Genomic DNA, 72,089 nt, shown 5'->3' with positions numbered 1-72,089 from the left:
CTAGTTGGGGCTTCGTCGTATACTTACGTCTATTCTTTCATAGCTGTTCTTCCAACTCAGTAATTTGCATCTGGAGCTTTCGCGTTCCACTATTGGAGACGCACCCTGCTCTTAGTCCTTTCCAGGCACGAGGAAGTTAGGGCTCGCTATTTTATTTCGTGTTCCTATATGCTTAGTCTTGTTTCGTGAGTTGAATGTTGAATTACCATTACAAACTGTGTGGGAGTTGTTAAAACATGTTTTGGTCTGTTTGGATATATCTGCCTGCGTGAACAGTGACAGGTTCTGGTTGTCTCGCCCAAGCGAGTACATCTCGTCTAGGCGAGATTAGCAGTAACTCGCCCAGGCTGCTTGAGCGAACGGTCGCCCAGGCGATGAGCGCCAGTTATGATCGAGAACCCATCTCGCTCAGGCGGGGTGGTCTCGCCTAAGCGAGCGGGCGCGACAGTGCCATTGTTCCTGACTCGAGCCCTCGCCTAGGCGGAGGGTGCTCGCCTAAGCAAGAGAGACCTCTCGCCTGAGCAAGGCTCTTCTGCCTGAGCGAAGGGCTGAGCGAGGAGTATGTATGTTGACGGATTTCTTTGTTCTTGGATGTTGAATACATGTATGAATTGTTTATGCCTTTCTAAGTATTAATTGAGTGGCTTTGCATGAATAAGATGAATGAGGAATTGTGATTCATGAGTTTTAACATGATATGAGTATGCTTTTGGTATGGGATGATTCATGGAATTAAAATGATGTGTTGGTATGGATTTGGCATGAGACATGAGTGAGGATTGATTAATGAATATGACATGATGTCGGTATGAAACACACTCCTACTTTCGTGGTTTGAGATTGGTGAATGAAAGAGATTGACATGGGATATAACGAAGGATGGAATTGCCAAGGTTGGCATGGGATATTTACATAAGTGTGTTTAATAATTACTTGTTTCGATGATGATTTGGTCTGTGGTCAATGCGTAATTCCTTGAAAGTCCTTAGGTGGGGTTTTCAGGGTCGTGCTTCAATGGTCGGGACGTAATTCCATGGCCTTTGTTAGTGGGTGTCTATGGTGGTGCCCCATCTGTATAACTAGGTAAGGATTCAAGGTAAGGTTGCATCCTGACACTCTAAGGGGTCGGTTAGTCTCACCTAGAGTAGACTGAGTCCTATGGTGAGAGTAGCAGGAGGCCTGAAATTCATTAAGGGCTAACCTTGTGGTGAGGAAAAATTGATTCATCGTAACACTTGTAACACATAGCTCGGGGGTGAGCAGCTCGGGGGTGAGCAGAGGTATCCACCACAAGTGCAAGCATCCGCTGAATCCGACCAGGTTATACGTATCCGGATGAGTCGAGTTGTGTCTTAGTGTAGTATCTGTGAAGTCATAACATGCTTGGCTGATATGTGAATATGGGAATGTGAAAAATATATTTGTTTGCATGGATAAAATCTTTTGTGCTCTAGCTTACCCTACTTGTTTGTTGTGTGTCCTGCTGTGTGGTACTCTCCTTTGCGATGATCATCAACTTATTGGTGTGAGCAGATGCGAGGAACATCTGTGGGCAGCAAGGAGGTGATGGTTCTGCTGCATAGTCCGCGTGGACTGGGCTTAAATTTTATTTATGGCCTTTTCTTTAGGGCTATGGCCCATGTACTCGTTTGTCCTTGAAATTATATACATTTTATAGACTTTTATCCAGTTTTTCTTTTGGGCATCATGGTGTGTCTTGGGTTGTAAGGAGTTGAATTTTAAACTCCAGGACTGCGCTAGTATGTTATCTTTTTAATTTCACATATTAAATTAAATGGGGTGTTACATTTAAAACTGAAATTATTATTGCATCACTTAAATTTACTATTTCATTACTTTAATAACAACATTTACAACAATATAACTTAATTTTCATAATATTTCATTACATAATACTTTCACTATTTTATTATTTTAATATACAAAATAAAATAAATACGTCTCATGCATATGTACGTATCAGTATATTAGTCTATTATAAAAAAAGAAATCCTAAAAGAACAAAATTAATGACAACAAAAGTCTATCAAAAATTATTTTTCACATTTTTATAAAAAAAAAAATTCTATTTTTCTAAGCTGCCAACAAAAATTATCTAATTAAAAACAAATAAATATTTATTTAAACTAAAACTAAAATTTTAGAAATGAAAAATATTGAAAATTGGAATGTTAACAATGCTTATTGATAATGAAATGCTTTGATCTTCTTTTTACCTTAGATTAATACGTTTCCAGAATGAGTAGGAATGATATCTACATATTATGGATTTTTCTTTTTCCTGTTATACATTTCTGATTCCATCCAGGTATGTTTTCTCTTGTTCCTCACTAATGATTTTAATCCTTTTTTAAAACCAAAAGACTTGACAATAGTAATATTTAGTTTTTGTATATAATGATTTGATAAATTGTTTATTTTATATTCTAGGACAAAGTAATAGTTTTTTTTTTTTCCTTTTGGTTTGAGTATTGTGGGTGTTGTATGGGACGCATTTGTAAATATCTTTGCCTTATGTTTTTAATTTTACTTCTTTCTCATGTAATAGAGGATTATTAACTCAAATATGGATGGTTACACAAAATTTATACATTCAGCTGTTTATAATGCATTTATAAATGTTAAACTTAACAACAATAACCACATTAAACTATTCATAAGAACTTTAAAAAAGTTGTGCATATAATTAAAAATTATTTAAAAAACATGAATGGATAATAATTTATATTCAATGAAATTAAAATTCAAAATTTAATTCGAATAGTTGGGTACAAAAAGTGTTTTTCTTAGAAGAGGTGCTTTTTTAAAATTCTGATTTTGGTCATTTGTGATTGTGTCTATGGTGAGAATTGATAAGAAGTAAAAGTTGAATAGTAGAAAGCATTTTAGAAAAACTTAATAACAATAATAAAATAAGTACTAAAGAAATTGAAACAGAAGTTCAAATGTTATGGTGAAACATAAGTGGGTAGTGACTACAAAGAGAGAGAGAGGCTCGAGTGGGAACCCTAATTCCATTCTTGAAGAAGGTGTTGTCATTTCCTTACTTTAAAGGATTCGACTTTGGTACCTCATTTTCACAAATAGAACTTGATTTTTCTCGGTGACGACTTTCGAAATTTACACTTGATATGAGCCCAATTCTTTCTTGTTTCTTTAATTATGTTATAAACTTCAACAATTATTTTGAGTTTTTTGTACTATTTTTGCACTATATATGTTTCTTGATGATGAAATACTTTGATCTTGTTTTCTCATTAGATCATTGTGTAAATAAAGTTAAACTAGAATCAAAGCTTTCCTACCGAGGCTTTCCTAGGATTTCTCTTTTGTTTGACAGCAATAGGAACTATTTTGCAGAATGAGTCAATCCTCTACGGAGTGACCAGACAACCATAGGTATGGTATTTATAAACTATGGATATATTTTTTTCTCTCATACATTATTGATTCTATCTAGTTTGTTTTCTTTTAACCTTGATAATATTATCTTATCGTGGATTTTGTTCCTTTTTTAAAACCAAAAGGCTCATAAATATAGTTATATTACATATTTTTATATAGATAGTTATTTGATAAATTGTTTATTTTATTTTTTAGACAAAGTAATAGAGGGTTTCTTTTTGTGCTGTGGTTGTTGTATGGGACGCATTTGAAAAAAAATATTTGCATATTTATATGAATGATAACATATAAAATTAGTTTTTTTACCCGTACAATGCACAAAATTATCTTTAACATTGATTATAAATTAGAATTATATAAGAAACATTGTAGATTAATGTTTCATTATTAATTAAATAATTTAGTAAATATAATTAAGTTTAAATTAATGACTAAAATGTTGAGTTTAAATAAATGTAATTACAGTCAGCAACGTAGAAGAATGAGAATGCTATCTAAATGATCCCATGGAACATAACATTTTTTCCTAAAGTTATTAGTAGAAGTTTTTATCTACAACATAATGCAAAAATCATACTGTTTAGAAGTTAATGTACTTTATCACGAGAGATCAACATGATAAATTACCTCTTTACCATTTTCACATTTTCAAGAACCTATATTTTTTCAAAAGAAGACATTATGTAAATAATAAAGACCGTTATCATAAAAAAATAATTAACTGAATAGATAAACTAAATGTGTGAGTCATGATGTTATAGATCAATGTAGTGGTGTTCTCGCGTAACTTAGTTATTGAAAATTAACAATATTATATTAAATATTTTTAAATATATACATTAAAAGTTTTCTACATTAATTTGTATAATATTAAATTTAAAGGGGAGTATTAATAATATGTATAAATTAAAATAGACTAATAAATTATGTAACTAATAATAGATAACTATTTTGTTCTAATAAAAATTTAGAAGTTTGGGAAAAAATAGTAGATAACTCTTTCGTAAATAATAATGAGTAATAGCAATTACTATTTTAAAAGTTTAAAAAGTTGCAACTAACATTTAATACTTCGTCCAATAAAATCATTTATTCTTTTAAATTAAATATTTTATTTCATCAATATATTTTTTTCTCAAAAACACATAAAAACATTTTCCACATTTGAAACCATATTCATCAAGCATCAAAGAAAATATGCCATCAAACATCAAGCTTCAATAACCATATATGATTGTTCAAGTACACCATGTTCAACAATAACATTACAAAATTTAGCTTAATCTAATCACAACAACAACCATTAATAAACACTTCAATATTTGGTTCGATGAAACTATTGTCTACTTGAAAGACAATAATATTTCCTTCCTTTAAGGCATTTTCAAAACAAAATAGTCTCCAACCTTGACCTATCTTTGTTGAACTTCTAGGTTTCTTTGATATTAGGATTTTGTAATTCATTATAGTTTTAGGCCTTAGAAGAAACACATCTTGTACATTCTCCTCCCGAATGAAGTTGGCAAACTTTGATGGCAAGTCCTACATGATTCATAAGGTGATTGTTAGTACATTCAGTTTTTTCATTTAATGTTATGTAAAATGATATTAAATTATACTTGTAAGGATAAAAGAAATGAGAAGGCATATACCAAGTGACTTCCGGAAGGTGATGCACAATCAAATATTGAGGAGGATGCCCCACTTGGTGATGATCTTCCTATGATTTCACCTTATGGTATTAGGTAAGAATTATATATAAATAAAATCATTTACATTGTTCATTGTATGCATTTATTGTCTAATAGTTTTCATCCGTGTAGGGTTGCATCACAGGCAATCACAATGACTATTAAGCAACAATATTGTAAGCCATGGCTAACATGGGGTTCAATGAAGGATGAAGAAAGGGACGTTTTCTTTAAACGTTTTAAAGTAATTGGCCTTATTTAGCTTCACCACTACTTCTTGCATTCTTTGATTAGGAAAAACACATTGTATTGGAATATGCAACATCTCTTTTGGTATAAGTGTGATTGTTATATGAAATGTAAAGTTATTGTTTCTTTAATGTCCTATTTCGATAAAGTACAAGTTTGCTTTTGTGTAGAGGAAAGTCAGTTGGAGACCTGAACATGAGGAGAGGATAAAAAAGAACTTTCACTCAAAAGCCTCACATAGGCTATCAGAGATGTTCATGGAAGCACGCAAAAAAGGAAAGAAGCCCTATTGGATATTTGATGATGTGTGGAACTCTTTATTGTCCCAATGGAATTTACCTGAGTTTTGTGACAAGTCTATACGAGCCAAAAAAAACCGAAGTTCAGATATGGGTGGTTGTTTACACACAGGTGGCTCCATAAGTACTCATGAGCATGCTATTCGCATGGTAAGGACATAAAACTTAAATGTTGTTTTTTATTATGTTTGAAACTGATTTTGGATTATATTTGAATTTGATTTTGGATTATAATTGAAATTAATTTGGATTATATATCATTGGATGATGCTTTAATGAGATATTTAAGTTATTGGATAATATTGTATTAGATGCTTCAATGAAGTATTAAGTAGTTGGAAATATTGCATTGTATTTGGTTAACCATGTTTACTTTTTAGGAAAAGGAGTTAGGTCGTCCTGCACACATTGATGAGGTATTTAAGAAAACCCATGTACGAAAGACTACTGGCGAATTTGTTGATGAAAGATCGAGAATAACATATGTGAGTTTAATTTTCTTTTATGTTTTGTTTATTTTAATGATATAAACTATGTATATGAAATTACATTTATTTATGAATAACAGGAACAATTTGAGATTAGATTTTCTGAAGCTCGATCACAGGATACCTCTAATGGACAATCAGAATCATCTCCCGTTGATCCTACAGAGGAAGAGAGAATAAGAACTGAAAGTTGGCTTGTTGCTACAGGAGGCAAGAAGAAAGGTCGAATCTATGGGATTGGAGAGCTTGCCCATAACTTTAAATTAGGTGATAACCTCATATATAATGTAGGTTCAACTTCCTCTCTTGATTCACAACAAATTGACCAGCTTAAAGAAGAAGTCAAAAATTACAGGGAAGGCAACCAACAACTTAAAGAACAAGTCCAAAATTATAGGGAAGACAATGAGAAACTTAAACAGACAATGCAATCATTGCTTAGTGTTGTCCTCCCTATGCTTCCCATTGATGCTCGAAGTGCATTTGAAAAACAACTAGAACAACATCCTAGACAAAGCCAAGAGCAACAACCACCACCCAACCAAGAACACAATGAGCATGCACAACATGGAGATGAAGATCATGATTATGCCAATTATTAGGATGGATATTTGACTTCATTTTGATTATGTTTAAACTTTGTTTACAATATATTTGGATGGATATTTTATGTTAACTTTTGAATCTTAGATTGTGTTTCAATTTCATTTGCAATTTGGATGATGTTTTAGATTAATTGCATTTTGACATGCTATCTTTCACTTTATTTTTTATTATGTTTGATTTGGATAGTGTTTGAAATTAATTTTTAATTGTCAAATGATTGAACAATATTGTGTTCAATGATATTTCAATATTAAAATGATTGCAATTGTTAATGCATTATTTAGGTTTTTGAATATATCCATATTAATCATCCACAGGTGTAAAATGGTCAATAATTTTACCTAATAAAATTTAGTAGTGGGAGATTACCCACGAACTATCTACAATGGGAAATTACCCATGGATAATGATCTGTGAGCATTACCTACAAAAGCTAAGCTGTGGGAAATTACCCACGGAAGGTGGTCGTATGTATTACCCACAGAATTTGGGTGGTGGGTAATTACCCATGGACTGTGCTCTGTATGTATTACCCACGGACTGACATTTCCCACGGACCAAAAATCCATCAAAATTTACCTATGCCACTATTACATACGGATTTAGAGTCGTCGGTAATCCGTGGATAATTTTTGATTACCCACGGACTTTTGTCATTACCCACGGATTTTTGCCATCTGTAATTCCTGTTTTTTTGGTAGTGTCCTTTGCTTTGATACTTTGTCAATTTTACTGAAAATATAGATCTTGTATTTTGATAACTGATACGGTAAATAAATGTTGTCAAACTTCTTGGTGTATAACCACCTTTAAACATTGTTAGCTGAAATAAAGAATTTCCTAAATACTGAAACTGCACTACAAGAAAAGGTCTTATTAGTAACCAATTTTAGTGACTAAAAGTTGTTAGTCACTATAGTGACCAATTTAAATACTAATTTACAAAATTAAAATTTATTGGTTACTAAAATAGTCACTAATATAAATAAAAAATTATAATTGGTCACTAAATTTGTCACTAATTAATTAGAGAGCAATTTAGTAACTAAGTTATTTTGGTAGCCAAACCTTAGGTGGCTAATTTTTAGTGACCAGTTTTCTTTGGTAGCCAAAACTATGGTAGCTAATTTTAAAAACTAATTTAGTGACCAATTATAATTTTTTATTCATAATAGTAACTATTTTAGTAACCAATAATTTTTTTACTTTGTAAACTTGTATCTAAATTAGTAATTATAGTAACTAACAATTTTTGGTTACTAAAATTGGTTACTAATGAAGCATTTTCTTGTAGTGCTGGATGTGAGAGTCACTTTGGATGTCATACAAATTTTTCATATTACTTCAACCTTCAATGATTATTGGGTTACCTGAATCCATGTTATAGGTAAATTTCGTGCTCTTACCATTTACGTCTACCAAGTCCCACTGTAGACCTAATTCGTGTCCACAACCAACAACAAAATGTCGATCGACAAATCCAAATGGCTACAAATTAATGAACACACTAAATTATTTTCCAACAATAAATAAAATATAAACACCTTTTACTCTATAATTTCAATGCATCACTTCATCAAACCCCAACAACACAAACATATTCATGTACCCTTCTATTCGGTGTTACTCAAGTTTGAACTAAAAAAGCAGCAACAACCTCATAATTGTAAAACCCAATTCGACCATTCTTTCAATCACCCTCTTGCTTGTCGATTTCACACTGCCTATTTTGGAGGTACCCACTTCGTTTCTGACTTAGTTAATGCTTATTTGCTTCCCTAAGTTTAGGTTTTACTTATGAAATTTATGGTTTGAAAAGAAAAGGGAATATTGTATAGAAATGCCCCCAAATTATTGTTGACAAATGTGTTCCCAAATTTTATATATTTATTCTCTGTGGTCTTAATCAAAATTATAAAGAAGATGATGAAACTCATAGCATGAAGATAATTCTATTTTGTATGAGCACTTGACTATAATTTATCCATCCACTCAGAAGTTCATTTTTGTCATGAAACACGATTTTTGTTAATCTTAATGTGCAGATATTTGGAATACCGCAAAACAATATGCAGTGTATTTATGAAAATGAAGAAAAGTGCATAGGAGCGACTTCTATCATGTGTTCTGGTTATTTTTCATTCATAAACATCTCTGTGAAATAAGACCTCAAAAGTTCATTTTTGTCATGAAACACAACTTTTGTTAATCTTAATATACTAAAAAAATTAGGCATTGTATTTATGAAAATGAAAAAAAGTGCAGAGGAACGACTTTTATCATGTGTTTTGGTTATTTTACATTCATAAATATCTTTGTGAAATAAGACTTAATTTGATATACAACTTTTCTTTTCCGTCTAGAACATGATATAGTATAAACAAACACTATTAACACTACCACCCAACTGAAATAAAATTCTTTGACAGCACAATACACATACAACAACCTTATGTTCACAATCCAATTGACGAATGCTAAACATACCTGCGAACATATGTAGATGGTATTGAACTTTCAAAGTATTTTCGTGTAGTTTTCACTTTGCTCCATGTCCATTGTCATAGTTGTAGAAGAAACTCGCTCCTCACATATATGTGAAAGTGAAATTTAGGGATGGAACAAATAATGAGGATGGTCACGTGAAAATAGTGAGAAGCACTTTAAAAATGTATGTGGGAGGCACTTCAAATTATAACACCGCCACAAGTAAATTTTATCAACCTATTTTTAGTAATCACTTAAAACTAAAAATAAAAGTATATATAATTAGAAGTAAATTAAAATATTAAAATATTGAAAATATTTATCTGTTTAATTTTTGTTTAAAAATAAAGGTTAATAAAATTTATATATTTATGATTTATTATTTATGATATAATAATGTTGGTTAAATTACTCTTTTGATCATTGTATTTGTCAAGTAGTGTTAAATTGGTGCTTTAGTTTTTCATTGTCTCAATTTGGTCAATTTTTTAAAAATGATTCAATTTGGTTATTGTCGTAAATTTTGACCAAACAGTGTTAAAGTCAACACTACGTGTAAATTTCTAATCTTTTTTAATTTTTTTAATTTTTTTAATTTTTTAATTTTTTTAATTTTTTTATTTTTTTAAATTATCACTTCATAGTTGTGTCATAGTCAAAATGATTCAATTTGGTCTCTATATTTGATTTTAGTTTCAATTTAGTCCCAATTTTTGTAAAAAGGAAGCAATATTGTCCCTCCTTAAATTAAGACTCAATTTACATTTTGTGTAAATCTTATGATGATATTCTTACCAAAAATGACATTTTTATTAAATATTTGTAGAAATATTTTTAATCAAACTTTTTGTTTTTAGTTTTGTTATTAAACAAAGTTAAATCCTAAACCTAATTTCAATAATTAACCATTTTGTCATCATATATAAAGACATCAAATATACCATATTATACAAACTGAGTGAAGATTAAAAATCAAATAACTTGTTACACATATAAGTTTAGGAACTAAATTTTAAGTTCAAAACAAAACCAAAGTTTAAAGTTTTGTATAGAATTTAAAGTTAATTTAAAAATATTTCTAGAAATGTTTAATAAAAAAGTTAATTTTAGTAAGAATATGACCATAAGATTTATACAAAAAGGAAATTGAGTCTCAATTTAAGGAGGGATAAAATTGCTTCATTTTTACAAAAATTGAACTAAATTGAAACTAAAAACAAATATAGGGACCAAATTGAATCATTTTAACATGTAGCACAACTGTGAAGTGACACGTGTAAAAATTCAAAAAAATTCAAAAAATTCAAAAAAACTAGAAATTGACACATGGTTTTAACACCGTTTGAATGGGAACCCTAATTCCATTCTTAAATAAGGTGTTTCCATCTCCTTGCTTCAAAGGATTCAGCTTTGGTATCTCATCTTCACAAATTGAATTGGGTTTTCCTAAGTGACGACTTTCAAAATTTAAACTCCATATCAACATGTTTCTTTCTTGTTTTCTTTGATTATGTTATAAACTTCAACAGTTATTTTGAATTTTTTGTACTTTTTTTGCACGGTATATGCTTCTTGATGATAAAATGCTTTGATCTTCTTTTCTCCTTAGATCAGTGCGTGCAAAGAAAGTTCAATTAGAATCGAGGCTTTCCAAGGGTTTCTCTTTTTGTTTGATAGTAATAGGAACCACTTTAGGGAATGAGTCAATGTGTTTCTTTTGGGCAGTGACAAGACAAATATAGGAATGGTATCTAAAGATTATGGAGTTTTCTTTTTTCTCTCATATCATATTGTTTTCAACCACGTTTGTTTTCGTTTAACCCTAATTAATATTTTTCTCATTGAGGATTTTATTACTTTTTTAAAACCAAAAGGCTCGTCAATATAAGTACTTTTGGCTTTATGTAGAAAATGATTTTATAAATTATTATTTTGTTTTTTAGGACAAAGTAGTAGTAGTGATTTTCTTTTTCTCTTGTTTGAGTGTTGTGGGTGTTGAATGGGACGCATTTGTTAAAATATTTAAATATTTATATTTTTAATTTTACTTCTTTCTAGCGTCATAAGAGAAGATTATTAACTCAAATATGGATGGTTTCATATAAAATTTATACATTTAACTGTTTATAATGCATTTATAAATTAAACTTGACAACAATAACCACATTAATGTTAGAAATATTTTATTATAATTTAAAAAATAAATAATTAAAATAAAAATTTTACTGTTACTGAAGTTTTTATAGACCTTTAATTTATGGGTTAATGGTTTTTAATGACTAACGACTATATTCTTATTACACTTTACTCCTTTGTCATCTTTTGTTACCTATAAATACCACCTAGGTGCATGGGAAAGGGGACAACAACAAAAGAACAAACAGAGACAACAAACACAGAGTTTTTCTTAAAAGTGTTATTCTTTATCCTCTATATTATCTTTAAGACAGTGGTTGTTGCATCTTGGGAGAGATCCTTCGCTGCACTCGATTGATCTGACGGGTTGTTGTATCTTGGGAGAGAAACGCAAATGATTTGAAACACATATGATTGTGTATTGACATATTTGTTTAGCCCTGTGCAGTAGGGGCGTTTTCTCTCTATGGATAGCGCTATTGATCTAATAATTATTATTATATCATTTTATATTTTTATTATTATTAATATTATCTGAGTAATCATTTTTTAACATTCTTAGAGAGAAAAACTTATTATCTTGCTATTTCTATTTTTGATTACTCATCTGTATTCATTTCTAAAATTAAAAATAATATAGAGCTGAAGACTGAAAACACATTTTATGAACTAATGTGTTTCTTATGGTTATATTTAAATCAGTTTCAACTAAGCCTAAAAATTGATGTGTATAATTGTTTCTATTTCTATTGGTAACAATAAATAAAATTATGGATAAATGATATTCCTACTCATTGAATAATTTTTTGTGATGTCTATAGCTCATGCTTATGTTGTTATATTAATTTATGCTTTAATATTGTCTATTCTTACCATTGATAAAGATGTTCTATATCATGTATATATTTTAAGTGTTTGTATGAAAATAATTATAAAATAATTTGTGTTACTAAAACTACTATTGTGTTATGGAAAACACTTGAACTAAACTTTGCATTTGCAAAGAGAAAAAAAAATTAGCTTGATATTTATATAAAAAAAAAGTGACTGATAATAAAGATAATCTTTATCAAATTTATGAATTCAAAATTATTGTTTATGACATGAAATTAAAATGAATTATTTTAATTGATATAATGTTTAAGATCATGTAAATGCTGATAAAAGAAGAAATCTTCATATAAAAAATTGAAGGGATAGTCAAGTAAAAATTAAACTTGTCTTCTAGATTTCTTTAAAGAGTTTTTCATGTTTCTGAATTTAGAATCTTTCTTGTGCTCAACAAGGTTATGAAGTGGTTCCCAGGTGCAATAAGATTATTATTTCTAGACATGTGATTTGGTTGGTAAATGATATATTTGTGATGATTTGTTTGAGTTAAGTACATTTATCTTGTAATAAAATATTTAGCAGTTATTCTTTGGTTATCACATATGTTGAAAGTATTGATATATCACATGCTATTATTATAATTGTTAAGAAGTTTGGTTAGAGACCATTCAAATTATAAAATTTTGAGGTTCAAAATTAATTAAATAGAGAAGTGATGATACATGTCTTTACAAATGAGTGTTTTTATGTAAAATTCATGGTATAATTCATTAAGCAACATTTTCATATGGTGTTAATGTAATGGTGCAGCGAAAGAAAAAAATGTTTTTGTTTGATATGGTAAATGTTATTCTACAAGTTCTAACTTGCCTAACATTATATTAGTCAAATTTTATATCTTGCTTACCATTTGTTGAACACAAAAGATTGTGATAAAACTTTTTATGAGTTATGAAAGAAAGGAGAACCACATTTAAAATATTTCAAAGTGTGGGGGTGTCTTGTAAAGGTTAATATACCTTTTAATGAGAAAAAAAAATCTTGGTTATATATATTATAAAGTGAATGAATATATACTTCATTGATTTGCCATCTAGTGTAATATTATTTGTGTTTCTTATATTATGGCAATATGTCCAATTTCTTGAGATGATTAAAGGATAATGTAAATTGGATATTAATTTTGGTGGCACAATATCAACTATTGGTTATGGTTATGTTATAACATTGGATGAAGGTGTTCTATAATGAAAATATGTTAAAAAGTTGTTGTTCTATCATGATCTATTATGCAAGCATAAATTATTTCTTTTTTCAATGCATCATGACAATCATATTGTTATATTTAAAGTTTTTAGTAAAAATGTCAATGAAATTGGAAAATTGACATATGAGAATGAGAGATAAATATATTAGAAACTTAATTACTCATGATATTATGTCTCTTGACTTTGTCAGGTTAGAAAGAAATGTTGCAGATCTGCTTATCAAAGGGTTGATGCATCAACAACAAGAATTTAAGTCATCGAGGGGAATGAGACTATAGCCCATAAATTAGTTGCAACAATGGACACCCATCTCCACATGAATGGCGATCCCATGGAATGGAGTTCAATGGGTAACAACGAAGTTGTTGTTGACTAAAGTACACCAAATAATTTGATTAAATTTTATGTCTCATTCCTATGACGAGGTGTACTATAAATTGTGGCAATAATAAGGTTGAGGTATGTGCATTATTATGCTTATTTTATAAAATACCTCTTAATAAACTCAATGGTTGAGGTATGTTATTTTATAAAATACCTCTTAATAAACTCAATGACAATTATTGTAGGGGTGTGAGTCACAAACCACCCTTTGAGAGTTTACCTAGTGAGTGTGATGGTGGGGCCGCCATTGTGAGACATGGGCAAGTCTCTAAGTGACACTCATGAAACAAGATACATGCACAAGGCCGTAACGTGCACCCACTGATTAAAACCTATAATGAAACCGATATTGTATGTGTTATTTACTAAAACCCGACCACAAGGGATGTAGTTTAAGACAATCAAGTCTCTGCATTTTCTCAGGTGGAAGTTTATAAGCACTAGGTGTAAAGGTCAGACCCAGAAGGTTCCTTACACTGAACTAAAATATTTTGTTTAAAAAGATAATATATTTTTATTTTATTTTATTTTTTAAATTATGTGGGAGATTGTTAGAAATATTTTATTATAATTTAAAAAATAAATAATTAAAATAAAAATTTTACTGTTACTGAAGTTTTTATAGACCTTTAATTTATGGGTTAATGGTTTTTAATGACTAACGGCTATATTCTTATTACACTTGACTCCTTTGTCTTCTTTTGTTACCTATAAATACCACCTAGGTGCATGGGGAAGGGGACAACAACAAAACAACAAACACTAGAGTTTTTCTTAAAAGTGTTACTCTTTATTCTCTATATTATCTTTAAGACAATGGTGTTCATAAGGTTCGGAGATCCTTCGCTGCACTCGATTGATCTGACGGGTTGTTGTATCTTGGGAGAGAAACGCAAATGATTTGAAACACATATGATTGTGTATTGACATATTTGTTTAGCCCTGTGCAGTATGGGCGTTTTCTCTCTATGGATAGCGCTATGCGTGTCTCAACCCAGGATATTTCTATTCCTTTCCTTGTCTATTTTTTATTTATTATTGTTATTATATTTGTTGATATCTAATTAATATTCATTGTTTTATATATATTGTCTCAATATTATTATTGATCTAATAATTATTATTATATCATTTTATATTTTTATTATTATTAATATTAGCTGAGTAATCATTGACAATTAAACTATTTATAAGAACTTTATAAAAAAGAATGCATATAATCAAAAAATTATTTATAAAAACATAAATGGATAAATAATATATATTCAATGAAACTAGAATTCAAAATTTATTTCAATTAGAAAAAGTGTTTTTGTTATAAGGCTCCTTTTAAACATGACTTTTGCTTGAATATGTTTTTTAAACTGTGATTTTGGCCATTTAAGAGACGTAATAAAAAGGATTGTTTCAATGATGAGAATTGATAAGAAATAAACTTTGAATAGTTAAAAGCATTTTAGAAAAACCTAATAACAATAATATAAAAGGAACTAATGAGAAATTGAGGCATCTATTTAAGTTTAGTTGTTACGGTGAAACATAATTGGGTAGTAATTACAATCTTGAGTTGGAACTCTAATTCTATTCTTGAAGAAGGTGTCCCCCATCTCCCTTCTTCAAAGGATTTGGCTTTGGTATCTCATCTTTACAAATTGAACTGGGTGTTCCTGAGTGACAGCTTTCAAAATTTAAACTTCATATGAGCGCGTTTCTTTCTTGTTTTCTTTGATTATGTTATAGACTTCAATAATTATTTTTACTTTTTGTACTACTTTTCCATGGTATATGTTTCTTGATGATGAAATACTTTGATCTGTGCGTGTAAGAAAGTTCAATTAGAACCGAGGCTTTCCAAGGATTTCTCTTTTTGGTTGATAGCAATAGGAATCGTTTTAGGGAATGAGTTAATGTATTTCCTCTAGACAACGACGAGACAACCATAGGATGGTATCTAAAGATTATGGATTTCTTTTCTCTCTCATACTTTATTGATTCCATTCACATTTGTTTTCGTTTAACCCTGATTAATATTTTTTCATCGTGGATTTTATTACTTTTTTAAAACCAAAAAGCTCGTTAATACGAGGATTTTTTATTTTTTGAATATAATGATTTGATAAATTATTTATTTTGTTTTTTAGGACAACGTAATAGTGGTTTTTTTTTGCTCTTGTTTGAATGTTGTGGGTGTTAAATAGGATGTATTTGTAAAAGTATTTGGATAATATTACCTCTTTCTGGTGGTGCAATGGAAGATTATTAACCCAAATATGGATGGTTATATATAAAAATTATACATTTAACTCTTTGTATTGTGTTTACAAATATTAAACTTGACAACAATAACCACATTAAACTTTTTATAATAACTTTATAAAAATAATGCATATAAATAAAAAAATTATTTAGGAAAAACATAAATGGATAATAAGTATATTCAGTGAAACTAAAATTCAAAATTTATTTCAATCAGTTGGATACAAAACATGTTTTTCTTAGAAGGGGTCCTTTTAAACATGACTTCTCCTTGAATATTTTTTTAAACTGTGATTTTGGTCATTAAGACACATTAAAAAAGATTGTGCCTATGATGAAAATCGATAAGAAACAAAATTTGAATAGTCCAAAGCATTTTAAACAAACCTAATAACAATAAAAAAAGGTAATATTGAAATTGAAGCCTCTATTTAAGTTCAACTATTATGGTACAACACAATTCGACAATGTTTACAAAGAGAGGGGTCTGAGTGGGAATCCTAATTCCATTCTTGGAGAAGGTGTCGTCATCTCCTTTCTTCAAAGGATTCCACTTTGGTGTCTTATCTTTATAAATTGAATTGAGATTTCCTTTGTAGCAGCTTTCAACATTTCCACTTGATATGAGCCCATTTCTTTCTTGTTTTTTTATTATGGTACAGACTTCGGCGATTATTTTGAGTCTTTTGTACTCTTTTAGCACGATATATGTTTCTTGATGATCAAATACTTTGATTTCGTTTTCTCGTTAAATCAGTTGTGTGAATGGAGTAGGAACCGTTTTGGGGAATGAGTTGTGTGTTTGCTCTGGGCAATGATCAAACAATCGGTAAGAATTATATCTAGAAGTTATAGATTTTTCCTTTTCCGTCATACTCTATTGATTCCATCCACGTCTGTTTTCTTATAACTCTAATTAATATTTTCTCATAGTGGATTTTATTCCTTTTTTAAAACCAAAAGCCTCGTCAATGAGTTTTTTTGCAGATAATAATTTGATAAATTGTTTATTTTATTTTTTAGGATAAAGTGATAGTGATTTTTTCCCCCTCTTATTTGAGTGTTGTAGGTGTTGTGTCGGACGCATTTGGAAAAAAATATTTGCATATTTATATTTTTAATTCTACTTCCTTCTCGCATAAGAGAATGTTATTAACTAAAACATGGATTGGTATATATAAAATTTATACATTTAACTATTTATAATGCATTTATAATTTTTAAACATGACAACAAATACCACAATAAACTATTTATAATCACTTTATTAAATTAATGCATATGATAGAAAATTTATTTATAAAAACATAGATGGATAATAATGTATATTCAGTGAAACAAATTCAAAATTTATTTCAATCAGTTGGATACGAACAATGTTTTTCTTAGAATGGATCCTTTTAAACATGACTTCTGCTTAAATATTTTTTAAAATGTGATTTTGGTCATTTGAGGGACACATTAAACAAGACTGTGTTTTTTATGAGAATTGATAAGAAATAAAAGTTTAATAGTTCAGAGCATTCCAGAAAAACCTAATAACAATAATAAAAAAGGTACTAATGAAATTGAAGCCTCCATTTAAGTTCAATTGTTATGGTGAAACATAATTGCGCAATTATTACAAAGAGTGAGGCTTGAATGGGTACCTTAATTCCATTCTTCAACAAGGTGTCGCCATCTCCTTACTTTAAAGGATTTGACTTTGGTATCTCATATTCACAAATTGAATTGGGTTTATTTGAGTGACGACTTACAAAATTTAAACTTCATATGAGCTCGTTTCTTTCTTGTTTGCTAGGATTATGTTAAAAACTTCAATAGTCATTTTGACTGTTTTGTATTCTTTTTTCACGGTATATGCTTCTTAATGATGAAATACTTTGATATTGTTTTATCGGTAAATCAGTATGTGTAAAGAAAGTTCAATTAGAACTGGGGCTTTCAAATGGTTTCTCTCTTTTATTTTTCTTGATGGTATTATTACTGATTTGGTACCCAACTTTTTAGTTAAGTTCAATTTGGTCTTCATACTTTTGGTTTATTCAATTTAGTATCCCAATTATCCAAAAAGATTCAATTTAGTAATCTCCGTTAAGTTGGAGTTAATATCGTGTCCGTACAGGACACATGTCAAGTCGTGAAATTTTTAATTATTTTTAGTTTAAAAAAAATTAATTTTTAAAAAAATAATTTTTTTTAAATTTAATTTTTTTTTCAAAAAATTTAAAAAAAATTGTCACATGTTAGTTTACCATCGTGCCACGTGGCAGCTTACAATAATGACACGTGATAGTGATAATAGTTGTTTTCAATTTAGTCCTCTATTTAAATTTTTTGTTCAATTTAGTATCCAAATTTTTTAAAATTATCCAATTTGGTCCTCTCCAATTTGAGACCAAATTAGTAAATAAGCTTAATTACAACTTATATATACATGTTACAATAACTTTTTCTAAGATATACATCAAATCATTTCACTTACATACTTAAATTATTTTATATTTTACATTTTTTACCTTTGTAATTTTTTACACATGAAATTTTTTACACTTGTAAAAAATAAAATAATTTGAATATTTAGGTATAGTGATTTGATGTATAAATTCAAAATAATTATTTTAACATTATAGATAAATTGTAATTAAGCTTATTTACTAATTTGGTCTCAAATTAGAGAGAACCAAATTAGATCATTTTAAAAAATTGGGTACTAAATTGAACCAAAAATTTAAATAGAGGATTAAATTGAAAACAACTATTACCACTATCACATGTCATGATTGTAAGCTGCCACGTGGCACGATGGTAAATTGACATGTGGCAGTTTATTAAATTTTTTGAAAAAAAACTAAAATTTAAAAACATAAATTTTTTTTTTAATTTTTTTTTTAAAAATTAAAAAAAAATTAAAAATTTCACGGCTTGACACGTGTCATGTACGGACACGGTATTAACTCCAACTTAACGGGAAGGACCAAATTGAATCTTTTTAGATAATTAGGGTACTAAATTGAACAAACCAAAAAAATGGGGACCAAATTGAACTTAACCAAAAAGTTAGAGTACCAGATCAGTATTTATACCTTTTTTTTATAGTAGTGGGAATGAGTCAATTTGTTTCCTCTAGGCGGCGACAAGACAATCGTAGGAATGGTATCTAAAGATTACATATTTTTCTTTCTTCTCTCATACTTCATTGATTACATCCACGTTTGTTTTCGTTTAACCTTGATTAATATTTTCTCATGGTAGATTTTATCACTTTTTGAAAACCAAAAGGCTCGAGAATATAGTTATATTTAGATTTTTGTAGATAATCATTTGATTAATTGTTTATTTTATTTTTTTAGGACGGAGTAATAATTGTTTTATTTTCCTCTTGTTTGAGTGTTGTAAAAATATTTGCATATTTATATTTTTAATTTTACTTTTTCTAGCATTAGAGAATATTTTTAACTCGAATACCACTACAAAAATAATTATTTTTAGTGAGGGTTATATTTGGCTTTTCTAGGGATTTTAACCCCCACTAATAGGTTTACTCGAGGTTTGCAATTTTTCTAGAAGAACCAACGTAGCTAACAAATTACCGGGAGTTTTTAACAACCTCTGGAAAAGTACAATTTGTCTGGAGTTTTCGAAACCCCTACTGCCTAGGGTTTTCAAAACCTCTGCTATTACCTGGGGTTCTCAAAACCCCTGCTATTACTTGCGGTTCTCAAAACCCCTATTACTGCCTGAGGTTCTCAAAACCCCCACTACTACTTGGGGTTCTCAAAATCCCTACTACTACCTACAGTTTAAAAATTCTCAAGTGTGTTGTTGTTTGTTTGTTTCATATTTTTTAATAATATATGAATCCTGAAATAAAAGAAAAATTATAAAAGTGTTTGGATGATGACGGCTGAGAAGGACATTTTGAGTGGAGACAATCGTTACCCTAATGATTAATACCTCTTAACAGTCAAAGTGGCTTAATATAAATGATCAAGGTTCATATATATATAAATAATTAAGGTTCGTGTATATATACAAAAACTGTACATCGAAATTAAGCAAATAACCCTTAAATTAGTGCCCTTAGCAAATTAAGCAAATTACTATACAAATTGATACTAATCCATCAAGTGTAAAACCAACATGTTATGTACTCCCGCCAAGAATTATAGTCTGTGAATACAGTTTATTCATTTCAAACCTGTGCCAGAAACTCACTATTAGTATTACCCTATAACTACATGTTCATAACTCAAAGATCGACCAATGAAGAGAGTCGAATCACGAAAGATATAAAGATCCTTGATCCTTTGTTATGGCATATAACAACTTCTCTTTCATTATTTCCTTAAATTCAACAGAGTGTCGAAGAATAATTAATTAGGCTCAAAAGAAACCAGTTTCTAAAATTGAAATAGTATAAACAACCAATGAGTTACTTTTTATGAATAAGGAGGTAGCTTCAGATAATTAACACAAGTCATGACACTTTCTAGGTCTATGTCTGCATGGTCGCTTCAATGCTATTAAAAACAAGAACATTATTAGGAGATAGATAACACACAAAATGTTATTACCAAGTATCAAAAGCTACTTTGAAGATATAAAGTGAGCAATCTATGAACCTTTCGGGCAGTAGTTAACATCAGAGTGAGAGATGCCAACCCTCCGGTGGAAGTCGAGGTGCCCTGGTCACAAACCGCATAAATGCTCATTTCTGTTCATGATCAAACTCTCGGACAATCTCCAAAAACTCAGTCCATGAATAATAAATTTATGAGACTCAGGTTAAAGAAAACTAAACATGTTTAGTGAAAGTGTGATAAAAAATATGTAAATGTACGTGAATGCTTACATTAACAATGGGAGGACTGCTAGTAGTGTACCCATGATGAAATACATTGTTTTGTTCAAGGTCGTTGATCTGTTTTAACAGGCTAATGGTATTATCAGTTGTTATTCTTCTCTTTCGTTGAGAAAAGAAGAAAATATTTACAAGAATAGTTAAATGAATGAAACTATACTTACAACCCAAGAGTCAAACTCTCAACAAAACATGCGCCCAAGTTCTTTTTCATTGAAGATCTGAATATGTTCAATAGAAAACAAGTAAAAAAAAGTCAGAATCACAATGAAAATACAGAAAAAATTCATTAGCCATATTCTGAAGACTTTTGTGGAAAATTGCAAAATAATTTTTAAATAAATAATTCTGAAGATGGTAGGAAGAAGAACCTTGATTCCTACAATCTCACCAGGCATTTCATCCATTAAACTTACTTTATATCCACGCCGATGTGCCATGACTTATTAATAAATCAAATAAACATTGTATTAAAGAATGGATATCAACTTACAATGCAATTACTCTAGGTTTGACATCAGTTCTGCATTGTATCCAATCCCAATTATATGGATAACGTAGACAAGGTTCAACACTCCACTCCACCACAAGCACTTCAAATGCCAATTGCAGTTGTTGTAACAAACCTTCCACGAAATTGACAAAAGAAAGAACAAACAAAAATACCAAGTTAAAATAGCTTATGGTAACTTATATTATAAAACTTGTATATCTATCTATATTTGGCATATCAAGTGACATTTTTTTATTATGTGGAGACTAAGAATGAGACAATAAATTTGGATCAAACAACCATGTATGTGTATGATAAAATAAAAGGTCGTGATCACAATCATTTAAAAAAGTCATGTGCATTTGTTTAATCTTAACCACTTGGTTTGTATCAATAATTATCATTTCTCATGATAGAGTTATCAAATTATATGCTCCCTACAGAGATACATACATATATAGATATTTTGATAACAACAGAACACACTTACCAAAATATGTCAACCTATGGCAAGAAAAGTCTAAATAGTTTTGATATATAGGAAAGAAAATATTTTATGTTGACACATAAATGGTGTAAGAGATTTTAATATGTTGATTTAGAGCAAAGTTTAATCCTTTCAATTTTTCATTTGATTTTTGTCCCCAACAATAAATTTTGGGATTTTTTCCCTATAGTTTTGTCTATTTAGCTATGATCCCTCTATCAGTAAATATTAATTTGTATATTTTCATAATGTGAGTTTTAATCCTGTAATTGTTTTTCTATATATTAAAAGTAAATTGTCCAGATATTTTATTAAGAATCAGTTTGAATATTTTAACTTAGTAAGATATTGGTTACTAATACAAAACTACAAGGATTTAACCCATGAAGAAAATAAATATAACTAATAAAATCATAATTAGAAATTAAAATTTATAACACTATAATCAACCCTAAGATTGAAACAAGTCTTAGACCACTTGCTTCAAAAGTGAAAAGTCTCTTGTGCAACATTAGTTACTTCAATAACTAAGCACTTTTTTGTTTAAAATTTATACAGTAACAGATAATCAATTTCAAATGAAAGGCTTACCTATTTTATCTCATTAGTTTTCACCCAATCAATGAAGACATTAGAACCATCTTTCTCAATTGATGTAAGAAATCTATCAATGCAATCTTTTTGCCTGAATGTTGCATTGAGGTCATTTTCCAACCATAGGAAATCTATAAATTCAAAGGAAACCAAACCAAAAAAACTAAAAAGCACATATCTTCGCAACAAGCCAATATTTACAATGAACTCAAGCCACATTATAAGGAAAAGTGAATAAGGTAGCGTCTAGCACATTAAAAAGAGAAGTTCTCCTTGTTCCTTTCTTTTTGTTTCAACCGATAAACTATGTCAGCCTTTAAACATGCCATTCCAACACATCTATACCAAAAACTAGATACAAGTACAACAACAATCTAATATAAAGAGTCATACATCACTATTAAAAAAAGATATATAGCATGGATCATTTTATAGAGGTTAAAAAAACCTCCACAAATAAAGATCATATGGGCTGATTATAATAGATTTTATAAAAGCTGATAATATAGAAGGGTTTTTTTATTTTTCTTAGGAGGTTTATGACCTCCGCAGATTGCAACACATTCTCATTCTTCTAAGTGAATTCACGTGTTCCCTCCCAAATCAGAAAACTTAATGAATTTTTCCCTTTTACTCGAAAATCTAAGTTCAAAGTATCAATCGATTCCGCTCCGCGATTAAGCCATGTCGTAGCCTCTGTTGCAGCGATATTCGTCGCGCCGTCTTCGTCGCACCATCTCCGTCGCGCCGTCTTCGTCGCACCATCTCCGTCGCGCCGTCTTCATCGGCGTTCTCTTCGTCGCTTCATCTCGGTCGCGTTGTCTTCGTTTCCCTGTCTCCATTGCGCCATCTCCATCGTAGCCTCTGTGGTAGCCTTTTTCGTAGCGAATCAGTGACTCCGTGATTCAGCTTCGTTACGCCCTCTCCGTCACTCTAGCCCTCCATCACATGGGGTTGTGATCCAGTGGCTTCTGTAGAGTTAAGGTACACCTGGAATTTTTTGTTACCTAGAGGTTCCTTATCGATATATCTATTATGTTCCTGGTTAAAATTTTATGTTCTAGTGGCTTATGTTTTGTTTTTTCTTTAACAGGCGATTTATATACTATTTAGGAATCTTAGGCTTAACACTAAACTCATTCATGTTATTCATCCTGGTATTAGCACAAATTTGTATTGTATGTCTATGATTCCATCTTATTGCTATTGATTGTGTAATATTAACATTAACATGATGCATATGGGTGATGAGAGAGTAAGAATGTTGTTTCTTTTGTTGCTGATGCCACTGCCAACTATTTTGGGTTGGGGAAAGGAGGGTCACTATGCCATTTGCAAGATTGCACAGGTAAAGTAACAATACCACCCTACTCTTTGCATTTACATCTCTTTCTAGATTCATTATGAATGTCTCAATTATTCTTAAATTAGTTTCAATATATAACAAATGATAACAGATCCAGTGTAGTGTAGAACAAGCTGTGAAAGCAATGAATTATAAATGAAGGGTTTGTTAGAAGCTTAGTTGGTTTCGGAGTATAAGTGGTTTTGGGGTTTTACCATGTCTATGTGTTTATCCTGAGACCGCAATGTTGGTAAAAAATTCTTAGAGGGTTTGAATTGCAGGGGCATCTTAGTGAAGATACTCTATTTTCTGTCAAACAATTGCTTCTAGATTCTGCTGAAGGTGATCTTATTGCAGTGTGCTCTTGGGCGGACGAGGTTAGGTTTAATTAGCACTATCGTTGGTAGTATTTTACATTATGTTGACACGTCGAATTTCAAGTGTAACTACGAATACTGCAATGAGTATGTTTGGCCCTTTGGTACATTGGCTTTGATGGAATTTTTGTATATGTAGGTTCTCTTTGGATAAACTTATCAACAGATACTTAAATGAATAGAAAATAAGAAGCTAAAATGAATTATACTTCTTCTATAAGTTAAATTGTGAACTTATGGAAAAGTCCAACAAGACTTTGGATAACACACTTTAAGTTCATTTTAATTTCTTATTTTATTTCTTCTATTAGTATTTCCCGTGATGTTTATCCAATAAGACTTTAGACTGTTCAATGACCACGCATTTTCCAAGTTACTATGATGCGACTCTCATGATTCTTGAAGGAGACTGCCATGATTCTTCCAAGCATAAACATAGATGTGTAACGGGAGGAATATACAACTATACAATGCAACTTAAAGCAGTTGATGCAGGCCCTTCATTTGAATTAAATTGTATGTGCATGCATTCACAAAATGCATTCTTAATTTTCTAGTTACATACGAAGATATGTCCTTTAATTCTCTGTTTTGATTTTATCAAATATAGATAATTTGACTGAGGTATTTTGTCTATCAGTTGTATTTCTAGAGCTTTACTTGTGAAACTACAACATATAGAAAACCATTAAAAAATTCATTGCCTTCGATGTGATTTCTCACTAACACTGGACAAAAGTGCTTTATTATGAAGATCGGACGTTTAACACCTAAAGGTGGTTTCAAAGTAAGTTAATGGTGAAGTTATGAAAGAAGCACAAACTGGCCAATCACCCTAGACAACCCTATTACTGTAGGATCAAGATTTAGGCACTGTGTCTGGTAGCAGAATATAGAACCCGAAAGCATTGTCACTGATAAATTTACTTCATTATAATATTAAATTCTGATTTATAGTGTATAAGCAAGTTGATCATTTACTTCATTATACAAAGAAAAAGAATAACCTAGGATGCAATAACAGAACAAAACAGCATGTTATTTCTAAAGAACTGTATGAATTTTGTCTAGATCAAGGATATGCTGACCGCAATCTAATTGTTAAGTGGAAGAAGGTACCTAATATATGTTTTTATTCTATTTTTGAAAAAGCTTTTGTTTTTTCTATTTCTTTTATCATAGATTCATTATATCCCTGACGTTTATTGTTATTGAAGGCTTAATCATCTCTTTAACTTTAGGCTTCTTTAGCGTTTGTGTATAGTAGAAAATGGTTTATCTGGTATACATAACATTCATTGTTCTAGCAGCCATCTTGCTACACTACTTTAGGTTGCATGCTTGCATTTCTCTCAAACTTTTAACCATGATTTTGTTATTTGTAAACTTGTTCTGAAAAGCATCTTATGTATGTTTCAAACAGAAATTTGTGATTACACATGATTCTAATGTAAATAAGCATACTGGTTTTGTTTAGATGGGTTAAATTTATACATAAATCACATTGCTTCAAACTCGCTTTTAATCAAAAACAACATTATAAAGTCAAGATTGTCCAAAATTAAGTTAACTCATTTTCATTCTGACATTGAGTACTTGTGAAATGAGAAAATATATTGTGTTTGCAGAGTTCCGAAGCAACTTAGGGAGGAGAAGGTGATTGAGTGTGTTCATTGTGGATGCAAGGGTTGTGCAAGTGGAGACTGATTGGACAACAATTCTTGTATTGGTGTAAGTGGAAGGTTTCTTAGTACTAATTTCGTCGAGCCTTTATTTTTTGTTGTCCAAAACTCATATGGGACACAATTTCTCCATTTGTATTATTGTCTACTACATGAGTGTTATGTATTAGGTATATTAGTTATATGTCTAAGTCAGAATCTGACTTAGTTTTGTGCCTCTTCATCTTTGTTAGCCTAACATGGTGCAACTTAATCAATGGGCTTAGAAGAATCTTATTATTATTATTACTATGTTTGCTTCCATTTTTCTTATGGGATACAGATCACGATGTTGAAAGCAACTATACCAGGAAAATAGCGATATCCTGAATATGTAGGTCAACACTTTAATCTTGTTTAAAAAGATCAAACTGCCCCCAAAGACCTTTACTGTATTAATGAGAAAGCTACCTTCTATTTGTTATCATGACTACTCTTTTTAAGTTGTTATTGGTGGTTTTTATAGTGATATAGTTTATTTTATTAGAAATAAGGAGCTTTTAGGAGAAACACTATACATTGCTCCTACCCTCTAATTAACTTGTGTAGTAAATGTTTTAAGTACAAAGGCGAATAAAGAACTGACTACGCAGCTAATTATTTTTTGTAATTATAACTGCTAATTTTATAGCATGTGCTGTATAAGATAACAAATCTATATTAATATGCTAACTAATCTTGATGAGTATTATGACATTCTCTTAACAGGAACCACAAGTTAGTGAGTTCTCATTAATCTAAAATTGAAGGAGCAACATTCGGCAATCACTTTTGAGAAGGTAATTAAGTTTGTAAAGTTATACATTGATACTCATAAAAGAAAAGATGGATCATTTGTAAATGATGCGGCAAAGGCTATATCGGTTAGTTGTACCATAATATAATATTTTCGTGCATTTTCCTTCAATGTTTAGAGTTTTCACTACATATTGTTGTATGCCTAAAGGAACAAATTGAAGTGGGTTTGACTGAAAGCACTAATGATGAATCACAAGTTTCCCCTAATGATGTTGTTGGTAGAGTGTTAGGCCCAGAGCATTCTGGGAGGGTGCGATACATGGGTTTAGGAACAGCTCCTACTAACTCATTTAGAAATACAAGATTTCGACTTTCGGATTTAAGCATTGCTTCATCTAGTGCTGCCACTACTAACTCATTAGCGTCCTTCTTGTAGCTAATATTTATCTTTTATAATTTCAGCAAATTGGTGATGCGAATGAGCCTGAGTCTTCTATGGGTACAAGAGGATCATCTGGTGGTAGCAACATTTAGGGTGTTGATGATGTTTTTTAGGATGAAACTATTTTAGTGTATTATGAACTTTGAGTAAGTATGGATTAAGTTGTAATTGTTTATATTTAAATTGCTTTTATGTTAATATGTTGATTTTGAGAATCAAAAGTTCTAATGATATGTATTTGAGCACTTTGGTTGAAGTATTTGATTGAAGTTTGCAAAAAAAATATTGTTGATTAAGTACCTCAAATGGTGACATACATTGTCAAGTATAGTAGGAAATTCTAATTACAAACAAAATATTTTTTTTTATGAGATTTGAATAACGCAAGAAAAATTTAGTAATAAATCCACAAATTAAATAATACAAACGAAACAGGTTAAACTTTTACAGTATAATCCTCGAATTGAGGAAGGTATTAACCCCTACAAAAAAATGAAAAACAGGAATTTTGGAATCAAATAGGTTTATGGAAATAAATGAGGTTTTAAACCTCTACAAAATAATAGTCATGAATAGGAGATGTTATAACCCTCAATTAAAAAAACTTCCACAATATAAATCTGATACCAAGGGTTGTAGAAAACCTCCACAAATAACTTGTGGGGAACCTATCTATGGAGGTTTGGAAAACCCCTGCAAATTAATTTGTGGAGTGTAAAAACCCCTGCTAAACGAAATTAAAACCTTCGCAATTTAGCTTTTTTTTTTGTAGTGCATGATTTTTAAAGCAATTACTATACAAGTAAACTTTACCATTACAATTGGACGATAGTACAAAAGACGTACTCGAAGTACATTTTCAATAATATCTAAAACAAATTACCACCAAGAATGAGTTTTTTTTTCTCGTTTGATCCTATAATATATTGTGGTGGAAAGTCTCACAGAGAATGGCTTGCTGAATCAGAATAATAGTATAATTGTAATTAAGTGCATATTCTGCTTTGAATATCTTTTAATCAAGCAAATAATCTAATCTAGGAATGGGATGCCTATATTTGATGGTTATGTTGTTTATGGCCTTACAATCTATGCACATTCTCCATGTTCCATGCTTTTTAGAAACTAGGATCATGGGCATAGCACAAGGGCTCATACTATGTTGCACCCACCCTTTCTCTAACAAATCATTCTCTTGTTTTTGAATTTCTTTGTTCTTCTCGGGATTAGTCCTATAGGCTGGCCTATTAGGAAAAAGATGAACCTTGGATGAAGTCAATTTGGCGCTCTATACCTCTTAGGGGTGGAAGTCTCTTTGGAGGATCTTGAAAAACATCCCTGAATTCATTTAACACTATAGACAAGTCTTTACAACACTTAGAGTGAGGCTTTTGAAAGGAAGGAGAAGACTCACTTGGATAAGCAAAAAAAAACTTGTTTTTGCGCAAGTATTATCTTTTTAACCCTTTTGAGGGAGATCAAACTCTTTTTGGCATTTTTTCTCACCCTTTGCGCCTTAAGATGTGTCTTCTCTCCCTTTCTTTTCTCAACCATTTGTTTTTTTTCCTCGTTAACTTCTTTGGGTGAAAGAGGTAGAAGTGTGACCTTTTTTTCCTTGGAAGCTAAAGGAAAATTTGTTGGTATGACCATCACGAAAATCCTTTTTGTCAAATTGCCATGGCCTACGCAGAAGAATGTGGGTTGCTTCCATATGCACTACATCACATAATACCTCATCCTTTTAAGTCCTAATGGAGAAGTTGATTAGGACTTGTTAGTTCACTTTTATTTCTCCTTCCTCACTAAGCCATGATAGCTTATAAGGCTTAACATGAGGGATAGTTTCTAAGCCAAGCTTGTCTATTACCCTTGTGTTGGCCACATTTACCCAACTTCCTCCATCAATGATGAGGGAGAAAAGTTTATTGTTGATTAGGAACCTTGAGTGAAAAATATTTTCCCTTTGAGAATACAATTCCTTGGGAACTTGTCCCAATATGCGCCTAAGCACCAATAGGCCTCTTTCTTAATGTTTGATTTCATCCTCACTTGAAGAAGAATAAGTGTGTAAGGAAGAACTTTTGGGGGAAGAGGGAAGGGAAGAATGCTCACTTTCAACTTCTACTTTAGAAAGAACATGTTCCTTTTGGAGGGGCCATTGGAAGCAATGTGTCCAAAGCCCAAACATTTGAAACATTTAATGGAACTATTCTTGAGAAGATTTGGTTTTATCATGCACATTTCTATATGTATTGGCTTTAGGAGTGGAGTCTTGGGGATTCTCGAAAGGTGTTCTTTCATCTTTTCCTTCTTTACCCTTCCAAGACTTAGAGTAGTAGTCATTGTAAGAAGTATTCCTCTTGGCCTCTTGATTCTTTTTCAATTGACTTTCAAGTTTTAAGGTCAAGTGTAAAACTTTGCTAAGATTAGAATACTCATACAATTCAACTACATATTGGATCTCTCTTTTAAGACAACTCACAAACCTTGTCACTCTTTCTTCTTCATTTTCGTATTGGAGTCCTACTTTTAAGAGCATGGACTTCGTCAATTTATAATACTAATCAACACACATTGACCCTTGTTGAAGCCTTTGAAGCTTCAAAAGAGTCTCCCTCCTATAGTAGGAAGGAACAAATATGGTGTGCATTAACCTTTTAATGTCCTCCCAAGAAACCACGAGTGGTCCTTGGTTATCATTGTCCATACAAAGTTGATGCCACTAAGTCATGTCATACTCCTTATACCTTAAAAGTACTAGTCTACTTGCTCTTGCTCACTAATTACATGAATTTTAAAAATTTGGTCTATCTTTTGTTCCTACTTAAGATAGACATTTGGATTATGCTCTCCTTTAAACTTTGGAATTTTGATGGATGGTGGTGGTTTTGTTGTTAATGTGTTGTGCCTTTGTTGTTGTAGTTGAAATTGTTGCATGTAAGTTTGGAGAATCCTCTCGCTATGTGCTCTATATTCCTTTCTACTAAGTTCCATTTGCTGGAAGTGAGTGTTGACATCTAGAATAGCACTTTGTTAGGCCACGGAAGTCACCATGGGAGGGGAGTATGGTGAAGTCGACCCTTCCTCCTCCCTTTCAACCTCCACAATTAGACTCAAATCCATTTTTCCTACAAAAAAAACTCAACAAAGCCGAGATGAAACAATGGTTAGAAAACGTTGCAGCAATAAACTCGAGACCAAGTGTGGTCACAATTAAAAACCCAAGAGTATTAGATCACACTCCCAACACCACAAGGGAAGCCACATTCAAGAATCCACCAAAAGGGGTGAAAGACCTTTAAATTTTGGAAACCTTTTCTCAAGCACTTTAAAGTGTTTCGTGTAACATCCTAGTCAGATATTATAAATTTAAATAATAAAATAATAATTAAAAAAGTCAAACTGCATTTATTATAACGTCTTTCCCAAAAATGCGGGAAAATTAAAATCCAAACATCATCATCAATTACAATAATCGCAAATTTAACTCCAAGTCTTAAAAATCTCAACATTGTTTACAAAACCAAATTACAAAATAACGAAAATAAGTGGAAATCATAAAATCCCATGCTACCCCGCTCTGATCTATGCCTCACCAGCACCACCTGCAACATCATTTGCTCCCATGTAACGGATTACACGATCATCGCCAAACACAAGTAGATAGGGTGAGCTAATTGTATAAAACTCATATATATGATACAGATATATAATCACACGCACATCAAAGGAACTCTATCCTTTGATTCCATACCACATGGTCACCACCATGTTATCCATGTTCTACATCTTTAGATGAATACCTCAAGATCCCCTTGTTGCCACACCTACAAGCCACAACTTGTAGAATACGTGCAGGAAGCCTGCTAAGGTGGTTATCGATACGAAGCAAAGTTCGTAATGTCCCAAGACTACCAAATTCATCGGCTAAATACCGAAGAACAATCTTTCTGGACCCATCCGTACGAGCCACAACTCGCACACTCACACCGGCAACACTCGCCAATCTGAGCCACAACTCAAGGATTTCTCGTGTTCATCCGTCATCCCGAGCCATAACTCAGGAGATGTCATTTTGAGCCACAACTCAAGGAATGTCACGTGTTTTACCCTCTATCCTGAGCCACAACTCAAGGGATATCGTTCTGAGCCATAACTCAAGGAACACTTCAACAAGTATGTCTTTAAGGTATCACTCAAAGTCTTGTAGATCACGCACATCCAAAGCATACCAATGTTCTGCCACTGCATTATCGTTTGGCGCTGCTCTGACGTTGTCAGGCAAAATCAAGTTCCAGACCACCTGGCAGAGCATGTTTGCCGCCAAGCGCCAAGAGTCTTAGAAGCCACTGCCACTGCAAGTATCGCATGGCAGAACGAACCTCACCGCTAGGCACCACGCGTTCCAGGACCCCCTGCTTTGTAGCTTTCGCCTGGCGATTTAGACATCACCGCCAAGCGCTACACTAGTACAACGAGGTTACTGGTTATTTTCCATCTCAGTGCCATTTTCTAATCTATTCCATAATAGCACAACATACTCCCCAGTTCTTTATGAAACATTCATCTCACCCATACCCTACATAGACTCACAACTCTAAGCATTCACTCACCTAAACTAGTCAAATGCCTATATTTAATTAAATACTACCACTCCATTAACCTCATGTTATAGTCTCTCAAATTATGGTCCTAACTAATACATCCATTTCACACTTCTGTCATAACACACTGCCTTATCCTTTAATATACCACATACTCATTTATTCATAATTATGATCAAATTACTTATAAGTTAGAAATAAAAACAAAAGTATTGTGCCTATGCTTCACTTATACCAGCCACTACAGCGTTTTATAATTCCAACCATAACACCAGTTGTAACACCAATTTCCACTTCATTCTTCCATTCTCATCCCATTTGATTAATCATGCTTTCTCTCCAACACCCAAGATATTCATTATCTGTGTTTTCACTAAATTTTCATAACTATTTTATCCTAAAAAAATTACCACAGAATCCAACCCAATATAGTCACGTCCAGAAACAAAATCTCGTCCTTGTGATTTGCACCGTTGCCTGGCGGCAATTTATGTCCCACTAGAGGACACCTCAGTTTTTGGGAAATCTAGATTCTGTTGTACCTGCAACAATCCCTTTAAAATTTCAAAGTGTCTCCTTCCGCATAAATCCTAAAGCTGCCTTTTTCCTCGATCAAAATCAACCCAAAACCCCAAAAATATCAAAATCGAGCCAACCTTGCTCGTGTCACCTGGCGGGTGTTCATCATCGCCAAACGGATCATACAGAAACCAAGAAATTGGGTTGAAAATCATGTGTCGCCTGACAGCCAATTCACGTCGCCAAGGGGTTCCTCCTTGGAACCGAAAAGCTTCACAAAAATGTTATGCGTCGTTGGCGGCTTTAAAGGTGTGCTAGACGATTTCTGAAAAATTTACAGAAATACGAAATCATACAATATTATAACAGTCCATGCTTCAAATTAATCAATCATCATGCAAAAATAATAACATAAATAAAAATTGTGGAGTCCAGCTCCCCTAACATGGATATCCTCGCTCCAAAGACAATGTTAGAGTTCCCTTTTAATATTAGACTCCCAAGTCACCTTCACACTAGGCTGCCACTTTTGACGGCTAGGGTTTCTAACCTTTCTGCTCCATACCAAAAATAAATTTGACAAAAAGAAAGCTTAATTTGTGTCTACCAAGGTTCAAACACACAACCATCCAATAACAAAGCAAGTGCGCAACCATTTCAACCAATTCATGTTTCGTGATAATTCCTATAAATCTAGGATTATATTATCACTTATTATGATCAATCATATTATTATTAAAAATAACAAACAATAAAACAACACTCAATTAACATTTTGAATACATAATACTCGAACCCAAGTCCTTTAAACACAACAAAGTACTCTCAACCACTTGAGCTAGTACTTTTCCACATCATACAAGCTAACATTAATTGTCATAAAGGCTCCCACTACCCGCATTTACTAATTAATTATTTATTTAATTAATTAAATTTCTTGGGTCTTACATTTCGGCCACCACACTCAAAGGAAAATCCAAGAAAGAAAACACTAAGACAAAACAAAGATTACTTAAGGACAAGTAAGAAAAGCACAAAACCGAAAAAGGTTAACTCTAAGGAAATGAAAATATGTGACAACATTTTTTTAACAAGATAAGCAAGAAAAGCACTTTTAAAAACTCTATTGGAAAGCACTTAAACATACACTACCAAGTCTCAAATCATGCATAACCAAGTTAAAGAATGAAACTAATTAGCCAATATCACCAACACCCAAGTATGAAAACTAGTAGTATAACACTTAGTAAGAAATGCAATTTTGGTTTACCAAGGAGCAAGAATGCTCTCGGATTTTGAGAAAAAAGGTAGCAAAAATTTTCTTCTTTCACAAACTAGTTTCATAAGATGGTGAGAAAGTGTTGTAGCTGGTCTAGACACTTAGTTCCTCAAGTTTTAGGCCAAAATCATTTTCAAGGAGCATACATCAAGCAAGACATATAGGTCATGCAATATTCAAGTATATGAAAGCAAAGAAATGAAAACATCAAATAGGCATATGACAAAAGACTCAAAACAAAGCTCAAGACAAATAAAAAAACTTTAAAGAAAAATTTGGCATGGTAACATTTCATGTAAAGGCTCTCGACCAAGCAACATATTAGGCAAGAAAAAGCATGTTCTCACTTCATCAAACACAAGTTTTAAAGAGATAGAGTTTTTAGATACTTAAACCTCCAATGAAGTGGAAAGAAATTATGCCTACCAAGAAATTATGCCTCCCTAAGAGCCAAAACATGGAAACCAAAAGTTAGCACATGAAAACACCATATTCAAAGACAACCAAAGCTCTGATACCACATGACATAGGATTGTCTCGGATTTGGGGTGAATTTGGGTCTCGAACGAAATTGGGTATAAACCCTAGAATGAATGGGGGAAAAAATTGTAGGACGTTCCAAGATAAGTGAGGAAGATTCGTCACTTTGAATCAAAGATTCAAAGATAAGGTTCTAAGGAGAACCTCTAGACTTGAGATAAAACTCAATTTTTAATATAACTCAAATATGAATACAAATGTGTTTCACAAGGCTTATACACTATGGGCCAAAACACCAAAAAGCCCAACACGACTAAAGGTCTGATAAAACCCAAATATAAACATTACAAAAATTACAAAAAGAGTTCATATTATATGATCCGAAGCTAATCTGAGATCTCTTTGAAGGTTCTAGGCATGATTCCATCAACTACTTTGAAATCCCTGTAACGATCCTAGCCATGTCTCCATCAAAATTCCAAAATAATATAAAATAAAAATAAATTTAATTTAATATAAATTAAAATTTAATTTAATTTAATCTAATAAAATATAAATTAAATTTTAATTTTAATTAAATTTAACTTAATAAAACAAATAAAATTTTATTTTTATTTTTTTGCAAGTAATGGGTATCCGCGGGTACAGATAGTATGATACCCGCATCCAACCCATTTATAAACAAGTATTAAAATACCTGCTACTCGTTACCAGCAAGCAACAAATACCCGCAGGTATCATCTATCCGTCGCGAATTTTATCCGTGGATACCCACAGGCACGAGTATTTTTGCCCTCCCTATGTAATCCAGATTGTTATCCAAATCCGATGAGCCAAATTGGAATTTATAATTTGGTCAGTATATTCCTTACTCGAATTATGTAACCTGGTTCCTTTGCAACCATAACCCAAAACACCAAAAAATCGAAAAACCCACCCTACTATATAGTACTTCAAAACAAACCTACACAAGTAAATGCCTAGTTATTCAATGTCAGGTTTTTGTAAGCAAGAGGGAAGTTTGGGGAGGGTGGAGGATATGAATGACAACGAATAGGGTTAGGCACGAATAATGTCTATTCACTATTATACCCGTAACAAAAAATTCACCCGTTACCCATTTGATACTCGTTTAAAAAATACCCACGAGTTTTTTAAAATTTGTAGGTACCCGTGAATACTTGCAGATATATAAATAAATATACTTCATAAATTTTTAAAATAAAATTTAAATAAATTTGCAAAAAAAAGTTAATTTAAATTTAATTTAACCTAATAAAAGGTAAATTAAATTTTAATTTAAAATAAAGTTTAACTTAATAAAATAAAAATTATATTTTATTTTATTTTTTTGTGCGTAATTAGGGATAACAAAAAATCTGCGCCCGCAAGTATCCGCATATAAAATCTATGGCAGGCAGTTATACTCGCGGATATTTATTACCTGCGGGTAGCGGTTATTTTAATGCCCGCTTGTAAACATGTCGGTGCATGTATCATACTATTTGTACCCGTGGGTACTCCTTACCCGCAAAAAATTAAAATTAAAATTTAATTTATATTTTATTATGTTAAATTTAATTAAAATTAAAATGAAATATATTTTTTATTAGGTTAAATTTAATTAAAATTAAAATTAAGATTTAATTTAATTTATTATATTTAAATTTTTTATTAATTATATTTAAAAAATATTTTTTTTAAAATATTCACGAGTAGGAGAGTATCCACGAATACCCACGGGTTTTAAAAAATCATGCAGATATTTTTTAAGTGAGTACCTAGCAAGTAAAAAGCATATTACAAGTGATTTTTCTTTTTGCGGGTGGGCACTTTCCATGCCTGACCCAACCTATTGTCATCTTTATACATAACATATACCCATGAGTATAAGTATTATGATACACACCGAATTTATTTATAAACAAAATACTCATTACTTACTACACACGAATAAGATATCAACTATCTGGTGTACATTTTATTCACATGTATGAATAGTTTTGTCATCTCTAACTAAAAAAAGAAATTTTCAAGGAAAAAGAACATAACACAAAATTACTGATTTATTTAATTATTTAATATATAAAAATGGAAATGATTGGAAAAGTTGGAGATGTAGAAAGAAAATAACGGGAAGAAGCCCCCTATGATTATAATCAAAGAATACTAATTGCGTAGTTTTTTTTTCCACCTTCATAATTTTTTTCTTGCACTTTTATACATTATTGTATTTTGAATTATAGAATATACCTGATATTTTTTTATTTTACACTCTAAAATGCATAATTTAAAATTCTTATTTTATTATTTCGATCGTACAATTCGAAATATACATTTTTTTTACTTATTTTTATTTTTGTTCCGACAAACGCTCAAGAGATATTTAAGTTAGAAATATTGCATATAAGTTGTCCTCTTTTTGTAGTGTTGGTGAAAAGGTATATTTATAGATTTAGGAACAATGATTATCAACCCTATAATTAAGGGTAATGGATCTCATCAACTACCACAGAGGCTAACTTCTTTGAAGAGTTGAAAGAATGTTTCCAATCATCATACATATAATATAATCTCAAATCAATTACTAATGTGAAACTATGCACTTTGCTTGTTTATATAAAAACAGAGAATAAAGAGACAAACATAGTGTGAATTTAGAAAGGAACAAATAGTATTGATTGAATGAATCTTTAAAAACAGATAAGAAACTAATAATAACACAAAACATTTTTTTTTTAAATCTTATCAATGCAATCAGAAGGAAGCAAACTCTAGAATTAGTGTGGACATACGTACGTGTTTTCTTTATTCTCTTCATTTTTTTTCTTTTACATTTACCAATCTTTATATAGACTAATAAAAAAGAAAATTACATTATTGTGTAAATATTTAGAATATATTAATCACCTAATTAATCAAATTAATCAGTGAAGATGCAGATCAAGAATAATTTATTTTCTAACTCTTGGAGAAGTAGAGGCTTGCTGTTAGTAAATCAATTATAAAAATATTTTAAATTTTGTTACTTACTAAAATTATTTTTTCTCATTAAAAATTGTAACATTCCAATTTTTTTTATTTCTAAAATCTATAATTAAACAAATTACATAATTAAAATAAAACATTATTCTTATTTTATTGGAATTCTTTATAAAAACATTATCGTTCTACAACCATGCACTAACTTTGTTGAAAATAGAAAAAGATAAGATAAAAGATTATAATAAATATCTCTCTATTATTAATCACTCTTCTTGGAACTACATAAACATAGGTGTTATCGTGCTTGTGTGTACGTATTTTTTAAATATGTGTGATTACATTAGTAAGTGATGATATTGTAATGTTATTAAGTTAATATATAAAATATAATTATATTTATTAAAAGTAAAGTGAAATATATCAGAAAAGATTAGAGAATAATCGTTGGTAAATAAAAAAAAGAGAAAAAACAAAAATAGACGATTTAAAAAAAATGTTTGTAAAAATAACGGTCAATTTTCAAAAATTTAATAAATAAATATATTTTAAAGGATAAAATTGATATTTTAAAATATGAACATACATTTTTATATATTGTTATAGATTATATGTTGTGCATTCCGTTCAACACTTACAATTATATGGTCACATCCTATATTTATAAGTTTAATATCCTAAAAAGATATGATATTTATTCTTACATATTTACAATAATATATAACTAATATATAAAAGTATCTTAATTTTTAACAATATCTAGTAATATATAATAATATCAAAAAAATACTCATGATATCTAACATAATTCTTTATATATATATATATATATATATATATATATATATATAATTATATATAAATAAAATTTTCTTTTTTTTATACATTTCATAATTTTAATTTTACACTTTATAATATTATTAGCTGACTATTGCTATATTAATTATTTTTTTAACGCTAACATTAGAGTATTTATTATCATTATTTATAATCTCTCTTTTTTTAAAACTTAGAAAATACAGACACACAAGTGCATTTTTTATAGTATATAAATAAAAATATCTAATATATAACCATATATTTGTAGTTTCTATTTTAATATTCATATACTTTTTACTATTATTTACAATCTATGTTTCTTAAAATATAAAACATACGTAAACATAAATACAATAGCTAATAATTATATTTCTACTAATATATAAATAAGAATATATAATATATAACAATATTCTTCTACAATATATCATAATATTTAAAAAATCTCATAATTTATAATATATAATAATAATATATCAATATTAAAAAATATCTATATCTAAAGATATTTCATAATTTTTAATAATATTTGATAATCCTTATTTTATTAATATTATCTTTTAAATGATTAATGATTTAAATTTAATTTTTCTATTTCAGGATATTTGACTAATTTTTAAATGATCCGTCGTTTAAAAATTATCTATAAAATAAGTAAGGTTTATCCATAATAAAATTATTTATATTTAATTTTATAATTATAATAATAATAATTTTATTACTTTTAATCATCATTAGCGAAAATATAGTGTATGTGTGTTTGACTTTCTAATTTTTATAAAAAATTAAATTCAATAAAAAAAATATATAATTAATTTTTAAAATAACTTTTAAATATAAAATTAGAAAAATAAAATATGTAATTTTTTTAAAAAAATAATGATTTAAGATAAAGGAAGTTTTTAGAATAATAACTAAAAATAAATCATTTATAAAATATTTAATTTTTAAAATAATTAAAAATAAAATTAGAATAATAAAATGTGGACACAAAATATATCTTTATATATATTATTAGCATAAACATAGATATATGTGTATGTATTTTTTAAATATATATAATATTATATTAGTAGGTGATGATATTATAATGTTATTAAATTAATATATAAAATAAAGTGAAATATATAAAAAAATCAGAAAATAAATAATTTTACAAAATATTTATAAAAATAATAATTAATTTTCATAAATTTAATATAATTATATTTTAAAGAATAAAATTGATATTTTAAAAAGTATATATAATTTTTTTTTTCATATATTTTTATAGATTATAAATAAAAAAAATAAAAACATATTCCCCGATAAATGTTAATCAGAAGTGGACTCAAAAGTGATTAGTCACATTGTTTTAAGTCAGTCTGACAAATAAGAAGTGTATTCCCTTCCTACTTCGAGGCCAGCGAGTAACACCGTTAGGGTTGAAAGTTGAAGTTCTTGTTTGTGCACCACACTGCAGGGCTCAGACCCAAAACCCTCATAAAAACCCAACGCCCCTTCCTTTTAGTTCCTCTGTTGGCTTCTCACTCTTCCGTGCGGTAGTAGTGTGGCAAACAATGAGCAGTTGGAAAAACCTTCTTCTACGAATCGGTGACAAGAGTCCCGAATACGGAGTCTCTTCTGACCATAAAGATCACATTGTAGTTTTCTCTTCTTCGTTTTGCTCTTCGCCGCGAAACTCGTTAATGTCTAATATCTCTTTTTGCTTTTGATTTCTCAGGATACGTGCTTTGGCGCCCTTCGTCGCGAACTTGACCACTCCCAAACCGATGTTTTGGAGGTAGACTCTGATTTTTATCCTTCGCATTTTGGTCCTCTTTTGGATAGTTAGGTTAATTTGTTTTATCGGTTGAATATTTGAAATGTTTTCGATTCGCTTCTCGGGAGTTTTGAGGCTTGTACTTGTAGCTACGATAGTGAACTAATTCGTAATATGCTATGTGTATGTTGTACCAAGCAGTTGTGAATCAATTTTCGTTTTAATTGTAGGACATTCAATGTGGAAAACACATGTTTGAGTAGGATGTGGATATTGATTATTTTAATGCTAGTTATACTTTATTTTGACCTTTTTTGCTTGTTGCTTGCCAGTGGTTTTCTTCAGAAAAGATCGCAATGTGCTTTAGAAATCTGAAACATTTAAAGTTGATTGTAATCTATAACCTTGTAATTATATTAAAAATGTGTTATCTGGACCTGTTAGTTGCTTCATCGCATTTTCTTTACATGTCTTCAAATGTTATACTTTTTATGTTGCAGTCTTATTTCAATATTCTAGCATGTATGATTTTGTGTGGTGTTTAGAATTTGTACATGTTGTCTTTTTGTGTACCGTAATGTGTCACTGCCTTGCATGATATCACAACACATTTACTTTATTGGATTTGTTTGTGCAGTTCCTTCTGACGTGTGCTGAGCATTTGCCTCACAAGATTCCTCTGTATGGAACCCTGGTAGAGATTTCTTTTCTCTCTTGAACTGTAATGACCTCTGTTATTTTATTCCCTGCATGTTTCAATATCTTACTGTGGATGTGTATGCACGAATGCCATGTATATATAAAGTGTTCTTCTTCTCATTAGCATTATTATTGCTATTATTGTTACTTTTGGGAGTGTGTATGTGTGTTCCATTTTTTTAAGGTAGCTTTATTTAGTGAACGTTAATGATATCAATACTGGGATTTTGGTGGACTTAATTTATTATTGTTGTGGTTGTGAAACTGGAAGTTCTACTAATATTATGACCTATTTGCACAGAACTTCTAGTTATTAGTCGTGACGTGATAATGTATCTGATCTTTAATTTTCAAAATATTTTCTTGTGTTTCCTTTTTATAAAAAGACTTAACATTCTTAATTTTCACTCCTTTTTTCCCCTGTGTATTATAATATTTATGACTGCAAGCTTTATAAACTTAGTTAGCTTGTGTTTATTACTAGTTAGTTTTGTGTATTTTAAAGGTCCTTTCAATCAAGTATATTGACAGACAATTTTTGGCTCTGGAATTAACATTTTGTTAAATTTGGAAAACAGTGTTTTTTAGTGGTCAATATTATGTTTTTAACATCGTGATGACAATAATGTTCGTAGAAGATTTCTACTTGATGTGCATTTCAAGAATGAAATGTATGTAACCAGCAAAATTTGGGTGAAAGCTTATAAACTAGATACTTAAATAATAAAAGAAGCATTGTAATTAACCCAGTCTAACACCTCTGCTTTCTGTTATTAATTTATTTGCTGTATTTTATATTGACTGTGAACTATGTGTATCACTATACTGTAGTTGTGTTGCTAATTACGACTCTTTTATGTATTGTGAAGTTTGTCCTGCTTGTGTAGTTCCATTTGAAGTTTCTGAGCATCCTGTTTCTCTTTGAATGATTTCATTGCAGATTGGCTTGATTAACTTGGAAAATGAGGACTTTGGAAAGCAACTAGTGGAGAAAACTAAAACCATGTTTCAGGTAAGCAATTAAACCACTGAATCTTCTAGGTTGGTTTATGGGTGCTGTATTTTCATTGTCTTTATTCCTTTAATTAGCATTAGTTAATTAGCTGAATGTTCAGTTAAGGGTATTATTAGTACTATTTCCATTTGACTAAGCTGTCTATAATTAATTGAGTATTGATTAGGAATTGTAAAATCTAGTGGTGTAAATTAGAATGTGAAATTTTATGTAATTAGTTTTCACAGCATTGTTGACTGCTTGCTATATATAATTATGAGGTACTTGGATCTGATACTAGGAACTTTTTACTATAGAAATTCAAATTGAGTTTCATGTATGTGGATGCTTGATTAGAAAAAAAAGCCAAACTATTATTTCATATGGAAGCATCATTGTATCCATTCAATCTTACATTGTCAAAGCTTTCCATTTTGGAATGACATGGAAAGTTTAATGCTTCTTTCTATAGAATTATCTAGGTTTAGGAATGGATGGCCTTGTTCTTAACCAATGAGCTTGTGATTTTTGGAATGTATACTTTGGCCATGTTTGGTATAAAATAGTTTAATCCCTCCAGAAAGACTATCAAAATAGTTTGATATTGAGGTTCAAAATATTGGAATGTTAGTGAGAAAAAAAGGTTATTGGTATTAGACCAAGGTCACAAGTTCAATTTCCAACGAGACAATTGTTGAAGAAGATATTGTTGACAGTTACATCAAATGTCACATGGTGGAGACCAGATATACCAAGTCTTCAATTCCTAGTGGAATAATTGTTGATGGGGTTGTTGTTATAAGGTACACCAGTTGTGCTACGGTAAAGGTCAAGTAGACCAAGTCACAATTGAATCATGAATTCTTATGCTACTAATCCACTAGTTACCAAGTACATTGACCGGTCCAAGCTTTAAAACATTGCCCAAATATTGAACAAAATGTGCTTCGTTAGTTTCACTGAAATCCTTCCACATTTTTTTATTTTCACTTAACGGAGTTAGAGAATGAGAGAGTAATATAAGAAATATTCATCTAAAAGATAACTTTAGCCTTTTTTTTTCCCCTTTGATATGAGGCAATTGGCCAATGTAAGTCAGATCTTATCCCAAATCTATTACTGCGACTACTTACTGATAATAAAAAAAGTACAAATATGAGGATTGAACTGGAAAAAGAATAATTAAAAAAGGAGTTAATTTTTTGGTTGAAAATACTAGTTTGTTTATATTTGTTGGTGTCGATTATTAAAATTTTCTATCTTTTTTCTATAGATGTGTTGATTAAATAATATTTAGATATTTTTTTTCTTGAGTTTTGTTTTTCTTTAATGTGTTTTTCATCTGGCTTTGGCTTCTGGACCACCTGCCATCGGTTCTTTAATGTGTGGACATAACATGAGAAACCATCGGTTTAACCTTTACTGTAGTGGGATGAATGCGTGGCCATTTTCTGTCTGATGTGATCATTTAAACCAGATTGAAATATTAGATTGTTGGTGAAACATTGTTCTGATTAATTTTTATAAAGGAAAAAAATTAAAAATTATTTTTATTGGGTAAGGTTTGTTTGATTTAATGCAAGGTATGGTTCTTACTAATGGTTTTTTAGTACACATTCATTTTCAATTTGTTTTGTTCACCCAAAATAACACCATTATATACTTCTCTAATCTGCTGCAGTTTTTTGAATCTAAGAACTTATTAATTTGATCTTTTAGTGCTTGTGCTGACTCCCTTTAATTTATTCCCTGTAATTTTGCTTTTGTGCATTTCTCATTTTTTATATTTTTGATTTAGGATGCCTTGGATACTGGAAACTGCAATGGGGTTCGTGTTCTAATGCGGCTTTTGACTGTTATGGTATGTATTGGCACTGTTTTTATGCTCAAAAATTGTGTAGCATTATTGACATTCAACTTTTAGACTGAAATATTGTTATTATTGGAATTGAGGTAGATAAGAAATCCTTTAAGTTTTCTCCATTGGTTTATTCTACATTTATGAGTACTTTGTGTTTGAGTATGCCTTTTTTTTTTTGTCTAAAATATTGTACAGTTAGCTTGTAATGTTTTTTTCTGTCATTTAGTCTTTTTTACATGTACAGCTTATAGGGCATGCTTCTTACAAATTGTAATTTTTAAAATGATGTTTCCATAAAAGAAGCTAATTAGGATCCTGTTCCCGACTGTATTTTACATGTACAACTTATAGAGCATGTTTCTTACTGACTGTATGTAAAAGAAGATTGTTTCCATAAAAAAAGCTGATTAGAAACCTTTCTGCTCTTTTGTATTAAACTATTATTGGTGAAAATCAGTTTATAAGGTTGGGTTACTTCTATTGAAAAGGAAACACATTATCAGTTTGGAGTTTATGATGGAAAGTTGACTTATTTTCGATAATTAACTATTTTCAATGCAGAGCAAATTACTACATTAACTTCATACTTTTTTTTTAATTTAACTTTAAAAAAGAAAATGCTTTGCACAATCCAAATAGAATATATTTTCTTGTAAATAAAACTTATTTCAAATAGTTGCTTATAAAGATATAATTGATTATTCAAATAAAGTTTTTCCGCTTAGCTAATGCAAACACACTTATTTATATATTCCTACCCTTTTGAGTTCTAAATTTGATTACGTTTTATCTTTCTCTTCATGTTGTTTTTCATGCGAAGTATTTATGTAACTGAATGGATTTTTTTTTGCATGTTGCTTTCTTGTAAATCCTTTAGATGTGCAGTAAGGTTCTTCAACCCAGCTCCTTGGTGGCTGTCTTTGAAACATTTTTATCATCAGCTGCCACAACAGTAGATGAGGAAAAAGGCAATCCCTTATGGCAGCCTTGTGCAGACTTTTACATAACTTGCATTTTGTCATGCCTCCCATGGGGCGGAGCAGAACTTACTGAGGTAATTATTTGATGCTTTCAATTACAAGTTTGGTTAATTTTTCAACTTTATTTAAGCAGTCTACGTTAGCTCTTGTAATTTAGAATGTTCCTTTGCTTGTATTCCAATCGTTTCTCTATCTGATTATTAAATGTATCAATTATTTTTTAATTCTTTTATATTAACTTATTTTCATCTTTCTTTGATATATCACTTATTTTTTATATTTAATTTCTTAAAGTAAGATGCTATTGCAAAGTAAACTCTTTAATTGTTTATTCAAGAACAGTTGTATTTTTGATTTTTCATATCTAAATAAAGACTAATTTCAGTTATTTATCCATTCTTCTGTTGGAGTTATTTGTTTAAATATAGATGTTTCTGTGATCAGAGAGAGTCACTGTATCTCTTCCATTTGTGGGTAGGTATCAGTTGGTAGGTAAATAGTGAAATAGCAGTTAAGTTGGGTGCCGCTGCTCATATTATGGCAACAATGAGTAAAGAATTTAATGCGCATATCATGAACTTTCATTATGTTGGGAAGTAATAAACATTGAAGACAATGATACAACTGCTATGCTGTCCGTTTTTGGTTGGTACTTCCTTTTTTGGTAAAATATATGTATGTTAAGGTTACGCTTTTGAAAATGTTTTTCCCCCCATAGAATCTCAATTAAAAAGGGAATGATTGGAAAGGGGCTTTTTACTTATGTTTGATTTTAGGAAAGTATTTGTATGCTGATTAGCATCTTCATTTATTATAATTTCCTTTTTTTTTTTATGTATTTCCATTGTACCTTAAATAGGAACCAACCCCTGATGTACGGGCTCATACATTAAATGCAGAATTCATTCTCTTTCTACAAATATGGATTTCTTTGAATTCTTTTCTATTTAACTGCATGTCATGTCTGCTAACAGCAAGTTCCTGAAGATATTGATAGAGTGATGGTTGCTGTAGAATCTTACTTGAGCATCAGAAAGCATACAACTGATACTGGCTTATCCTTTTTTGAGAATGATGATGAAAATGGGGAAGGTCTTAATGACAAGGTTAGCTCCTTTTTGGCTAATACTTATTGTGGAGCATTTGATGAAGGATGAAATGTGCTTTAGGATTTTACCGTACTATTATATAATTGCCTATGGTTATAAACTTATAATCTGAGACATGTCACTTGTGAGTTAGTGGTAATAGATGCAATGTATTGGCAACTTAAAACGTTTTTCTTGTAAGTTAAAGATTTTTTATCTTGCTATGTTTCTCTATTTCTACTCCCTTTCAATACTTGTTTAGAGGGTGTTTGGAAGTGATTATATTTGTAACATTTCATTTTCACTTTGCAGGATTTCTTAGAAGATTTATGGGATAGGATACAGGTTTTATCACTGAATGGATGGAAAGTTGAAAGTGGTAATATTCTCTTCTCTGCGTGGAATGGTTTATACTACTATATCTTTCTCTCAAAAATTGAAATCCTTTACACTATTGTTCACCCCCTTTTCTTTCTGTAATTTTAGGGGATTTTGTGTTAACATTACTTGTTTTGTGGTTATTTCTCTACCTATTAATGTTAAGTTTACAAATAATGTCTTAAAGTAAGACTTAATCTTGTGTTTGGAAAGGAATTTTTTAGAGGGTAATTTATTTTTATAAAGTATTTAAAATGCTTAATTACAAAATATGTTTAGGTAGATAATTTAAAAAAAAAATTCAAAAGTTGTTGGAGTATTTTGATTTCTTAAAATCTATAGTATTTAAAATTCCACCTAAAAACTAGGAATTTAGATGATCCCGATTTTTGGTTTGAAAGTGGTTGAATAAATGCTTCTTTAATTGGGCAATTCAAGTAAAATCATTTTTCTGTAATAACATATCATCAACGTAAACCATAAGTTAAACACACTTGTTAGGAGAAGTATAGCAATAACACACTAAATGATATGCCTCACTTCTTTTCAATCCAAAAATTTGCACATGACTAAATTTACTGAACCAAGCTTGTGATGATTGCTTCAAGCCATAGAGTGAACAATGTAATTTACAAATCAACTCAGACTCTCCTTGAGCGACAAACCCATGAGGTTGCTCCATGTAAATCTCCTCCTCCAGATCACCATGAAGAAAGGTCTTTTTAATGTCCAGGTGGTGAATATGCCATTAGCGAATAGTAGACGTAGCAAGGAAAAGACGAACAATATTGATCTTAGCCACAGGAGAAAAAAGTATCAAAGTAGTCAAGACCATAACCTAAGTGTATCCCTTAGCTACATCGAATACCTTGAAGAGCAATAAGCCAAGCATGATTAGAGTCAAGAGAAAGCGAAGAGGATGAATGAAGGATCCAAGGTTGGGAATTTGGTGGAGGAGTTGCTTTGAGTTTGAGTTTGAGAAGTAGGAACAATCAAAATGGATCACAAGTTGGTAGAGGAAGGACCTGATGAATAAATGAACAAGGTTCCATGGAGGACAGAAAAAAAGGTGTGTTGTAAAAGAATGTGACTTTAGCAAACATATAATACCTTTTGGTTGAGAGAGAATAACAACAAATCTTGCTAGAATATGTTGAAACTCATGGTTCTGGTACCATGTTAAGAAGTGGTCTTTAAGTTTAACTCAACTTTACAAAACCGACTTGTAAGGTGAGGTTTGCACCCACTTATATATTATAAATTTGTCTTATCTCTAGTCGATGTGAGATCTCCAATAGATTCAAATATCAATGCTCTAACATTTCTTATGTAAAAGGATTTGATTTGTTATTTAATGTGTTTTATAACACTTGGAGTGTGGGATTAGTGGCTCAAAACAAACATAATGAAAGATCATCTTGCTTACATAGACATGCATTTTATGTGCCAAGCAAAAGTAGATTGCAAAACGGTGCTTGTTGTACTCAATATTTTACTGGGACTTTATTTCTGTTTTAGTACTTTTAGTTATCGCCCTATTGAATTACTTTCAAGCATACGTATTCTTCATGAACATTAACTATATAGAAGCTTATGTTGTGTTTTCAAATCTTTTAATGAATAGTTAATTCATTTGATTTATCTTTTTCATTTCTTATTGTTCTATTATTTGTCATTAACATCAATATGTTTACTTTTATTTAATTTATTGTGTATTATTCCCTTTTTGATTATATTTGGTTTCAACCTGTAGTTCCAAGACCTCATCTTTCATTTGAAGCTCAGCTGGTTGCTGGGAAGTCTCATGAATTTGGGCCAATAAGCTGCCCCAGCCTACCAAAACCACCTTCAGTTCCTTCTGGCGTGTCTACTGGTAAACAGAAGCATGAAGCAGAATTAAAATATCCTCAAAGGATACACCGGTTAAACATATTTCCTCCCAGCAAACATGAGGTGATTTGCGTCTCTGCATTGATTTCCTTTCTTTTAATCTACTTTATGGAAACTTCTTTTTGGTATTTTTACCCTTTAAATTGAATTACATTTATTTATATCCAGCTCCGTGCTTTATTAATTTAGGCCTTTATTTTCAAAAATGAATTTTGATTTGACAGTTTTCTCACTAACTAATGTATTAATTGCAGACATTCAAATGTCTGCATCATTCCACTGTCCACAAAACTTTTGAAATTCATGAGGAAATGAGTAAAACTACTCAATTTTCCTTTTTCCTTTAGAATATTTCTCAGCTTTTAATACTTAAAATCCCTGATGAAGTATCACATTTTAAGTAGTCAAGTTATTTCTTATGTGTTTGAACTTGGGCCCATCCTTATGTGTGATACTTTATATGTATATATGTTCCTCAGATGTGCTAACAGAAAAACAAGAGGATTATATCACAAATGTATGCCATTTCTATCTAGATGTCGTCGCAGTCTGATTATCAGATTTATGTCTTCTCGGTGTATCCACTATTCATCTTGTTATAATAATTACATCTATGTATTATCATTAACCCTAAGTATAGGGTGTAGTGTGTTGGAAACATCCTACAGCCGTACCTAGTTCTGCAGCTAGGTGTCTAGTGAGTCTCTTAGTCTTTTATGTATCCATATCCGTTTTTCATTATAGATAGAAGAAAGTGAGAGGGGTCCTTAAAGCCCTCTCATTATATATTTTCTCTGTTTTAATCTATTTTTTAATCTTAATTAAGTCATCTGTATCAAATTCTTTCACAAAATTGTCTCATTCTGATTTCTGGCTGCTCCTGTCTTCTCTATAATTCATTCTGATATTTGGGGTCCAAGTCAAGTTTCATCCTTTGGGTGTTATTTGTCACACTCATTGATGAATATTCTTGTCGTACTTGGGTTTACATACCGAAAAAGAACGGCGCAGGTGCAGCGCAGGAGAAGAAAACACCATTTGTAGAGGTAGCGGCACAAGGATGAAATTGTAGTTGCAGGGCACATGTGTTTTCTCTTGGGTTAAAAGTCCAAATGATACTTTATTTTTTTAAATTGGGCCTAACAAAAATCTTATAATTTAACCTAATATTCTCACACTACCCACGTCTTTCTTTGTTCTTGTTCAGTCCTATTGCTGCTTGCACTTACCTCACTGCTCACTGTCGCTCTCCATTGCTTGCTGCTCACTATTCTTTCTTATATTGTCTATATGCATATCTTGTATTTCTTTAGTCCGCAATGCTTCTGTCATAATTCGATATAGTTTCCATTATAGCTTTATAATGGATTTTTGGGTCTCTGATATCAATAACACTGATGTCACATAAGTGTATACCATTCTTCTCTGCGAAATGTTTTGACAGTTTTGCTTAAAAGCTACAAGTACCTTCAAGAAGAATCTTCGGGGATGGTTTTAAAAACTGTTGTGGCTGTCAATAATAGGGAATTCTTATAAAACCTTATTTATATTTCTATTAAATAATTGTTTATTATTTAATGTACAACTTTTATACAATTGCCAATTTGATTCATCTGGCTTAAGTGTTAAGAGTCATAGGCAGTAGCCTTTTCCCAGTATTGTACTTGTACTCGTCTTTTCCTGCACACACATCAGTTGAGGCTTGCTCAATAAGTTTGTGGCAGTCCTCTAAATTCAAGTGTTTCTATGCATTGGTATTTCTCATTTAAGCTATAGTTTTATAATAGTTTTAAGGTAATAATTATTAATCATATTCACCAAACAATAGTTTTATTAATCATATAGTTTTATTAATAGTTTTAACAGCATATTCTCCAAACAATGTTTCTAATGTTCTTCCTTCTGTCAGCATCTATGGTACAACCGCATTTGTAAAACCATTAAAATCCTTAGTCAGACATATTTTTAATGATCTGTCTTTATATTTTGAACGGAGGGAAGTCTTTCATACATTCATTGCAAATTATTCTACCACTTTTGAATTGTTAGTTTGAATGAAGTGGTTGGTTTTGTTATTTGGTGACTAAGATTTGCTAATGTCCTTTTGTAGAAGATGGTGATTTCATGGTTGAACAGCCAAAAAATGTGTTTTTTTTCCTGTATGTTGGGTTTTCTTGGACAATATCTTGTTGGCTAGTGCTTCTGTATTTCTCTTTAATAAATCTTCTCTTAAATTGAATCTCTTCTTATTAGCTTTCAAAATGGTTTTGTTTTTGAGGATCAAAGTGCTTTCTGCCTGATGGTCTTCTTTTGTAGCATGTTAGGATGTTCGTTTTCGTGTGTTATAGCTCTAGTTTTTGGTTCAGTAATTTCAATTTAATACTTGCCAATCATATTTGTGGGTTCAGTGAAAAAATCTTTTGGATGCAGGATATACAACCTATAGACAGATTTGTTATGGAAGAGTATCTCCTTGATGTGCTTCTTTTCTTCAATGGCTGGTTTGTATACACCATTCGTTTTCTCTAATACTAAAAGTGTAGTAATAAACCTGTGATGGAGTTTGAATACCAAAAAGATGTACTAGAACACATTATGACTTGCCATTTTTGTTATTAATTTAACCTTTTTTGTTGTATTGAGTGTCACTGTTTCTAAGATCTTTTCTGTATTATCGATGGAAATGAGTTTATTGTGTTTAAAATTTCCTAGTAGTCCTATATATTTCGTCTCCGCCTTATCGCTTTATCCTATAAAAACGTGTTGATGTGAATATAACTATTATCATTTCTGGTTTATTGCAAAGCTAGTCGAAAGGAGTGTGCATCTTTCATGGTTGGTTTGCCAGTTTCCTTCAGATATGAGTACCTCATGGCCGAGACAATATTCTCTCAGGTATTACATGTGAAATTGCAATATATCTCTTACCTCTTCTTGAATAATATAGTATAAAGCTTAAGCAATTAGTATTATTGTGACCTGAGCAAGATGTTTCTAGATGCCACTTGAGAAGAATAAATAGAATATATTTTATAAAGCTTGTTCAAGTCTCTCTCAGGTTCAAATATTTATACAGAAACTGTTAATCTTCGTAAGAGACAGAGAGAGAAAGAGTAGAAACATAATTCATGAAACTGATTTTATTGAACTTCACTTAACTTTCAAAGTTCTGTACATTTATGACTATAGATGCACACTACAAGGCATAGAATACAGCTGTACAATATGGTCAACTATTGACTATAGTTGACCATTGACCACAGCATAGTAACCCTAAGTATTAGATGCACACTACCAATAATTAACTGTACACTAACAGAAACTGTTGATATAATGATAGAAAACAAGTAAAGGCACCTCTAGGACCCTAGCTATATATAGGTACAACTTTTTAATAAAGCCTATTCTGACAAAGCTGAAGAACAGTATTATTTTCCACTGACATGTTAAGTAACTTCTATTATCGATTGAATGTTAATCAAATTCAGTGATGTGGGAAAAAAAAAGAATCTTTTCTCTTAACATTTGATGTCATATTGAGCCTGTGAATGTTGTATGTTCCAATTGAGGAGAGATTCTCAAAATCTAGTCCAGTACAAATTTCAATAAGGTGATTTGGTGCCAAAAGAAAATCTTGTTAAAAGAACGTATAGCAATGTGCTTTTGCACTTTCAGGTGCTGGGAGATGAGGTTGAAGTTTCCAAATCATTCTATTGAGGTGTGAATACCTTTCAAATGAGTGGATCATCTGGTTAGTTGTCATGGTGGTTGATTTAGTAGTAAGATGAAAAGGACAATTTTTAGAGATATTCCTTAAATTTATTGTTTGGTGCTAAGTGTTTATCAGTTCTAGATAGTGTTGTAGAGCATGGTAGTGAAAATCGTAAAACTCGTGATCTTCACAGATTGTAGTAGATCGCAATTGTAAATTGCAGCTCGTGTAGGAGTGGTGATTCTCGCGATGCAATCCTTCCCAACCGCAAGGAGAAGCCGGTAGAGCTCGCGGCGGTGCATCTCTCGGCCGCGATGCTCAAATGATATTACTGCTAGAAAAATAGGCTGAGTTTCAAATTCAAAACTTCTTTGCAAAATGGATCCACGTTTAACTTTGAATAATGGATACTTTAAAGAAAACTAGTTTCAGCTGCAAGAAATGTTATTTTCAATGTTCTTTAATATTTCAAAACATACAATATGGATTTAATTCAGATTTGAGTTGAGATATATGGGAAAGAGGACACCAAGAATTATATTTGTTCATCCTCACAAGAGTTACTTCTAGTTGTTTAATCACTTCGACTAAGTCAATCAGCTAATTTCAAGCTTTTAACATATACACTATGGGAAAAACAAGAAATGCAACACAACATGAGATCTTGAGCCCTACACAAGATCTTGGACTTTTATCATAATAGGTTTATGTTTCCTATGTATAGAGATAGTTGTGATGGCTTTATAGCTGGCTTGTATTTCGTTCACGGGTTTTGGTTTGGTCTCCCCATGAGTTTTGTTTATTCTTTTTAAAATTTTTAATAATATTTTTATGTGATGACGAATGATAGATGTATCTTGAGGTATTAGTATATCTGAGATGTCAAGGAACATAATGATGTCTAACATGAGTTTTATAAAAAAAGATCTTGAGCCGTACAAGATATCTTACAACCTCTTATGAAACCCTATAACTATAAAATCTTCTTGATGACCCCATTCAAGAACAATACAACTCAAAGAAAGAAAAAAATTATATAACAAAATTAACTATAAGATCAACTTTTCAACACATCCATCATCAAATCCAAGTGGTCGGAAGCATCAGGTCAACTCAATCAAGATTGCTTGCATCTTCAATCTCAAACAGTGACAAATTTATCATTTATGTAGGCTTTTTTGTCATATATTAAATCTAACATTCTACAAAGTGAAGTATTGATAACCATTGATTTAAAATCAACGGTTTTGAATGTTGTAAATTTCAAGCAATTGGATAGCAACTAGGGATTTTTAAGAGCTGGAAAAAGGGATTTTTAAGAACTGGAAAAAGGTAGAGTGACTTCACCTTCTATTTTTATTTGCAAGTGTTTACTTTAATGAAATTGTCTTATTCTTTTTCACTGTACCTCAATTAAATGCACTGAAATATTTAAAATTTTCTAATTTGATGTTACTGACATTTGTCAATCTGTACTTTTAATTAGTGACTTCTTATGACTAAGAATATTGGCTGATTTGTGTAATGTGATGTCTATTTCTGTTGCAGCTGCTGATGCTACCTCAACCACCTTTCAGACCAGTATATTACACACTTGTAATTATTGACCTTTGCAAGGTACCGTGTTTCTGTCATTGGGAAATTATTGTTGTTTCAATACACTTTTATACAGATTTGAAATTTAAGCTCATGTTTAATGCTTTTGTAATCATGTGACCGATAGGCTCTTCCTGGAGCTTTTCCAGCTGTTGTTGCTGGAGCAGTTCGTACTCTCTTTGAGAGGATAGCTGATTTGGATATGGAATGTCGAACACGTCTAATCCTTTGGTTCTCACACCATTTGTATGTTCACAATTTTAGTAATTGCTTTTTGACATGCATTACTTGTGACTATTTGTACTGTGCTTGTGCTGCTTGCTTTCTTGTCCTGCCCTACTTTACCTTTTTTTCATTTATTTCACTTTGTTTGGAGAAAAATAAAAAACCATGCGTAACCTTGTGTGGCCTCTAGACACTAAAGCTCAAAGATATATTATTCATGAATGTGACACTAAATTTCTGTACTGTGGTTATATTCAATGGTGAGAAAATCATTGAAGTGAAACTGTTGTTTTTGGGTCACATTTCTTAACACTTTGAAGCAAACTTTATATTTCCCAACTTATAAATGATTAAATGGATGTTATTCTACGCTTTTTAAGTTATTAATTTATATAGGACAACTCCTATTTTACTGAATAAGAATAAAATGGAATATTTTACATGTTCTTTTACATGCGGAATTTACATTTTTGGCCTAAGTTGTGTAGCAAGTATTTTCATATTCAATTTGGTTGATGGTCTATATTATGCAGATCAAACTTCCAGTTCATCTGGCCATGGGAAGAGTGGGCTTATGTCCTAGACCTCCCAAAGTGGGCTCCACAACGTGTCTTTGTCCAAGAAGTTTTGGAGAGGGAAGTTCGCTTGTCATACTGGGACAAAGTTAAGCAGGTAATTTATCAAAGCTAGAACCACAGTAAATTTTACTTTTGTTGAAAATTGCCCTATAATGAGACAATTAGACTGCATTGCCACTCATGATCTTTTCATGGTTATGGATATATAGGGAAATCATAAATGGATTAGATATTTTTGTTTATCTGTTTTTGTTATGTAGAGGAATGGATGCTTTGTTAAATAGAATGATTTTTTATTTTCCCCTTTCTTTATGAGGTAACTCACTCCAGGATCATATGTCAGGGGAATTGTTGCGGAATCTTCTTAGAGAATTTGAACAGAGAAAAGATAGTGAAAATTGAATAAGAGAATATTTTTATTTACTGTTTCCACACATTGATTGTTATGTACAAGAGGTATTTATAGACATATATGTCTAAGAAGCTGTTATAAACTAACAGCTGTACAGAGAAAAAATATACAATGAAAGAAACATAGCTTTTAATTTTAAGAAGATACTCTTCCATAGATTTAGATTCCAGTCTAACAACACACGTTGCAATGCACAATTGCCTTGCTCGAGACTTGGTTTGAAGTACGAAGTACTCATGAATTTTGTCCCAAACTTCATAGAAATGACTGGCACCAAGCACATGAGAAAGAACAGACTTCGAGAGTGTACATTTAAGCCAAACCAGTAGCATCTGATCTTGAACCTTCCTAGCTTCATATTCAGGATTAACAATGTCTAGTGTTCTATCTTGTTCAGTAAGAAATCGAGAAGGAATAACTAAATTTACCACGGAACATTGCAATTTGTGTGAATTTATGGGTTCAACATACTGTCTCTAGTGAAGATAAATTGTATTATCCAGTTTCTTAGCAATTGAAGTTGGAAAACCAATGTAGCAAAAGTAGAAGTCATGATTTTAGCAGTGAGAAATCTTGAAAAAAAAATGCAAAGCTAAGGTTAGAAGCTCATAGTGAAAACACACCTGAGTAAACCTTAACAAGCTAGCAATCTGAACAGATCCAATGTCTTGATCAACAACTAGAAAGAAGCCCAAATTATAGATTTGAACACAATTGAACTGAGAGAAACAAACACAAGTAAAAATTCACCAGCGAGAAACAGTTTGTGAGAGTAAAGAGGTGTGAGCCAGATTTGAATTAATTCATCAAATTCAACTTGAACTAACAGATGTAAGTAACTTGAATTGGAATTCGAACAAGGTCGCTGATTAATTTCTTCACCAACAACAAATTTGAACCAGAATTGACCAAACCGCATTAGACGGCACCAATTCACAAACATGCAGGAGGTCAGCAAGAAGTGAAACGAACAATTAACCGATTGAAACTTAAGTAGACTGAAGCAGAAGTAATTGAAGAGTTAAATTCTTCAAATCAACAATTCTGAATTGGAATTAACCAAAGCTCACAACATCAAAAGATTGAACAATCACGAACTCATCAAGGAGTGACATCAGAAGTGGGTGTCATGTTGAATTTCTTGTCCGAGTAAAAACTCCTTTTTTGTCTGAGTTTTCCGGAGACAAAACACAACCTAACGGAGATGTTGATATCTGCGTACTCTCTACCTTTTTCTCTTACGCCCATGCTTTGGTCTGCTAGGGCCGAGGAGCTTACAACTGAGGGGAAGCAGATAGGTCAAAGAGCTTGCAGAAGAGGAGAGCAGCTTATCTTCTCTCACAGCAAGTTTCCCTACCCTAATGTCTGATCTCTGTTTTTGGCTTTGTATTTATATTTTATCTGAAAGAAACAAACAACTTTAATTGACTAAAACACATTAAATTTTTTTTTATCAACGTCTTTTTGGTGAAAAAGGTGTCTTGTGGCTATTTATTACTCCTGCATTTTATTGAATGTCATGCTTAAGAATTCAGTTGTAACTTAATTTATTATGTGATTTAGAGGTTATTTTCATTATCTTTTATTTCTACGCATGAGTATGTAAGTATGATTTTGCATTTTTTGTAGGATATTATGGTTCACGTTGTGAAACTATGGTTTATGATATTTTATTCCCATCCTACTAATCCTGTCTAAAGTTTTGATATTGACTACATTGGATGCTTTTCTATTAGCAGCAGAATTAATTGAAAGGTGTTTTTTTATATAGTTGACATATTGATGTTTTTATGGTATGTATATTTTCATGATATTTTGTAGAGTATTGAAAATGCACCTCGTTTGGAAGAATTGCTTCCTCCAAAAAGCGGGCCAAATTTTAGTTTTGGTTCAGAAGATGGTAAGGAAAGCAATGAGCATGCATTGTCTGGAAAGCTCAACAGCATGGTTAAAGGGAAGTCACCTGTCCGTGAAATAATCTCTTGGATTGATGAAAGTGTGTTTCCAAATAATGGTCTAGAAGTTACACTCAGAGTGATTGTACAAACTCTTCTCAATATTGGATCCAAGAGTTTCACTCATTTGATAACTGTCTTGGAGAGATATGCGCAAGTCTTTGTGAAAGTATGTCCAGATGAGGATCGACAAGTCATGCTTATAGCTGAAGTGAGTTCTTTCTGGAAGAGTAACACCCAAATGACAGCAATAGCTATTGACAGGATGATGGGTTATCGACTCGTTTCAAATCTGGCTATTGTGAGATGGGTCTTCTCAGCAGAAAATATTGAGCAATTTCATACATCGGATCGTCCATGGGAGGTAAATAATTGAGGATTTTATGGATAGATTGTTAACTCTTTCCTCCTGAGCTATAGGTCTACAGGGGTCGGAAACCATCTGCCTTTTGCTTTCAGTTTGTATTTGATGTGATCAACGTTTGAATTTTTAATTTAAGTGCTCATAATTTGCATCCTTTTGTTTTTGGTTTGATTGTCATGGATTATGAATTGTATCATGTATTGAATTTTCAGGTGACCATCATGATAATTATTTTTTTCTTTCGTATAGTAATTTCACCGATTTCTTTTGAACAGATTCTTAGAAATGCAGTAAGCAAGACACATAATCGTATTTCTGATCTACGGAAAGAAATATTAACTATTAAAAAGAACATTTCATCAGCCGAAGAAGCTGCCATGGAGGCAAAAGCTGAGCTATATGCTGCAGAGTCAAAACTTACACTCGTGGATGGTGAACCAGTTCTTGGTGACAACCCTGTTAGATTGAATAGATTGAAATCACATGCTGAAAAGACAAAGGAGGACGTGGTGACTCTTACAGAATCTTTACAATCTAAGGAAGCTCTTCTTGCCCGAGCAATTGAGGAAAATGAGGTAATTTAAGTAAAATTTGTATAAGTTAATTGTTTGCATAAAGTTTTTTGTATCAAACATATGTGTGCAATGTCTGGGAATGGTTACATTTTTCTGTTACAGCCAGAGATAACTTTTCGAAAAAAATAGATGTGCCAATAGTGTTTCTAAGAAAATTTTCGTTGTATTGTTGGGTATTTGCACATACAGGCATTATTTATCTTGTTGTACAAAAGCTTCTCAAATGTGTTGACCGAGCGGCTTCCTGAAGGAACTAGAACACTGCATGAGTTGAAGTCTGCGCAAGTAGATGTGATGGCAGTGGACGCTGAAGAGCCACCATCAATGGAATTAGATGACGAAAACCAGAGATCTCAAAACAGGTTCTCGTGCCTGTCCTTCTGAACTAGATTAATAATTAAGAGAAGTTAATGTTTCTCTTGCTTTGTACACAACACATGTGCATATTATTATTATTTCTTTTTAATGTCTTGTACAGTCAGTCAAATGGAGAGAAGAAAGGTGTTGTAGGTGAAAAGGAGCAGTGGTGTATCACCACTTTAGGCTATGTGAAGGCTTTTTCTAGGCAGTATGCTGCTGAGGTTTGTTCCATTCCCTGCTTGCATTTATCTTGGCTTTTTTAAGGGCATGCCTTGTAAACAACACTTAGCACCGATTGCTCTAGATTCGTTTAGCTCTAAAAACTTGGTTTAAATTGTTGCTTGCAGATATGGCCCTATGTTGAAAAGTTGGATGCAGAGGTATTGACAGAAGAAACACCTTATCTTTTTAGGGCAGCTGTTTATACCGGTCTTCGAAGACCAATTCATGAGGCATGATCAATTTCTTACTTCACCTCTGTGCTATGTTATTTAGAATAACTTAATTCCATTCTTTAGTCTGCTATTTAAGCATTTTCATAGTCTGCTAACAGCCTAAAACTGTATGCAATTGTAATTTAAAAATGACAAGGTTGGTATGATGAGTCTCTACATCTAGATTCTAACAGGGACTTGATCTCCGCTGCTGTACATTAGATTTCGATTATAGCTTCTAATTGGACCTCAAATACCCAAAAAATTGAGTTTGCACTATACCTGTGTTGTACTTGATATAAAATGAAAATTGAATTCCGTTTATTGCTTTCAAATGCCTCGCTTGGTCGAGAAGTAAAATCTTATATAACCTCATGAAAAAAAAAATGCTTAAAGAGGGGAATAAGTAAATTCAAAATACTACACTTGATGTTTGCCAAAAGGAAGGAATTACAAGATTCAAAACACTTTGTGCTTAAGAAAATTAATAATATTGAGCCAGATAAATTGAAGCGTAAAACCAGCTTGCAACAAACATGGGTTGTATGGATGTTATAATATAAAATTATGCAGGCCTATAAAACTTGCAATGCCGCAATTTATAGCTTTATGTATGTATAGAAAGACGTCTATCTCAGCAACTACGATGTATGTTTAAAGCAACTATTTTAAATTTAACACTGGTGATACCCATAATCTGTTTTAAGTTTTGTAAAATTGACCTCAATTTTAAATTGGCATCATACTCAGTTTCGTGGTTTAAAGGTAAAAAAGAGAATTTGTATATAATAGTTGTGGACAGTGTAAGTATAATTAATTTACAATTGAACTTGTGCCTCCCGTACACTTCGGTAAACTGGGATTTCATTCTGACAGTTCTATTGACAAGGAAATCAACTCATGGAACACACATTATTTATTCAATGATATTATCAAAGTAATTTGATTAATTGTATATATTATTTGACTGGTTCATAAATTGGGTTTGATATAATGAAAATAGTGTATGTTGATAAAGCGAATATGTAACTAGGCAAATAAATTTGCCTTTATGGTATTGCTCGAACCTAATTTCGTTTTGATTGAGAATTTTTACGTTTATTGGGTATGGAGAATTTTCAACTTTTTCAATTAAGTATGGGGATGTGTATTAGAATGTACATATGCCTACCATAATATATCTTCATCCCGATTTAAATTATTAAAATATTCACAATTAGTTAAGTAACTCTCTCGCTCTCTCTCTCTATATATATATACTTGCTATTTTTTATTTTTTTAATTATTTGGTTTGTCATGAAACTCATTTGCATCTTCAATATATTTTTTATTTTATCATAACTTTTATGTAATTATGTTAAAATAATGTATGTCAATTAAAAAAAATTTATGGCTCATATTTGAATATTTCTATTATTTTTTGATATTTTTATTTATCATATATTTTTCTTTCACGTGAGAATGTTTAATACTCTCAATTTAAGTGTTTAATAACATAAATCTTTCATTTACTAGGTAATATAAAAAAATATTATTTACTTATTATTATTCATTTTTGTTTTATTTGAAGAACTCTTTTGTTTCGCTAAAACAATTTTCGTTATTTTCAACCATTGAGTATATATGTTGATATTTGAAAATTTTTTTTAGATCTCTAAAGTATTTTTCATCTTATCATACCTTTAATTATACATTTGTTTTTTCTTTGTGCGATTTCTTTCAATAGTCTCTCAAATTGTTTCTAAGACACACATTTGTTAATTTTTTTATATTTTTATTTGTTGTTTATTTTCATCATGTAGAATATTATTTCGATATATTTTATCTAATTATTTTTTATTTTCTAACTCATTATCAATCATTGTAATTTTTTCACTATAATTATATAAATAACTTTTATTTATTACAATATAAAAATTTAATGTAATTGTCATGAATATTTTTTTTATCACCATTCAACATATATTGGAGTTCAAAAGATACAAGATCTGTGTCAAAATTTTATTATCATGTTTATTATTTGTTCTTTGCGTCATTTTGATCAAGTGATGTATTAGAACTTTTATTAGTGTATAAAAAAGATATTCATTAGAACTTAAAAAATTGAAGTAAACAAACATTTAAAATATATTTTAATTTGAATATTTGTTTTTCTTTTGTATTTTTTTTAAAATATTTTTAAATTTTATCAACTAGTTTTCATTAATGTTTGCAAATTTAATAAATGTTTTAGTTTTCATAAAATTTTATTTGGTATTCTAATATAAAATGTAAACAATTATAATTTATTTCAAAGTATTTGATATCGAAGAAATAACCATCCCAATTTTAGCAATTTAAAAAAATTAATAAAATAGGATTGTTTCACTATAGTAATCAAAACAGTAGATCGAATGTATAAAGTCTATTAATACAGTCCTAGAACAGACATGACTATAAAAGTATAACATTTATACAAACCAATTAAAAAGACCAATTCTAATTCTAAGCATAGACTACTCGTTTACAATAGCTCTCATTGAAACCTTCTATCAACTTAAAATATGACTCCTCAATCTCTAGAGGTGCCTTTGATACTGCGTTCACATCTGCTCCCACCGAATAGGTGATCATCGTAAAAGAAAGACAAATAACATAGAAACACAGAAGAAGGGTAAGCTAATGTAAACAAGGAACCATTCATATGAAAACTTAACTTAGTTTACTAACATAACACACATAGGCATAAAGATACAGTTGACACTTAACTCAATTATCCGAATACATGCAAGTGACATCGGATCTCTTGACTTGCAACTGTGTGTGGTTCCCAAACTATGCATAGTTTGGCCTCAAAGGGTTATCACCCAACCATTTACAAGGTAAATCTCATTCACATCCAAGACTTGATCAAGTCCAGTGATTAGGATCTCCTGCTACTTCTCATGACATAACTCACTCTACTTTATTTGAGCATTAATGATTATTAGAGCGTCAGGATATCAACCAATACCAAGTCCTTATGTCATTGCATACACTAAAATACCACCATATAGAACTTCTCCTTGAAATTCCTTAAACATCATAACTTTGCATGTTCACACAACATTTCATACCAATTATCATCTTATATACCCACAATAGCATTTTTATCTCAATTTATAGCAATAAGGACTATAGAATCCAGTTCAAGTATACACAGAACATCCAAAGTAACCAAAACAGCAAAAACAGAAAAACAGAGCAATTGACACTATACATAGAATACATCCAAAGGTGAAAACCATTTCTCTAACCACAGACTTCAAAACAAAGATCCCACCTGTCAAAATGAAGATTCACGTGTCTAGAATCTATTGTCAAAATTTCAGCTTAATCTGACGACTAACAAATCGATAATCTTTATTTTACCAATAAGACGAAGTGTTGAAAACAAAGTAGTGCTCAACGCCAGAAAGTGGCGCCCAGTGCTGATCAGTTCGTAAAAGCCAGCGCTCAGCGCTGCCATGGTGAAGCTTAGCACTATATCAGGTATCAGCAATCACAAATTAAGGTTTTTGAACAAGATGAACCTATTTCATTGCTCCAATTGGTACTTCTACTATAGGCAGTGGTCAAAAAGAGTTTTAAATTATAGTAGGTAACACCAATTAGATCCATGATCCAATAACTCCATTTTTCTCAAATACCCTTAATTCAAACAATATAATCAATTTCAATTCAATCATTTAAAAGTTCAACATACTACAATCACAACCATCAATAATTCATCATAGCATATCAAATACTTCACAATCATACAAGATATGACTCACTCATTCTAAAAATTATTAGCTTCCCTTACTTGACAAAGCGACTCTACAGACCCAAATCACTCAAAGAACATTAAAACACATCTAACTCCACAGGATGCTCTATCTAAACATAGAAACATCATAAGAAAGATTAGGACCTACCATTATGATTATTGATCAACAATGACTCATACTGATGATTAAAACAACGCATGCAAGCAGAAGATGACTCACATATGATAGAAAACAGAATTAGACAAAAAAGAGGGCGGAAAACTCAACTTACGCGAACAGAGAAACTGATCGGTTCAACTTGAAGAGCTCGCCGAGAAGATCAATCTTACGGTCTCGGTTCTTCAATCAGACAACCAAAGAGACATAACTTCTAGAGAAAAGTCAGAAAATTCTAGAAAAGTGATTTCTAGAAAGATGATGTGTTTTAAAATAATGAAACTCTTTTATAACAATTTTATTTATACTAAAATATTTTGATATTAAAATAATTGAGTTTGATATTAAAATAATTGAGTCTCACTATTTTTAAACCATTATTTACAATTCCATTTTCTAGAGTTTCACGTAATATAATGAAAATAATGTACGGTGATGAAGAGAAAATAGTGAAAATAGTGTATGTAATTTAAGGATGGGGTCATCTCATAAAATTGAGTTTGGTTTAAACCTTACAAATGCTAGATGATTCACTTTTAAAATTGGAATGCCTCAAAATTTCAGCACTCCTTAGTTTTTTCTCTAAATACAGAAGCTTTACTTACAGGAATCAGATTTTGGAACTTGTCGGAATTTAAAGGACGGATCCAACATTCTAACCACACGTCTTTGTATCTACGAATCATGTTACGCAGTAGTCATGTTGACAAAGTAATTATTTTATTCCCAATCTAAGATGGTTACAAAAATTATATCTTGTTCTGAATTTGAAAAGAATGGGACCACAGCAGAAAACCTCCGAGTTTACACCCATACTCTTATCTGTCTTTAACTTTTAATTTGAAGTTTTTCACATCTCCGTACCATGCCCCCTGGACCCTGCTGCAGCTCCATTTGTCCACATTCTCACTGGTTTTTATTTTCCAAACCCACTCCTTCCTTCCCTTTGGCTTTCATAGAAAATTTAAGAATTAAATATTTTAGTGAAAATTTAAATTAATTTCTCTTCAAACCTTTAATCCAATTTAGTCTTTTAAGAAATATATAGATTTAGTTCTTTTAACTAAATTTTGTTAAATTTATTTGATGTTTTAAAGATGTTTCATAATAGCATTTGAATTGTTTAATTATTTGACATATTTTTACTTTAATATTAGTTGAAAAATGTTTTTAAAATGTCAAATAAATTTAAAAAATTTAGTTAAAAAAATTAAATCCACATATTTTTAAAGTTGAAAGACTAAATTGGATTAATGTTTCAAAAGTAGACTAATTCCAATTTTCGTTTAAAGATTGGAAACCAAAAACATATTAAAGCCAAAACTTAAATATATTGAATCGGGTGATTCTTATTTTAAATGATTTCATTTTTTTATTTAGATAAAATAATTTAAAATTTTTATTTAAACAACATATTTTACATTTTTCATCAAATACAAATATATATTTAAATATTATCAAATTCTAATAATTCAAAAATATTAATATTAGTTATATATTAAAAAATATTAATATTAACATTGTTGATTAGAGTTTCTTTTGTCGAATTTTCAATCAATGTAGTTAAAATGTTCCCAACCCACATTGAAAAAAATAATAATTTTAGTCATTCTTAGTCAAATTTTTTCAATTAATAACAAAAAGGTTTAATTAATCGGATGGTACCCATTTTTGTTCAGATGTGTCAATCGAGTCTCAACTTTTGAAAAAATGTCTCAATTAAGTCTCTTTCAGCAAAAAAAAATATTAACGAGGTTAACTTTATTCATGAACTTTACCACTAAATTTTAATAAAAATATCAATACTTAATTTTGTAAAACATTTTAAATACCAATACCGTTAACCGTGTTAATAACTTTTTTCTGAAATGGACCTAATTGAAATATTTTTTCAAAAAGTGGGACACATTTGACACCTCTTTGAAAGCGAGTACCAAACTGATAGATCTGAACGAAAGTGGATACCATCATTCTAATTAAACCTAACAAAAAAATATCTTAATAAATTATTGATGAAGAATAATTTTAGGATGTGTTCTTTTTCGTTGATATACTGTTGTAGTAGACGAAATGAAGAGGATTTCTCATGTTTCATTTCGTAGATTTGCATTATTTGTGGGAGCTGAATTGAGAGATGAACGAGTGAGAGTATCTTTGGTGTGAGAGGATATTTGAGGAGAATGATTGTAGATGGTGAGTATTTTTACTGAATTGCCCTAAATTGTTATGTATAATTTGACATGCAGATTTTACTATTTTGTTTGTGGTGTTTGTGAGGTGGATTGTTAGTGGATCTGTGTTGGTGAGTAGGTATGGGGGAGAAGGTGGTCTGAGGAGTGTCTATCCCTTCAAAAGAGAAGAAGAAGAACAATAAATAATAATAATAATAATAATAATAATAATAAAATATTAATTTTAATTATAAGGGTAAATCAGTAATTCTATATTTTAATCTATTAAAACACTTTTTATAGTTATTAATCAGTTAAATCACTCATAAACTGCATTTTAAACTTTACATTCTTCCACCTTCAATCCATTAAAATAAACACAAAAACTTTATTTTTAAATTTACTCAAATTCATCTAGTTATTCTCTTTTGAATCCATCATTCACAAAAGAAAACATCCTTAGGGTATGTTCACTTGTGATGATAGATTTGGGGGAAGAAAGGATGAATTTGAATGAATTAGAGAGTAAAAGTTGTGTTGTTACTTTTAAGGGATTTAGAGGTGAAAATAAATGAATTTAAAAGTAATATTTGGTGAAAGTTTTTGAGTGATTTGATTTATATGATAGATTAAAAATTAAATTTATTTGAAAGAAAAATAAGATTACCAAAATTGTCCTTGATGTTATAAGTTATATAAAATCATATTTAGATGAGTTTGTTTTATTTTATAAAAAAATTAAATGAATAAATTAGAAAAAAATAGTTATTTTAATAAAAAAATAATAAAAGTTTCAAGTCATGTCTCCTTAAATTTTCTAAATAGTAAATCTTCAGAAAGAACATATTAAGTCATTTGACATAAAATCAATCGAGAAATACAATAATCATAACATATGTTAATAAAAAAGAATCTAATTTATATTTGTCACTCCTCTTGAAGTGAGAGAAAATTCTGATTAAGGTTGAGTAAGAAATATCAGTGATATATAATAAACATATATCGAAAAATAATTCTTATTAGTGTCAACTAAAATAATTCTAACCAAATTCAGTAGAAAAGTAATTTAGCCAAAAAAAATAAAATAAAATTAAACCAGCATTGATAGAGAAAAATCCTAACCTACAGTATCCATAAAATAACTTTAATTAATGTTAAGTGAAAAACAATCCCAACTAACCTAAACGAAAATTAACTTCAATTTAGGAAAGTAATTGTTTAACATCATTCAGAAAAATATATTAATATTGATGAAAATAACTGTTAATTGAAAAATAAATGTGATTTGATCAACAATAAAATAACCTTGATGATGTAACAAAAGATAAATACACTTCATTTTTAGAAAGAGAAAAAACCTTCTTCTTGAGTTGAGATTATAACATTCAAAGCTCGACCAACTTAACAACATCTCAGCCTTAGTCAAGCTAATGACATCGCAATAAAAATTGAATTGAAGAGAAAATACGAAAATGAGAAACATAAATTTAAAAGTATGAATAGTTTCATATTCTTGCTTTTTTTAAGGGAAATTTGAAATTGCCCTCTTTTAACTAATTGAATTAATCTAATATTTTTTTTCTAGCTTTTTACCCCAATAACATTTTATCATAACTCAAAATTTTCCATTAAAATCGATTACCTTTTTTAAAATTTTCTATTCAAACATTTAATAACTTCACCTCTTCACGGGCTTAATAGTGAAGCTAACAAGTGTAACATTGCAACACATTTTATTGTGGTTGGTCTGAGAACAATACGTGTGTAAATATATCAAACCAATGAGAGACTAGTCCTTTTCAGTCACATTCAAGAAAATTTGATTGGATAATATTTACCAGATAACCAGTTAAAATAAATTATTATTTTTTTTTATAAAGTCAATGCCATACATAATACATACACTTCTACTTTTATACCATTGTTGGAAGAGTTAAACAAGAAAATTACTGTAGAATGTAAAGTGCAGTGTTTTAACTTATAATATCGTAGTTGTACGTTAAATCGATACAAAATTGATTATAATCGATTTTTTAACGTAGAGTAGAATTGATACGCATTTGCTTTTCAAAATTAATTAAAAAATAAAAAATTTACGTTAAATGAGAAATATCTAATTCTTATTTCTGTTTTGGAGAATTGATTCTAGCTGAACCAAACACACCCTTAACTTATTTATTTCCTCATTTTTGGAATATTTTTGTATATTGTTTATTTGCTGAAACTTCAAAATATATTAATAGGTAATAATTTTTATGTTTTAAAATATATTAACATGATTTTTAATTTATCAATTTCAGTCTATTTTAAAGACAACAGAGAATAAAACTTAAAAGTTCAGTGAAAAGTCTGGATTCTTTTCTTACTCTACAAACACTCTAAAAAATTATCCAAACAAGAAGATGATAGGATGGGAGAATCTTAAACAAATTTGTAGGTGTGTTATATTTTAGACTAGACATGCATGTGGCTCCAATGGAAGTATCTGAAAACCAGAAGATAGGTCTAATATTCTCATGATTCACCATGTTGTAGAACTCACATGGTAGGGTTGAGTACAAGGCCAAAAGAAAGTGGGTCCCTTTTCATTATAAAAATCTAAAGGCTTCACCATGTGAACTGTGTAAAATGAATCTCACAGTGTCCCAATTTCTTCATTACCCTTTGGAAAATCGAATCTCTTATGCACTCTCCACAACCGACAAATCCACAGAAACAAAGGTTTCATAAATATGGAAGCAAAAACATAATTGTATACCACACCCTCTTCCTTGCTTACCCCGTGATTCTCACCAAATGCACCTCAAATTTAACTCTCATATTCTATTCTTGCTTCTTATATTATTACATCTCTATCTTTTCCCTTCTTCAAACATACACAACACAACTTTCTGCACCCTTTTGTTTGCTCCCATGGCCACTGTGATGAAGCTATTTTTTTCCATTGCCATTTTTGTTATCTTGGTTTCAAAAGGTGCGAGTTCAACTACTACTGAGCCTACAATTTCAGCTTCTCCTGGAGTTTTGCCTTATGTGTCTGCCCCTGATATTTCATCATTTTTTCCCACTCCAAGTGGGTATGAACCAGAGAGTTATGATGCTTCTTCTGAGGCACCAGCTCCAGCACCCTCTTCAGGGGAATTTGAGGGCAAGAAATCTTCTGCTTCACCTAGGTTCCATTCTGCAGGTGCCATTGTTGCTTTTGCATTCATAAGTGGCATAGTTATTGTTTGAGCATGTTCAAGGGTTTTTCACCCACTACACTAGAGTGTTCTTCTTTTCTATTATTCCGTCTTCTGCGATTCCTTTCTTGCTTGCTTATTAATATACTTGACACAGATTCACTTGTGCCCCAGTTCGTTATTTCTCATGAATTTTGTTCCAATCTCGTAGTTAGATCTTGCTACAGCAAAATTTACTGACTATTTCTATATTTTTTGGTTTTTTTTTTTAAGTCAATGCAGAGTATCTATGGACGCTTTTAAGGGACTAATGTTTGTAGTAAAATCTGATTCAGTATTAGCAACTATTTTTTCTTTTTTTCTGTCTAGAAAATTAAACTCGGGATTCTAGCAAAAAGACGTTTTCTACGACTTTGTACATTTATTTATACAGTCCATAAACTATAATGGGATACAAATAGGATAGGTTTATCGTATCCCACACGTATTTCATATATATATATATATATATATATATATATATATATATATATATATATATATATATTATAATAATTCTTAAAAATATTATAACTATATGATTAAATATTATTAATTAAAATATATAATAAATATATATCTTAATTAAAATCATATATATTAAAATTATTAATATAACAAAATTATAAATGTTGTCATCATAAAAATATTACTATAATTTTTTTATTTTAAAACGCTAAAACTTATACATTTAGAACGATGACACCAAAACCGAGAATCCAAATTAGAAATAGAGTTGTGATTTGAGACATTATTTTGCCTTATAATAGGTTAATACAATAAAGTAATTAATTAGATATTGAACAAAATTTTGAAATATTTTCTTATTAATAAAATAAAGTAAGGACCTCAGAATAAATGGTGCATGAGTTCACTGAAAAGGAGAAATGAGTATTTAATTTTTTTTTCTTTTAATTTCCGTTTTCACTTTTATTTTAAAAAGGTGTTACATATTTTAAACTGTATAATATTTTTAATCGTTTTATTTCTAACAAAAAAATACAAATAAGTTGACCTCATAAAATAGAGAAAGAGGATGATGAAGTAGAGAGAAAGATTAAATTGAACAAATTTAACTAAAATAGGGACTTATTTGAATAAAACACAAATAATCATAATTAAAACGGTCAACGCAATGTGAACAGTGTATACTTGTACCAATTTAAGTGGCGTCAACGAAAATGACGAAATTGAACATAATTAAGTAAAGTATGAACTAAGTTGAACGTGAACAAAAATGAAGGACTACATTGAATAAATTGGACCAAAATAGTATCTAAACCTAACAAGAATGGGAGTATGGTGTGATGTAGAGGAAAATCAATCAAAAAAAAAAAATTAAGCAAAATTATTTCTAGCAATCATGACATAAGTGTTTTGGTAAGAGTTTACATATAATGTCATAGTAATAACAAAAATAGGGAGTATGGTGTGATGTAGAGGAAAACCAATCAAACATCGAGAGAAATTTTAATTGAACATATTAGTGAAAGTCCTTGTTCACGGTAACAATGACAAATGCTAACAAGCATAGTAACAAAGTCAAGCTTTTTGTTCTTATAGAAAGATACTCTAGGATACTAAATTTAATTAAATGGGTATTCTTGGAGTAAATATAACTAAATATGTTCAACTGAAGAGAAAGCAAGGGGAGCGATGTAAGGATGAAAAAACCATGCTCTAACTTGGTTTTAGTGTTGCTATGCTTATGCTGTTAAAATGGTTCAACGATGCTATAAAAACTTGGATTTGAAGAAGAAAAAATAGCATAAAGTTCCCATTTCGTACATACCAAAGAAGCCAAGTCATCCATTTTTAGTGTCTTAGCAAGCCCAAAATCCCCTATATAATTATCAAGAAATTACAGACAAAATTCAAAATGAAAACATCATAATCTTCAGAGTTGAAAAAAAATAATTTAATTCATTTTCAAATTGAACATAAAGGAGAGGAAAATAATCAACATGTTTATCGTATAAATTTGTCACATTAGTAAATCACTTGCAGAGTTTCTAAGCAATGCCAAAGATACCCAACATCAGCAACTAAACTTCTCAAACGACAATACATGAATTATGAAACCTGCATATATTTGTGGCAAAATACATCCTCAGGAAAGTAAACTCCATTCAGTGGCGGAACTTCACACAATATGTTGGGAGTGCCAAAATTTTGATTAAATTATTCTTTGGTCCATTTTTTTTGTCTAAAAATATCATATTGGTCCTTTAGTGTTTTTTAGTTTTAATTTGGTATGGATTTTATAAAAATTAATGCAATTTTATCTTTTTCGTTAAATTTTTTCAAGCGGAACAAGAATTTTTCATCAAAATTGATACTACGATTATGCCAATTACACCAACAAAGCAAATCATTCACAACTTCAATTTTGATGAAAAATTATTAATTTGATTTAATAAATTTAACGAAAAAGGACAAAATTACATAATTTTTTAAAATTCGGACCTGAGATTAAAAAAAACTAGATGACCAACTTAATATTTTTGAACGAAAATAAGAACTAAAAGAATAATCCTAAAATTTTTATACAAACTAGTCAAAACATTGTATTTACTTTTTTTATGATAATAAAAAATAATAAAATTACAATAATTATTATTATAATTATAAAATTAGATATAAATAATTTTTATAATTTTAGTATAATAAACGGTTCAATTTTAAAAAATAAAAAATGATTAAATTAAACAAATAACCATTTAAAAAATAATATTAATAAAATAATATTTTTATTTAAAAAATGTTTAAAAAATTAAATTAAAAAATAAATGTGAAAAAGAAAACTTTTTCTTATGTATAAATATAAATATGTAAATATTTATTAAAATATTAAATTTGAAAAAAATTATTTAAAATCATATATTAAATTAAATGTAACAAAAAAAATTGGGGGCCATGCCCCCCTTAGTCGCAACGTAGTTCCTCTGACTCCATTTGACTTTTTCATCAATGCAGCACTGTTAAACACAACAAAATAATAAGTAATCAACCATACACAACTAGAACTTCACATAACACTAGTGGTAGTTCACACTTCAAATATATTACTCGCATGTCTCCACATTTACAATATCCAGTAACAATGCAAACATAACAACCCTGCAACACAATCAAAATATGCTTAGCCGAAAAATAAAAGTAACAATAATCAAAATGGTGTGTCGTGTCTCACCTTCTCAACCCAAGCCTCTTTAAATTGACCAAGTTAAAGAACCTATACCATTTAGAGAACTCCTAATACTGTTGCACCTGTAAGACCCCAATAATTTAAATAATTAAATAAATAATTATTTAATAAATGCGTGTAATGGAAGTTTTTATAACATTAATTACTAGTTTTTGTGACTTGAAAAAATATTAGCTTAAGTGATTGAGAGTATTTAGTTGTGTTAAAAGGACTTGGGTTTGAATCCTATGTATGTCAAATTGTGTGTTAATTTAATGATATATTTTACAATGGTGCATGATATTATATTCCTAGAGGTGTAGGAGTTATCATGAAACTTGAATTGGTTGTGCATTTATTTTGTAATTGAATGATCGTGTGTTCAAAGCTTGCTAAGAGCGAATTAAGCTTTTTTTTTGCCAAATTTCTTTTTCTCATGAATGAGAAGGGTCAGCAAACCCTAACCGTCAGAGTGAGTAGTGAGAAGGTCTGACGGTAATGTTGATGGCCATTAACATACGCAATTAAACATTTTCGTTTTTTTTTATGAATTGAATTAATTAATAGGTGATTAGGGTAGGAAGGGGAAATTTTTGAGAGCCAATAGAGAGGCCAAGTGAAGCTGTGAAAAGAGCTAATTTCGAGCACCTAAAGGAGAGAGAGTTGAGGACTGAGAACCATTGTTGGAGTGGAAGCAAGGACTAGGGAAGTGTTGGATTAAGGATACACACCAAACTTGAATTTTGAGCAAGGAATTCAGGTAAGGGGACCTGCTCTTTTATGTATTGTCTGTGAATGAATTAATGTGACTTGTTATGAACCAGTTGCATGAATTTTCCCCTATTTACGTTGTTTTCCGTAAGTTTCTGGGTTTTCGCCCAAAAACTGCCTTGAAGGCATGAGTGTGCTATCAGGTGACACATCAGATTTGACTAGTTTCTGGGTTCTGCTATGAACCGCCTGGCGGCGATGAACTACCGTCAGGTGGCGCGACGTTGTTCTGTACTGATTTTGTTGTGCTTTGGTGTAGGAGTCATTGTGACTCTTGGAATTGGTTGGTGTATACCATGTTTGCTGATTAATAATGTAAATTGAATAATTGGATTGTATGATAAAGCTTCGTAGCAAAGGTGCGAGTGTAATCATTGAATTATGATAGGGGTTGAGCGAGGTCAATTGAGAATTGATTTCCAGCGTCTGATTGTTAATTATTCGTATCCATAAATTTGCATTTTATTTTCTGGATGTGCATATGAATTCGGCCTAGTGTTATGGTGAGATAGGGTTGGGAAATCTAATAAATTTTTCGCACAAAGGGAAAAACTGGGAATTTCCCAATATCTAATGTGCCGCTTGGCGACGCATAATTGCCGCTAGGCGATAGCTGAAAGCTTTCCAGCTTAGTGTTCTGACTGTGCAGGAATCGAGAGTTACGTAGGGGTCATTGTGATAAATTTAGGTGAACAAGAATATTAAGCTTAAGCCTTGATAATTTGGAATACTATACTAAAAAGATTATGAAGGTGTGCTTATAGTGGTGGTATGTGTTGACATGAGAAGCCAAGGTGGTATGCTTCTTGAAGATTTGATGAACATTTAATGAAAGCTTTTGAACTATCTTGAAGCTATTACCATTGGAATGAAGCCTACATTGATGAAGGAAAGGAGATTTGATGATATCCATGTTGATCAAGGCTGGAACGTGTGCTCTCCACATAGTTACATCATTAAGAAAGTGTATTTGAAGTTTGTAATTCATATTGTAGACCTTGTAGCATTAAATATATGTACTTGGTCTTAGGTGTGTCTTTTAATATGTTGAATGGTTTTTCAATAGG

The 72,089-nt window shown here is 30.7% G+C and overlaps 4 protein-coding genes and 1 long non-coding RNA gene across 5 annotated transcripts; 4 read left to right on the top strand and 1 right to left on the bottom strand.

Annotated features, from left to right (window-relative positions):
• The first annotated feature begins 4,939 nt into the window (after nucleotides 1-4,939).
• Nucleotides 4,940-6,755, top strand: LOC114189685 (uncharacterized). The gene is made up of 7 exons (XM_085666392.1): nucleotides 4,940-4,994; nucleotides 5,096-5,171; nucleotides 5,235-5,361; nucleotides 5,537-5,815; nucleotides 6,046-6,150; nucleotides 6,234-6,513; nucleotides 6,556-6,755. The coding sequence occupies exons 1-7, from the start codon at nucleotides 4,940-4,942 to the stop codon at nucleotides 6,753-6,755; spliced, it is 1,122 nt and encodes a 373-aa protein (XP_085522518.1).
• Nucleotides 6,756-20,283: 13,528 nt separating this feature from the next.
• On the bottom strand, nucleotides 20,284-21,208 carry LOC114192475 (uncharacterized). Its single transcript, XR_014993174.1, has 3 exons — nucleotides 21,150-21,208; nucleotides 20,747-21,058; nucleotides 20,284-20,644 (listed from the first exon to the last, which is right to left on the bottom strand). It is a non-coding gene; the product is annotated as an uncharacterized LOC114192475 (long non-coding RNA).
• Nucleotides 21,209-23,790: 2,582 nt separating this feature from the next.
• On the top strand, nucleotides 23,791-27,441 carry LOC114189677 (uncharacterized). Its single transcript, XM_085666390.1, has 7 exons — nucleotides 23,791-23,907; nucleotides 24,186-24,281; nucleotides 25,232-25,477; nucleotides 25,523-25,533; nucleotides 25,910-26,012; nucleotides 26,711-26,781; nucleotides 27,203-27,441. The coding sequence occupies exons 1-5, from the start codon at nucleotides 23,791-23,793 to the stop codon at nucleotides 25,986-25,988; spliced, it is 549 nt and encodes a 182-aa protein (XP_085522516.1). The 3' UTR covers nucleotides 25,989-26,012; nucleotides 26,711-26,781; nucleotides 27,203-27,441.
• An 11,799-nt stretch (nucleotides 27,442-39,240) lies between these two features.
• Nucleotides 39,241-58,052, top strand: ABH1 (ARM repeat superfamily protein). The gene is made up of 19 exons (XM_028072418.2): nucleotides 39,241-39,508; nucleotides 39,589-39,648; nucleotides 40,265-40,321; nucleotides 41,267-41,338; nucleotides 43,119-43,181; nucleotides 44,059-44,235; nucleotides 45,136-45,267; nucleotides 45,562-45,628; nucleotides 47,381-47,580; nucleotides 49,948-50,018; nucleotides 50,328-50,412; nucleotides 52,778-52,846; nucleotides 52,953-53,071; nucleotides 53,584-53,722; nucleotides 55,862-56,359; nucleotides 56,635-56,934; nucleotides 57,124-57,296; nucleotides 57,413-57,515; nucleotides 57,642-58,052. Exons 1-19 carry the CDS (start codon nucleotides 39,425-39,427, stop codon nucleotides 57,750-57,752), a joined length of 2,580 nt encoding a protein of 859 aa, XP_027928219.1. The 5' UTR covers nucleotides 39,241-39,424; the 3' UTR covers nucleotides 57,753-58,052.
• Nucleotides 58,053-66,499: 8,447 nt separating this feature from the next.
• Nucleotides 66,500-67,198, top strand: LOC146888820 (uncharacterized). Its single transcript, XM_085665475.1, has one exon. It carries the CDS (start codon nucleotides 66,640-66,642, stop codon nucleotides 67,075-67,077), a length of 438 nt encoding a protein of 145 aa, XP_085521601.1. The 5' UTR covers nucleotides 66,500-66,639; the 3' UTR covers nucleotides 67,078-67,198.
• Nucleotides 67,199-72,089: the final 4,891 nt, after the last annotated feature.

Source organism: Vigna unguiculata, chromosome 1 (assembly GCF_037176805.1).
Source record: "Vigna unguiculata cultivar grain cowpea cultivar isolate G323 ecotype 2 chromosome 1, ASM3717680v1, whole genome shotgun sequence".
Lineage (NCBI taxonomy): Eukaryota > Viridiplantae > Streptophyta > Magnoliopsida > Fabales > Fabaceae > Vigna > Vigna unguiculata.
The sequence above is the reverse complement of the archived record's forward strand: the minus strand, read 5'-3'. Positions and strand labels throughout refer to the sequence as shown.

Excerpts from the sequence above, each read along its gene's own strand:
- ABH1 (XM_028072418.2), top strand. The coding sequence starts at position 39,425 with ATGAGCAGTTGGAAAAACCTTCTTCTACGAATCGGTGACAAGAGTCCC. Across the intron at positions 45,268-45,561 it reads GGGAAGGTCTTAATGACAAG|GATTTCTTAGAAGATTTATG; the intron begins GTTAGCTCCTTT and ends TTCACTTTGCAG. Across the intron at positions 53,072-53,583 it reads CTTTGGTTCTCACACCATTT|ATCAAACTTCCAGTTCATCT; the intron begins GTATGTTCACAA and ends TATATTATGCAG.
- LOC114189677 (XM_085666390.1), top strand. The coding sequence starts at position 23,791 with ATGATGCATATGGGTGATGAGAGAGTAAGAATGTTGTTTCTTTTGTTG. Across the intron at positions 23,908-24,185 it reads CCATTTGCAAGATTGCACAG|GGGCATCTTAGTGAAGATAC; the intron begins GTAAAGTAACAA and ends TTTGAATTGCAG. Across the intron at positions 24,282-25,231 it reads TGTGCTCTTGGGCGGACGAG|TTTATAGTGTATAAGCAAGT; the intron begins GTTAGGTTTAAT and ends ATTAAATTCTGA.
- LOC146888820 (XM_085665475.1), top strand. The coding sequence starts at position 66,640 with ATGCACCTCAAATTTAACTCTCATATTCTATTCTTGCTTCTTATATTA.
- LOC114189685 (XM_085666392.1), top strand. The coding sequence starts at position 4,940 with ATGAAGTTGGCAAACTTTGATGGCAAGTCCTACATGATTCATAAGGTG. Across the intron at positions 5,362-5,536 it reads TTTTCTTTAAACGTTTTAAA|AGGAAAGTCAGTTGGAGACC; the intron begins GTAATTGGCCTT and ends GCTTTTGTGTAG. Across the intron at positions 5,816-6,045 it reads ATGAGCATGCTATTCGCATG|GAAAAGGAGTTAGGTCGTCC; the intron begins GTAAGGACATAA and ends TTTACTTTTTAG.